This window comes from Euphorbia lathyris, chromosome 1 (assembly GCF_963576675.1).
Source record: "Euphorbia lathyris chromosome 1, ddEupLath1.1, whole genome shotgun sequence".
Classification (NCBI taxonomy): Eukaryota; Viridiplantae; Streptophyta; class Magnoliopsida; order Malpighiales; family Euphorbiaceae; genus Euphorbia; species Euphorbia lathyris.
The window spans coordinates 26,689,626-26,761,714 of NC_088910.1; the positions used below are offsets into that span (position 1 = coordinate 26,689,626).

Below are 72,089 nucleotides of genomic sequence, written 5' to 3' on the forward strand. Positions count from 1 at the left end.
CGAACTCTTTTAGGCTCAAGAATATCTCACAAAGATTCGGGTTTAAATTGTGTACTATCAAGTCTTCGCTAAATTCTCAACTATCCCGTTTTTATTGCCTTTTTAAAGTTTATTATGGAGATAACATTTGGGTTAAGACTCAATGTCTTAGTTTAGTACTAATCCTAAGTTTTGCACAAATTCCCTAACTTTAAGATCGAGACTAAAATTCCTTAATTAGGTCATCCCCTTGTGTCGACGTCTCTTATTTTTGATGACAAATAACGGAACTTTAATAAATTTCCGAAGGAGGGATAGCGTGTTGGGAAAAATTTGAAAGATTCAATAAAGTAGTTTAATTATTTTTGTAATTATTTTATTTTTATTTTTGTTTTTGTTAGTGCAAAACAAACGTTAAGTGCGGGGTTGCACGGCCCTCCGCGTTATTTAAAATGATGCCTATTCCAAGGGCGTCGCAAAAAGAGGTTAAAACAAAAACAAAAATAAAGTAAGGAAAGGAAAAGAAGACCCTTAGTGGTCGGGGGCCCTACGCGAGGCGTGTCCAGGGGGGCGCCCCGCGTAGGGTAGCATTTTTAGTGCGTTTTGAGTCAGAGACTCAAATACGCGAGGCATAATAGTGAGGGCGCCCCGTGTAAGGCGGTGGTTTTATTGTTTTGGGAGTCAGAGACCCAAATACGCGGGGCGCAGGAACATGGCGCCCCGCGTGTTTGAGTTTCTGAACCTTTTTTAAGCATAAAAATGATGGGCATGCGGGGCGTGCCATGGGGTACGCCCTGCGTGGTGTTATTCTAAATAATAAAATGAAAATAATGAAAGCACAAAACATAAACGGAACTTAACAATTTCACTTAAAAAGAACATTCTACATTAAAAACATAAAAACAACATCAAAAAGAAAATAAAGAAAACATGAAAAGAAAAGAAAGGGAAACTATGGTTGTGGTGGAGGCGGATTGCCACGGATGTTGAAGTGGGTGTAGAAGGCGTTGGTGAAGGCGTCAAAGTTAGCCCTATCCTCTAGCCGTTGAGCCTCCAGGGTATCAAAGCGAGAGTCGAAATGAGCCCGATCCCTACGTTGGTTATCCTCCAGAATATCCAACCGAGCATAAAGAGAGTTAAAATCATGGAGGGGTGGAGGACTAAAATTGAGACCCAAGCTTGAGTCCGAGTCACCTTCCGCATTGGAGTGGGCTGCCCCCGAAGTTTCGCCCGGGCTGGAAGTGGGATGCTTTAAGGATTTAAAAGCGTTTTTGTCCAATGGTCGAGGCACAAGGCGCGGGAGGCGCTCAATGGCGTCGGAACCGAGAGTGGAGAGGGCGAAGATGGTGACGAGGTGGTCGAACCCGAGCTTGGCCCGTTTCCGGATGGGTGTGGCGCGGAGATGGACGGCCACGTGGTAGGCGAGGTCCTATGTGAGCCCGTTGGCACAACAGTAGAGGGCCAACAGTTCATGTTTGTTGACCTTGGTGGACTCAGATTTCCCCGTGAAGTAGAAGGAGATGAAGCGGTGAAGGAACTGGAGAATAGGGTCACGAATACACGCCGGGTGGAGGTTGGATACGTGATAGTCATCGGACCCGGTAATGGAGGTCCAAAATTCGGGAGCGGAGACACCGTCGGGCCAATGGGCGACGCTAGGCTCCGCTTGATGAGTGAAGTGGTTGCGAAGCCATTGGGTGTCAATTGTGAAGGGCCGGTTTTGGAGACGGAAGTTAAAAAGTGCAGCTCCGGGCACATTGTTGGAGGTGAGGGTGGTGTAGAACTCCAAGACCAAGGAGGGGTACACGTGGTATTCTTTCCTATAGATATCGTACCGCCCGAGGGCACGGAGACGAGCTTCAAAAGATTAAGATAGGACAAAATCAGCATAAGAACACAAGCTGAGTGAAGAGCAATTGAGCATAAGAAAAGATAAGCCATCCTCAGAACAATAGTCTCAAAATGTAGCTGATCAAAGAAGCTGAGTGAAACGAAGCTCAAAACAAAAGAAGTCTGCTTCAATAAAAAGGTCCTACAGAACGAAGCTGACCACGGAAGCTGAGTGAAAGAGAACTTAGTATGAAACTTGGTGAAAATCAAAGACAATGAATATCGAAGTGAAGCTGAGTGATCTTCAAGACAGCATGAATGATCCGTTAAGATAAAAGACAAATTCGACAACTGTCTGCACCAATAATAGAAGCCTTGAATTACGCAAAAGCCAAATTCCAAGATGCATGGGTCAACTGTTCGATGCTATAAGACAAACTGCCACAAGAAGACAAAGTCTGTAAGAAGAAGACAAATCTGACGTCTGAAGAATTCAGGAGACAGGATTGGCCTACACATCTGAAGCTGACCAGAAGTTGTCTCCCCAAAAGAGCCGTTTTGGACTCAACGGACAAATCAATTTCAAATGATTTTTTCCTCACATCTCAACTATAAAAGGGACAAAGATATCATTTGGAAGATTGCCGATTTACAGAAAATTACAAGTGAGAAAGATACAAATTCAAAGCACTCAAAAACAAAAAAGAAAGCTTACACCAATCTTCTATTCTCTGTGTAAATGCTAGATTGATTCTCTGTAATCATCTAAATTGTTCTTTATCCTAAAAGGAACAAGTGAGTAATCAATTGTAATATTGAGAGTGTGCGTGCTGAGTGCTTGGTATTAAGTACTTAGTGGTAGAGAAATCTAAGTGCTGGGTTGTAGCGCTTAGTAGGAGTTGAGTAGAAGAATAGAGGAATGTACTCTTGCATATTCAACTGCCTGTAATCGGTTTGTGCTCTACCCTTAAAGAGCTCAGTATTGGATTCTAAAAGCCCGGAGGATTCTGGGGACTGGACGTAGGCAGAGAGGCCGAACCAGGATAAGTGATACTGAGTAATTTCTAACTCTCTAATATATATATATGTGCATGTGTTGCTTGTTATATTTACTCAGCATATAAATTGTTTGAAGCTGACTCTGAGTAAATTGGAGTGCTGAGTTGGAAGCTGACCACACAAGTGTCAATTCCCAACTCTGAAGTAAAACAGTCTTAGTCAGCATCTGACTAAAGCTGTCTTACATTAAGATCGGCCAAGCTGACCAAAGCTGAGTTAACAAACTCACCAAAATTATTAAGTCAGCAAGATTAATTAAAGAAAAAGTTATATTAGTTCTTAACCCCCCCTTGGAACTAATCACACGAGACCAACAAGTGGTATCAGAGCCTAAGCTCACTACTCTAAGATATAACTATCTTGAGCGGATCCCATTAAATGGCTGAGAATAGCACTCGTTTCCTCTAGGGAACCAAACAACACATATACTCCCTGAGGGATTATCTATTAGTCGGCCTCCCCTATTCTTTGGATCTAACTATACATTCTGGAAGAATAGGATGAAGAACTTTATTCAAGCCACAAACATGAGTGCATGGCTTGCAATAGTTCAAGGCCCATATGTGCCATATAAAACCGTTGAACATGAGAAAGTTGTTAAGAGTGAAACTGAGTGGTCAGAAGATGGCCTTAGAAAACTTCAAAATAATGCTTCGGCTATCAATATGCTTCATTGTGCTTTAGATGCTGCAGAATACAATAAGATTTCAGGTTGTGAGTCAGCACAGGAAATTTGGAAGAAGCTTGAGGTGACCTACGAAGGCACAAGCAAAGTCAAGGAATCAAAAGTAAATCAGCATATGAGACTATACGAGCTGTTCGAGATGAATGATAATGAGGACATCTCGGCAATGAATGCTAGATTTACCAACATTATAAATGAGCTGAAAAGACTTGGAAAGAACTTCACTGAGGAAGAACAGGTGAAGAAGATCTTAAGAAGTCTCCCCAAAAGCTGGCAGGCCAAAAAGACTGCTATGGAGGAAGCTCAGGACCTGACTACCTATAAGTACGATGAGCTGATCGGATCGTTGCTGACTCATGAAATCTCAATAAAGAACTTTGAAGCTAAAGAGAAAGAAAAGTCAGAAGACAAGAAACAAAAATCACTTGTCATGAAAGCTGACTCGACCGAAGCTGACTCATCAGACGATGAGGAAATGGCCATGTTTACACGAAAAATGAAGAAGCTGTTTAGAAAGAGTGAAAAGAACAGCAGAAGGCCATTCAGAAAAAGTGACAGGTACAAAGCTGAGTCCAGTGACAAATACAAGCAGGACAGCTCCAAGCCTGTCACATGTTTTGAGTGCCATCAAACTGGGCACATCAAGTCAAGCTGCCCGAACCTCAAGAGAGACAAGAAAGGAAATAAGAAGGCAATGGTAGCAACATGGAGTGACAGTGATGAGTCAACATCATCCGAAGCTGACGCAAATGAAACAGCAAACATATGCTTCATGGCCGATGATGCTGACCACTCTCAATCTGAGCAAGCTGACCTCTCTGATGAAACTGACCAGGAGGCACACAACAATGAGGTAACATCCTTACTTTTGCTTAGAAATGAGATGATAAACGCCCTGAGTGATTTATATGCACTAACTAAGAAGTGCAATAAGAAAGTAAAGGCACTCAGCAGGCGGTGTGATGAGATTGAAGAGGTCAAGTTGAGTGACCTCCGATATCTCCTCCAAGACAACTCAACTTTGCATAGCAACATGGAAATTATGCACAAGTTTGTCTCGGAGGTCCAATCAGATTCAAAGAAACTGAAAAAGGATGTCACTACCTTACAGAGCCAAATGAGAGGCTCAAATAAAAATAGAGCCCATGCTAAGTACTCAAGTACTAGTCAGCATAAACAGTTCACACAGTGTGACTGCTGCGGGAAAAAGGGACACACAAGAGAAGTGTGTTGGTACAATAAGCGGACTGTCCAATGTGACTTCTGCGGAAAGAAAGGACATACCACAAAGGTATGTTGGCATGCTCAGCACAATAATGCTGACCACCCTCAAAGCGTAATTCAATGTGACTTCTGTGGTAAAAGTGGCCACACTGTCAAAGTATGTCGTCACAAATTAAAATACGACTTTGCACCTGTTTATGCTAACAAACGAGGACCCAAAAAGAATTGGGTACCTAAAGATGAATAGTCTAAAATGCAGGTGAGCCTGAGATGCGTGGAGAAATCAAAACAGTGGTATATAGACAGCGCATGCTCGAGGCACATGACAGGTGATGAAACTCAGTTCATCACACTAGAGCTTAAACGAGGTGGAAGTGTAAGCTTTGGAGACAATAAGAAGGGTAAGATAGTCAACTCAGGTACTATCGGAGGTAACCCAACTACTGAGTCAGTATCCTTAGTTAAAGGTCTCAAATACAATCTACTAAGTGTAGCTCAGCTTTGCAAGAGCGGCAGAAAGGTTGTATTTGATGATACTCAGTGTCAAATAATCGAGGGAAAAACAAACGAATTGATTTTAACCGCCCCTCGTATAGACAATGTGTACATGCTGAGTTTGGAAAAACAGTTTTCTAAAAATATATGCTTAGTGTCTAAAGAGGATAACTCCTGGCTATGGCATAGAAGACTTGGTCATGTAAGCATGGACCTTCTTGCCAAATTAGCTAGAAAGCAACTAGTTGAGGGACTGCCCAAACTTAAGTTTGAAAAAGATCAGTTGTGTAATGCTTGTTAGCAAGGCAAACAAACTAAAAAGTCATTTCAAAGTAAAAATATTGTCTCAACTAAGAGACCATTGGAATTACTACACTTGGATCTTTTCGGACCTGTCCAGCCACTCAGCTTGGGAGGTAAGAAATTTTCCTTAGTCATTGTAGATGATTTCTCTCGGTACACTTGGATCATCTTGCTGAGTAGCAAGGATGAAACATTTGAGATGTTCACCACATTGATCAAAAAGCTTGAAAATGACAAAGACCTAAGAGTAGCTCATATTAGAAGTGACAATGGTGGAGAATTAAAAAAACCAACAGTTTGATGAATTCTGTGAAACCAGTGGTATTGACCACAATTTCTCTGCTCCTAGAACACCTCAACAAAATGGGGTTGTTGAAGGGAAAAACAGAATAATTGTCGAAATAGCTAGGACAATGCTGAGTGAAAATAGGCTTCCAAAGTATTTCTGGGGTGAAGCTGTCCACACAGCATGCTACATCCTAAATAGGGCCTTAGTTAGACCTATTCTTAAGAAAACCCCATATGAACTTTGGAAAGGACGAAAGCCCAACATTGGCTACTTTCGTGCCTTTGGGTGTAAATGTTTTATACTCAACACAAAAGATAATCTTGCAAAATTTGATGCCAAAGTTAACAAAGCAATCTTTTTAGGGTACTCAACTAACAGCAAAGCATATAGAGTATACAATAAACGAACTCAGGTTGTAGAAGAGTCTGTCCATATTGAGTTCGATGAAGCTGACCCTGCAGGAAAGTCAACTCAGCTCATTGAAGATGAACCAAGCTCAGCTTCTGCTGATCAAAATGGAGCTTCTGAGTCATCAATACAAGGGCTGACCAAAGGTAAGCAAGAGATTGAAATAACCTTTGCTGACCAATCCATTCCTGCAGAGATTGTAGAGACACATGTTCCAAACAACTCAACATTACCCAAAGAAATAAAAATTCCAAGAGGACATTCGGAGAAGTCCATTCTTGATGCCGCTGACAACAAGCTGATGACAAGAGATCAGCTTAGGAAGTATCTCAGCAACATTGCCTTCGTCTCAGTACATGAGCCAAAGAACTTCGCTGATGCTGAGCACGATGAATATTGGATCAACGCTATGCAAGAAGAGCTTGATCAATTCACAAGAAATGAGGTATGAGATTTAGTACCTAAACCTAGGAATCAAAAGATCATAGGAACTAAGTGGGTCTTTAGAAATAAATTAGATGAGCAAGGCAACATAGTTAGAAATAAAGCCCGACTTGTAGCCCAAGGCTATAGTCAGCAAGAGGGCATTGACTACGGTGAAACCTTTGCACCTGTTGCTAGATTAGAAGCAATATGAATACTGTGTGCCTATGCTAGTTTTATGAACTTTAAATTATATCAAATGGATGTTAAGAGTGCATTTCTTAATGGCTTTATAAACGAAGAGGTATATGTTAGTCAGCCTCCAGGGTTTGAAGATCCAAAATTTCCAAACCACGTTTATAAACTCAAAAAGGCCCTATACAGCCTAAAGCAAGCTCCAAGAGCTTGGTATGAGAGGTTGACCAACTTCCTGCTGACCAGGAATTATGTCAGAGGCAAAGCTGACACAACCTTGTTCATTAAGAAAAAGGGTAAAAATATCCTACTTGCACAAATCTACGTAGATGACATAATTTTTGGTGCTACTGACGATTCTATGTGCAAGGAATTTAGCAAACAGATGCAAACTGAGTTCAAAATGTCTATGATGGGCGAACTCAACTTCTTCCTTGGACTTCAAATCAAGCAAGGTAAGAATGGCATCTTCATAAGTCAGTCCAAATACGCCAAAGAAATGTTAAAGAAGTTTGATATGGAAGAATGTAAACCCATATCAACCCCAATGGGTACTGACACGGTCCTTTGTGCTGACGAAAAGGGTAAGTCTGTAGACAGCAGGTTATATCGAGGTATGATAGGCTCTCTACTTTATCTTACTGCCAGTAGACCTAATATTCAGTACTCAGTATGTTATTATGCAAGATATCAAGCTGGCCCCAGGGAATCTCACTTAATAGCTGTAAAAAGAATTTGCAGATATTTGCAGAGCTCAGTTAATGCAGGTTTATGGTATCCAAATACAAGTGACTTCACACTGATTGGATATACTGATGCTGACTATGGACGAGATAAGCTAGAACGAAAAAGCACTTCAGGAGGATGTCAATTCCTAGGAAGCTGTCTGGTTTCATGGTTTAGTAAAAAGCAGTCATCAGTAGCCTTGTCCACAACTGAAGCTGAGTACGTTGCTGCTGGAAGCTGTGTAGCCCAAGTCCTATGGATTAAGCAACAGCTTGAGGATTACGGCGTCAAAACAGAAACAATAGAAGTCAAATGTGACAACAAAAGTGCCATTGACTTATCTAAAAATCCAATTCAACACAGCAGGATGAAGCATGTCAGCATAAGACACCACTTCATCAGAGATCATGTACTCAAGGGTGAGATCAAGCTGACCTACGTATCAACAAATGAACAACTTGCGGATATCTTTACGAAGCCCTTGGCTCGTGAGCAATTTAACGTACTAAGGGAAGCTATCGGTATGTCTAATCCTCTTCAATAAATTCTATATGCTAAATTGAATGTTGAGTGATTACCATGCTGAGTGATCTGTGATAATTTAGTAACTGATTGCATGTTGAGTTAAGCATGACATGAAATCACCCTAAGCTGAGTAGATATACATGCTGAGTGATTTTTCTAAGCCGAGTTACTAAGTCCACAAACAATAATCCTACGTAAAACTGACTGCTCAGAATCACAAACGTTTGGTATTCTTAATGCTGAGTAAAACCCATTTGAAACATTAAATGCTGGCATGCGCATTAATAGCCACTTAGGATAACGTAAGCAATAATGAGAAAACCCATGCGCCGAACGTGTCATAAATGACAGAACCTCTGTCGATTGATAATCTCGAGGTTAAACGGCTAGTTCAACGAATAGGATCATTTAGCACCTCTATAAATAGTGTAAGTTTCCCCACTTATCACTCTTTACACACGAAATCTTTGGCATTCAAATCCATCTCTCTAAATCCTAAAATCTTCTCAAAGAACTCATAGTAATGGCGAAATCCCAAAGTCCTTCCAGTGGAGGTAACAACGACGACCACACCGATGAAAATCCTAAGTCTCCTCCTCAACAAGGTCATCATGACCTAACTCCAAATAGAAACCCCAAAACTGACCTAGCAACCTCTTCAAAGAAGAAGAAGAAGGATAAGCAGCCGAATGAGAAATTCTTCGTCAAGGTATACCCAAGTGTGAAGAATCACGAGGTTCTCAGATGTAGATGGTTCTCCCCCAGCTTCATACCACATGAGCAACCGTTTTGTGAATGGATTGCGAAAAACGGATGGACTGGACTCTTCTCGCTTGCTGGAAGAACCTACCCTAGGTTAGTATGTGAATTCTACTCTAACCTCTGTGTTGATGGAAGTGATGCTGACCATCTAGTCACTCACGTTAAAGGTAAGAAGCTCACCATTACCCATTCCTATCTCGCAACCTTGCTAAACCTTCCAAACACCGGAAAGGAATTTAGGACCACCAAGGAAAAGCGTGACCACACTGTCACTTTCTGTAAACCTGCTGGACACAAAGGGGAAATACCCAGCACGTGCATGGGGCAAAACCAAAAAATGGCGCACTATATACTAACCAACTTCATCTTCCCAAAATTCAATGCAGTATCATCCGCTTCAAACTTCAAGCAGTGCTTCATTTGGCACATGCTGACCTACAACCCTCTCAACATGCCCGTATTTCTGGTAGGTGCACTCCAACGAAGCACTATCAAACTAAGGCTGGGTTCCCTTATAACTTGAATCCTAGAAGATCATCGAGTTGACTTGATAAATGAGACAGAAACAATGGGAACTGAGATTACGGCTGCGTTGTTGTTTGGGTTAGTATACAATCAACCTATCAAGCCCAAGAAGGGAAAAGGGGTGATCGAGGCAGCTCAAGGGGAAGCTGAATGGGAAGCTGCGGAGGAAGCTGAGGGGGATGCTCAGGAGGAAGATGATGTTGAGCTACCTTAGGAAGAGAATATCGATGTAGCTGCAGCTGCTGTCCAAACCAAATGAGAAAAGAAACGCAAGGCAATCCAAACCACCTCAAAGGATGTTGATGTTGTCCCAAAGAAAATTCGGGTTGTCTCTAAGGGGAAGAAGATTGATGCTGACCAAGGTAAGTCAGCAGAGAAAAGAAAGAGGCAAGATGAGCCTGAGGAGTTAGGAAGTGAGGAAACCCCTCTGAAGAAGAAGAAGAAAACTGCTGAGCTGAGTCCAGCTGAAGCTGTTCCTCTTGGATTTGCAGTTCCTGATGATTCTCACTTTATCAGAAGCCAAGAAATTGACCTTGAGCAAACTCCTGCTGATCAAGAAGCAGAGGAACTAAGCAGTGATGAAGATCAGCATGATAGTGATGAGGATATTGAGCAAAATCAAGAAGCTCATACTGAACAAGAACAAACAGGTAATATTGAGCAAATTGGAAGTCCAGCCGTACAGGATGAGACAGGTGATGCTGAGCTCCCAGAACAAGAAATAGTCAGGGAAGGGCTCAACACTGATCTCGGAATAGAATTATCTCTTGATTCCATTCCTACTGACTCTCCTCCTCCAAAGGCCAGAAAGTTAAGAAGGCTTAAGAAGAAGGCTTGCAAATCTCCAGCCATTGACCTCCTGGAAGATTCGCCTCCGATGGATGAAATCACGGACCTTACAACTACTCACTTTAGGTTCTTCTCATCACATCCTGAGCCCTCCATACAGGAAAACCAAGCCTCTGTTACTCATACCGAGCAACATGCCAAGACTCCAGAAAATCCAAACCAAGCCGAGCAAGAACTCGAAGTCCTAGCTGCTCAGGGAGAACATCAAGCTAAAGAAAATCCTGCTCAACCTGAGGTGCCTCCTCCTGCACCAACTCAAGTCCATATTGACCAGGTAACTATTTCTACCGATCCACCTCCTTCCCATCCTATTGCGCAGAACATTGAGCAGTCAGCTCCTGCTACTCATTCACATCAAAGTCCAGTTGCTGACCATACTGGCACTTCTACTCAAGGACAACACCAAACACCTCCTCAATCTGGTGCCACTAGAATTCCGGCCACTGAGGTAAATCCTGAGGCACAATTTGCCTATCTTCATGCAACTGAGTCCGGACGTCGCATCATTGACTCGGCTCAACATCTTCTCCAGGATTTGAATAACTCTCATACCGATGCTGCTGGGTCCGCAAATGCTGAATCACAAGAGCTTTCGTCTGTCACTCAGATTCTCAATGAGATCAAGAATCTCAAAGACTTAGTAAGTGTCATGACCTCAGTCCAAACCCAGCAACCTACGCAAGAATCCTTTATCAAGCTGACTGAGCTAATATTTATGATGGTGAATCATATGAATTCACTTCAAGAACAGATCAATGCCTTACCTACCATCAACACGGGCTATGCTACCTCTGCTGAGTTAGATCATTGCTTTACCAAACTATTTTCTGAGCTGACTGGTGCTCGTGATCTTCTCTCTTCATCTTCCCAATGCACGATAGATGAAATAAGTGAAGCTGTCCGTCTTCTGAATCTGAGCAAAGAGGAGATGGAAACTGACATGGTCAAAACCAATACCATTCTCCAAACCACTCAAAGCCTATTTCTCCATGTGCGTCATACAAACGCTCAGCGTGACATCTATGACAAGGCCATCATTAGAATGTACCATCAATCCTATGCCCAACTTGTGGAAGCCATGTCCTGGTTCGCTAAGTCACAAGAATACATGCTCAGCATGATCAGCTCCTCCATTCGCGTCCCAGGCTCAGTTCTGGATGATGGAGTTCCAGTGCTTGATGGGTTGTTTGAAATCACAAAACGTCTCAAGGCATACTCGGTCAAACTAACTCGTGCTGCTCTCAATGACACCTTCATTGCTCCTCCGCCTGATGGTGGCAAAACGGGGGAGAAAAGACGAGATGATGGAACTCAGCAAGAAACAGGTGAAGCTTCAGGCAGTAAGCAGCGGCAAGACAAAGGCAAAGGAAAATTGTGTCAAGCTGCTCATCAAGCACAAGTTAATAGGAAGCAATAGCTTAGTCAACTTAGGACTTAGCTTACTCTGTATTTATGCTTGATGACTCGAATACAATTTACGTATCCCTTCATTCAATTTGACTTAATGTGATGCTTATTTATGATATGTGCTGACCTGTCTAAAAATTGAACAAATAAATTCAAAGTAAAAATACTCAGTATACACTAACTCTGATACTAAAACTATTCGTTATATCAAACTGAGTAAACATTGAACTCTTCTGAAATATGAGTTAGTGAGTCTTAGAAAATCTAAAATTGAACTAAGACAGTATATGCAACCCTTACGGGGGAGTAATTTCAGAAGAATAAAATGCAATTCAATCATGGGGAATTTCAATACTGAGTTCCATAAATTAAATATTTTGCCAACATCAAAATGGGGGAGTTTGTTGAAACACCATTCCACAAGATTTTGATTTGGCAAAATCATTTAAGTTTAATCAATGATTAAGAGACAATTAAATTTAAGTGCTTTGATTTAATTGTACTAATCCGTTTGTTCAATATTGAGTATAAATATAAATGCAAAAAGAAATAAAAGATTAAGACAGGACAAAATCAGCATAAGAACACAAGCTGAGTGGAGAGCAACTGAGCATAAGAAAAGATAAGCCATCCTCAGAACAATAGTCTCAAAATGTAGCTGATCAAAGAAGCTCAGTGAAACGAAGCTTAAAATAAAAGAAGTCTGCTTCAAGAAAAAGGTCCTACAGAATGAAGCTGACCACGGAAGCTGAGTGAAAGAGAACTTAGTATGAAACTTGGTGAAAATCAAAGACAATGAATATCGAAGTAAAGCTGAGTGATCTTCAAGACAGCATGAATGATCCGTTAAGCTAAAAGACAAATTCGACAACTGTCTGCACCAATAATAGAAGCCTTGAATTACGCAAAAGCCAAATTCCAAGATGCATGGGTCAACTGTTCGATGCTATAAGACAAACTGCCACAAGAAGACAAAGTCTGTAAGAAGAAGACAAATCTGACGTCTGAAGAATTCAGGAGACATGATTGGCCTGCACATCTGAAGCTGACCAGAAGTTGTCTCCCCAAAAGAGCCGTTTTGGACTCAACGGAAAAATCAATTTCAAATGATTTGTTCCTCACATCTCAACTATAAAAGGGACAAAGATATCATTTGGAAGATTGCCGATTTACAGAAAATTACAAGTGAGAAAGATACAAATTCAAAGCACTCAAAAACAAAAAAGAAAGCTTACACCAATCTTCTATTCTCTGTGTAAATGCTAGATTGATTCTCTGTAATCATCTAAATTGTTCTTTATCCTAAAAGGAACAAGTGAGTAATCAATTGTAATATTGAGAGTGTGCGTGCTGAGTGCTTGGTATTAAGTACTTAGTGGTAGAGAAATCTAAGTGCTGGGTTGTAGCGCTTAGTAGGAGTTGAGTAGAAGAATAGAGGAAGGTACTCTTGCATATTCAACTGCCTGTAATCGGTTTGTGCTCTACCCTTAAAGAGCTCGGTATTGGATTCTAAAAGCCCGGAGGATTCTGGGGACTGGACGTAGGCAGAGAGGCCGAACCAGGATAAGTGATACTGAGTAATTTCTAACTCTCTAAAATATATATATATGTGCATATGTTGCTTGTTATATTTACTCAGCATATAAATTGTTTGAAGCTGGCTCTGAGTAAATTGGAGTGCTGAGTTGGAAGCTGACTACACAAGTGTCAATTCCCAACTCTGAAGTAAAACAGTCTTAGTCAGCATCTGACTAAAGCTGTCTTAAATTAAGATCGACCAAGCTGACCAAAGCTGAGTTAACAAACTCACCAAAATTATTAAGTCAGCAAGATTAATTAAAGAAAAAGTTATATTAGTTCCTAACCCCCCCCCCTTGGAACTAATCACACGGGACCAACAGAAACCTCCTTGAGCAGAGGTCTGGAGGAGGAAGTTTTGGAGGATATTTTGTCTGATTCTGATGTGGAGGATGAGGAACAAGAGGACCCCTTGTGTCCTGTGATTCGTTTATCTTCTGTAGATAAACGATCCCTTCGGTCAAAATGGAAATTATCTCTACTTGTGACTGTTCTGGGTAATAGAATTGGTTTCAGTTATTTCGCTCAGAGAATCCAGACTCAATGGGCTAGAAAAGGAAAAGTTAGTATAACCGACCTGGAAAATGACTACTATGTGATTAAATTCACACGATCAGAAGATTATGAAGCTGTTATTAATGGGGGTCCCTATATTATTTCTAATTATGTTCTGGCCTTAAGGCCATGGGTTCCTAATTTTAATCCAATGGATTGTTCTATTAATAGAATTCTGACATGGGTGAGATTCCCGGGTCTCCCAATTGAGTATTATAATGAGATTTTCCTAAAGAAAATTGGTAGGCTGGTTGAAAAAGTTCACCATATGGATAAGACTACTTTAGGGGCAGAAAGAGGCAAGTTTGCTAGAGTTTGTATTGATATTGATCTAGCCAAACCCCTTTTTGTCTAAATTTTGCTTACAACATACTATTTATTATATTGAGTATGAAGGAATCCATAATATTTGAGATGAATGTGGGATGTTTGGGCATACTCATGAGGGTTGTCCTAAAAGAAAGAAGTTAACGAAGTTTTATTAGATACTGGTGAGGTTAGAGGTGAGGGTATCCAAGGGGATGGGAGGAATTTCGGCCCTTGGATGGTTTCTAAGCGATCTGGGAGGCGAAAGCCTCGTGCTTCAGTGACCCAAAATTTCTCTCCTGACTTCAATAGTGACCAATCTCTGATCCATAATGATTATGGGAGGAAGAATACAATTAGCCCGATGGTAAAAGAGATTGTTGTGAGACCTATGGAAGTCAATTCTGGATCAAGATTTGGGGTTCTTCAGGTGGAGGAAGTTTAAGATTGCTTGGAGGAAGAACTTAAGCCTCCTCCTGAGCAAGTTAGGTCTGGCATGCCGGATTTGGATCCTGGGGATCAGTTGGGAAAGAATGTGGAAGCAGTTAACCCTCTCTTTGAGGCCAAGGAAGATATCCAGGGTTGTGCTCAGAGTCATTTTCCCCAAGCGAAAGGGAAAAATAAAGAGATTGGCTCACCAAAAGACAACATTGAGCCTAGAAATGTGAAAGCCATGGGAGTCAATAAAATGAGCATGAAGAAACCCAAAGGTGGTCATAAGAATAACCAAAATTCGTCTGGGTTCTTTGAGAAAAGGGGGTCTGTAGGAACCTCTTCTAGGCTCTTAGGAGCTCCTAATAAATATATGGTTTAGTGGGGCGGGCCTGTGTTTGTTGTCCTCCTTGTTGATGGATTTTTTTGTGTGGAATGTTAGAGGAGCGGCAAGCAAGGCTACCCGTGTCCATGTGAAGGATTTAATTAAGTAGTAATCCTTCTTGTTTTGCTATATTGGAGACTAAGATCAGTGGAGTGAAAGCTGATGAGGTGATTAAGAATTTTAGAAGTTGGAAGTGTGTTAGATCGGAGGCTACTGGCCGTGCTGGTGGGATCTGGCTTTTCTGGAAACCGGATCGAGTTCATTTGGATATCGTCATGATGGATAAGAAATTTATTCACGTTAAAGTCATTCTTCCAGGTAATAAATCTTTCTTTGTTACTATGGTGTATGCTGATCCCATCCTTACCAATAATGAGCGTCTTTGGGAGGTTCATTTTAGTATTAGTTCTTGTATGGTAGAGGCTTGGTTTGTGGCTGGAGACTTTAATGATATTGCTCTTATGAGTGATCAGAGAGGAGCTGGCAACCATTATATTAATCAGTGTCTTAATCATAAACAGAATATGGATTTGTGTGGGTTGTCTGACCTTGGTGCCTTTGGTCATAAGTTTACGTGGAAATGAAATAGCACGTTTGTTCGATTGGATAAAGTTTATGTTAATATTTTGGCTCAGAGTAGATTTCCTGAAGCGACTGTGTTAAATCTTCCCTTCCATCATTCTGATCATTGTCCTATCCTTGTCAGACTGGTGAGAGCTCCTCATCCCAAAGGGGTTAGACCGTTTAGGTATCTGGTGGCTTGGGAGTCCCACCTTGAGTTTAGGAATTTTGTTCATGATAATTGGAAACCTCAGTCTAATGTTATTCAAGCAACTGATGGCTTTAGAAATAACGTGGTGGGTTGGAATAAAAACATTTGTGGTCACATTATCAGAAGGAAACATAAAATTCTGAGAAGGATCGAAGGTATTCAGCGAATTTTGGAGATCAGGTATGATCATAGTTTAAATTGTCTTCTCAGAACTCTTCAGAATGAATTCGAAGCTGTTTTGAGGCCAGAAGAGTTGCTTTGGCTTCAAAAATCTAGGAAAAATTGGATTAAGGATGGAGATCGTAACATTAATTATTTCCATCTCTCTACTGTTATTAGAAGGCAGAAGAATAGGATTGATGCTATCAAGGATCCCAATGGTATTTGGGTTTATGAGGATGAAGATATCCGTCTTTTGGCTCTCAATTTCTACAAAGAGTTGTTCAAAGAGGAGCCGGTGGACTTGAATAGAGCTCTGTCTAGGGCTACTTTTCCTATGATTTCTGAAGCAAAGATTCTTGAAGCCTTCAGCCCAATTGATCACAAAGAAATTACTCAAGCTTTCTTTAGTATTGGGGCTACTAAATCCCCTGGTGTTGATGGGTTCCCGGCAGGTTTTTATCATAAACATTGGGAGACTGTGAAGGATGGGATTTTCAGTTTTGTTGAAGGGATTTTTAGGGGGTCTGAGGATATTAGGCTGGTGAATAAAACTCTTCTTGTTCTGATTCCTAAGGTGGATAAACCTTCCTCTTTTCTTCAAATGAGTCCTATTAGTCTTTGCAATGTGCTTTATAAGGCGGTAACCAAAATTGTGGCTAATAGACTTCGGTGTATTCTTTCGGATATTATTAGCTAAAACCAAGGAAGTTTTGTCCCTGGGAGAGAGATGATGGACAATATTATTATTCCTCAGGAGATGGTTCATTCTATGAAGGTGAAAAAGGGCAAGCGTGGTATCGTGGCTCTTAAGCTTGATCTGGAAAAAGCCTATGATCGGCTTAATTGGAGTTTTCTTATTGATAGTCTTAAGAGAGCTGGGATCCCAGAGAATTGGAGGAGGTTAATTGAGGTTTGTATTACTTCTCATGTGTTTCAAGTTTTGATAAATGGGGATATGTCTGAGGATTTCACTCCTTCTAGGGGTATCCGCCAAGGGGGTCCTATGTGCCCTTTCTTGTTTGTTATTGCTATGGAGAGGTTGACTCACCTTATTCAAGAGGCTGTGGGAACTGGAAGTTTTCATCCTGTTTCAATTAATAAGTTCTGTCCCCAGGTTACTCATTTGTTCTTTGCGGATGATGTCGTGATCTTTGTTGAAGGTAGTGAGGAGCAAATTAGTGTGATTATGGATATCCTTAAAAACTTTTGCTCCACCTCAGGCCAAAAGCTTAATATCCAAAAATCTCGAATGCTGTGTTCTAAAAATATGGATCAAAGAGTCTGTAAAAAGCTGAGTGATTTATCAGGTATTCCTCTTACTAATTCTTTGGGTAACTATTTGGGGATTCCTCTCCATAGTGATAGAGTTTCTAAAGCTTCTTTTAAAGATATTTTGGACAAGACTAATAGTAAGTGTGCTAATTGGAAAGCTAAATCCCTTTCTCTTACGGGCCGTCTTACTCTTATTCAATCAATGAACTGTGCGGCTCCAAATCATATTATGCAAGCTTGTCGGTTGCCTGAGCCTGTGCTTCAAGATCTTGATAAGATTAATAGGCGGTTCTTGTGGGGGGATTCAGGAGAGGGGAAAAAAATTCATCTTGTTCCTTGGAAAGAGGTGTGTCAACCTAAAAATAAGGGTGGCCTTAGGATTAGACAAGCTAGAGATAATAATAAAGTGATGTTAATGAAACTCCTTTGGAGGATGTGGCAATCCCCGTCCGCTCTTTGGGTTCGGTTGCTTTGCGGGAAGTATAGGAAGGATAGGATTTTTGGGGGTCCTAAAGAGAGAATTCACAATTGCTCCTTTTTATGGAAAGGGGTTAATGCTGTGTTTTCTGAGTTTTGTTCTGGGATTGGTTGGTCGGTGGGCAATGGTAGATCTATTAGTTTCTGGAATGATGCCTGGATTGGGGAGAGGCCTTTAATTGATATTTGTTCTTTCCCTCCTCCTCTTGAGATTCGTAATTGGAGTATTGCTGATGTGGTGGATTCAGAGGGGGATTGGGATTGGTCCAAATTTGAGTCTTTCCTTAATCTTGATACTCTCCTAAGAATCCGGGGAGTTAAAGTGAGTAGTAAAGAGGAAGATGGGGATATTCATTATTGGAAGTTTACTAACAACGATGCTTATTCTTGTAAATCGTCTTTTGAGGCCTTTAATCAGAGTTTGGATGATCCTCCTTCAAACCTTTGGAAGATTGTTTGGGACTTGAAAATCCCTTACTAGATTAGGAGCTTCTTGTGTCTTGGTGTAAAGGATAGGCTGCTTACAAATGTTGAAAGGAAAAGACGTCATTTGGTAGAGTCTGATGCTTGCAGTAGATGCAGAGCTCATGCGGAAACTTTGTGCCATGTTCTTAGGGATTGCGCGAAGAGTAAAGATGTGTGGAGAAAAGTCCTCCCTGTCCAGGTTCACTCGGTCTTTTTTGCCTATTCGATTCATGATTGGTTTAGTGAGGGGGTTGGAGGGAATCTGTTGGCTGAGCTGGAGCATGGTGCAGTCCATTTTGCTGTTATCTGCCACCAGATTTGGAATTGGAGGAATGCGAAGGTTTTTGGTGAAGGTGCTGTTGTTAATCCTAATGTGCTTGATTTCTTTACTAAAAAAGTTAATACAATCATTGAAAGCTTTAAAGTTGACAATTTAGTTAGCTCTAACCAGAGGACTGTTGTTCATCTTATTGGCTGGAGTAGACCTGGAGAGGGGATGGTTAAGCTGAATACTGATGGTTCCTGCCTTAAAAATGATAGGATTGCTGCTGGAGGTGTGTTAAGAGATGCCGGGGGTGCTTGGATGTCTGGCTTTGCTCAGAATCTGGGATTGGGCTCGTCCTTTTTTGCGGAGCTCTGGGGTATTCTCACTGGGCTTAGGCTCGCTAAAACTCTGGGTTTTAAAAGAGTGCTTGTGGAGTCTGACAACCTGGAGGCTGTCAAGATGATTTCTGTAAATAAAGATCTATGCTTGGGAAACCAGAATTTAGTTAAGGAGATTAGAAGGGTCTGCTCCTCTTTTGACTCTTTCAAATTCTGCCATGTTTTCAGGGAACAGAATCGGGTGGCTGACCGGCTTGCTGCTGAAGGCCATGAGAGGGTGTTGGGAATTTCAACTTTCTCTTCTCCTCCTGATTTCCTGTTTCCTTTGCTATCAGATGACAATGTGGGGATTATCTTTCCTAGACTAATTCCGGGCTAGTTTTTGTTTTGGTGTGTTTGTTTGTTTTTTTCCTTCCTTTTCCTACAAAAAAAACATAATTCTCTCTAAAATATTATCAGACACCATTACTAAAATTTTTTTTCTCAATTCTCCCGCGGCCTGCCGAGGGGCTCGAGCCCCCTAACCCCCCTGGTCTCATCCCTGTGTATATAGAACTATATCAAATTGTAAAATTGATTTTTTTTTATCTCTAATAAATTTTAGAGATAAAATGAATAAAAAATATGCTAGTTGAAAAAGATTATAAAAAAATCATAATGATATTTAATGATAGTTTAAAGATATTATATTATTTTAATTAAAAATGTAATAAAATTTAAGAGCATAGTAGATTTTTTTTAGAAGAAAGATAATTGTAAAATAGTACATTTTGATATAAAAATTTAAAATTTTATAATGCAAAAGTAAATCAGAAAAGCTTGAATTTGTATTTTTAATATCACAGATCGTGATAGAATAATATTAGACAATATTTGTACCTGTTTTTGGCACAACGAGAGAAACACACTCGGTTTAGAATCGACTTCGTAATATTTTCTCCAGAAGTGACTGCGTAGTCTTTCAATGAGTAAGATCTATGTAATAATATAAGATACACTAATTTTATTAAAACTATTTTGATTAAATTTAAAAATTAAAAAATAAATTACGTTATTTTAATTAGAAGCAGTTTTGTAAAAAAAAAACAAGTAAAAAAAGACTAAATAGATGTGTTAGTAAAAATACAAGAAAGTTGGTGGTGAAGCTCTTAGCCTAGTGGTTGATAGTTTACTTATGATTAGGAAGGTCATGGGTTCGAATCACATCCAGGTCTGATCGAGATTTTTCTTTCTTCTTTAATGTAAACGCATTGTGCGCAAATTTTTTTTTTTTAAAAAAGAAAGTTATAATTGTTTCCCTAAAAATAAATAAATAAATAACAGAGAAAAGAGTGGTAAGCATGACATATACACAACACAAGTAAAAGATTGAACAAGTAAAGTTTTATTTAAATTGAAAAGGCAGACCCAGGTAATTTACAGCTAGCTATTAATATACATTGGGTATACTACGTGTGTTCACTTTAACCTCTCAAAGAAAATATCCGGTGTGACATCATCAGCCATCATATTAAATTATATTTATATGAGTTAACATTAATATAATTAGAAACAAAATTACAAAATATCTAGCTGTAAAAAAAAGGAAGCGAATTTCCCACGCTTTAGCCCAATGCTTTAGGCATAAAGTAAGATTATGTCTCTAAAACTATATCTTAAAATTAATTAGGTCCTAACCTAAAATTATTAATTAAATTTTTAACCTATACTTTAAAAGTTAATTAGTTCTTTAATCTTTGGGTAAATAATTTATTAGTCTCCATTTTTTATGTAACACCTTTTTAGTGCCCCTATTTTAAAAAACACATTATAAAATCCATATCTTTCATTAATATTAATCATTTGGTCCTTTTGTGTATGTTTTTTTAGATTTTTATCCGAACATATCTTAGTTTTTAGGATAGCCATAGTACTATACAAAATGGTTGTTACTCTATTATTTTCAGGATAGCCATATGTTTTTTAGATTTTTATCCGAACATATCTTAGTTCGACTAGTTTCGATTCAGTTATGATGAAGATTTTATGATATTTTCAAATTCGGTTATCAATTCAGTTATATATTTTCGGTTCGATTTTGATCGTTATTTTATGATATTCTTAATTACAATTCAATTTTAGTAAGAAAAATTGGCTAACCGAAATAATAGTTATCTAGGAAAAATTATACACAAATGCATGTGTTTTACTCTATTTGTAAAAATATATGTGTTTTTAACAGTTTGTTAATAGAGATTTGTGGCCATTAAATTTTGATATTGTTTATAATTGATAACCAATGACATCTCTGTCATGAGATGGAAAACGAACATATAAAAACTTTGTGGTTTTGTTAATTTGATAATAGAAAAATGTGATATTTTTTCTCAAAAAGAAGAATGTGTTTATAAAATTACTAAATAAAAGAATTTGATTAACATCATGTGTCACGTCATCAGGTTAATATGATATGACATCAAAAGTCATTACTTCAATGTGTCACGTAATTACAGTCAACTGTCACATCATCGACATTAACATCGCATTCCATCTTTTTTTTTGTGAACTTTGTAAAACACAAGCTATTTTTTGCTAGAAAAATATCACATACCTCTATTTACAAATCAATGAAACCATAAAGGTTTTGTTTGTACTTTTTCCTAAAAAAATGTATTTACATATTCACAAAACACAGTCTCCCAAAATACGGGTTCTCCAATTTGAAAAATAAATCATATGATCGGTAAGTCATATTTTTTTTACTAATTTGACATGTTATAAACTAAATTGACGCTTAAATACATTTTACACAATTAGAATTTGATTCGAAGGGTTGTGTTTATCGATATGCAAATTAATTTATTTTAAAAGAAAAAAATGTCGTTGGTTATCATAAGAACTTAACGATATAATTTAAAATATAATAAAATATCAACTGAATTGAAAATATAAAATATTTTGAACTAAATTTTATTTTAGCTTAATTTTATTTTAGCTTAATATATGACAGGGGATCTAATTGACTTTGAAAAAAAAAAAAAATTGATGATTGAATTGATAATTTTATAAGGTTAGAAATTTAATTTACTTTTAAGATGCTCTAATGTAATTGAATTTTAAGAAATTTTCTATTTCAAAATAATTGTTTTATTTGATCAAATTAACTATACTAAAAGAATGATTGATTTACATTAAATATATATAAAAAATGGACTAAAATATTCTTATTTATACTCCAAATAAGATAAAAATGGCGTAAATAGTCTCAAATTCATTAAAATGGAAAAGAGTTACTTTGAAAACTAAATATGATAAATAATAAAAAAATAAAATTTTTAGTTAAATATGATAATTATTTTGAGATAAATGCAGTAATATGAGGAGATGTTTTTTCACTTCATTTTCTGTTCATGTTTGCTTTTTCTTATTAAAAATGCTTAATACATTATTTACTTTCTGAACTTGTCCAAAAAACTTAATTGATCCTCTGAACTTTCAAAGTGTTCCGATAGCTTCCTGAACTTGCATAGAATATTCAGTTTGCTCCCTGAACTTGCATGCAAAATGCAATCAATTGATTACTCGGTCGCAAAAAAGTAAATTAAATGCGGAAGATGTATTTCACGCATCTTTAGAATGTTATTACATAATTCAAAAATAAATTAAAAATAAATTTATTACTTACTAAATTATAAAATTTGTCTTCTCTAATATTAGAACTGCATACCCCGATTTTGATAATTTTATTTTTTTAAGACTCGTACAATGCATCTTCCATATTTGACTTAGTATTTTTGGAGCCGAATGATCAATTCATTACATTTTACGCAAGTTTAGAGGGCTAACTGAACATTTTATGCAAATTGAGGGGCTATCAGAACACTATGAAAGTTTAGAGAGCCAATCAAGTTTTTTGTACAAATTCAGAGGACAAATGATGTATTAAGCCTTAAAAATAAATTTTTAAAATATTTAGTTAGAAAACTATTATATTTCTTTTATACATAGAAAATTAATTTTTTCAAAAAATAGAGAATTTTAGTTTTTGAAAAAGTAGTTTTTTTCAATAGCAACATTAACGGAGTTTTAGGAAATATAATTAGATTTCAAGTCAAAGATTTAGTTGTAGAAAAAGTCCGCTAATTTCCCACGCTTTAGCCCAATGCCTGTATATATAAGAGGAAATTACATGGAAAAACACATACCATGAAAATTTTATGGTTATATCAAATCTTATTTTGAATTTTGTTATTATGGAAGTTATTAATAATTAATTATTTTAAAAAAGGTTAAAATATGGGAGTTATCTTTTACTTTATAATATTTTTCTAAAATAAAAATGAACCTATTTAATACTCTCTCCGTTTCATATTACATATCTTTTTAGAGAGTTGTATAGAAATTAAGGATATTTAAAAAAAGATATTGTTACCCCTTATTTATTTATTTTACAATAAGTCCATTATTCTAATTAATTTTCGTAAACTCACGTTTTATAGCAGAAAAAAAGATGACGTAACGTGTACTGTCATATAAAATGACATGTAATATAAAACAAAAAGAATCTCTACAAGACATGTAATATGAAAAGGAGGTAATATAATATAAATAAAAATTAGGGTAAATTTCAAAAAAAACCCATGTGGTTTCACTTTTTTGCCAAAAAAGGACTGTGGTTTTTTTCGTTTCAAATACAGGACTGTGGTTTATTCCGTTACACTATTTACGGATTTGGTGAAGATGCCGTTAATTTGCTGACGTGGCTGAAGGGCAATTATGGGTTTTAAAAAAAATTAGGGTAAATTTAAAAAAAAAAACCATGTGGTTTCACTTTTTTTTGCAGAAAAATGACTATGGTTTTTTTTCTTTTCAAATACAGGACTGTGATTTATTCTTTACACTATTTACGGATTTGGTGAAGATGTCGTTTATTTGCTAATGTGGCTGAAGAGTAAATATGGATTTTTTTAAAAAATTGATCAATAAATTTTTTATAACTATTTTGGGTCTACAATATTTACCGATGAATTTTTTATAACTATTTTGTGGCTACAATATTGACTATAAAATCTCACATGAGCGCAATCTCACATGGTTGTTCAAGGCCTTTTATAGTCAATTTTTTTTAAAAACTCATATTTGCCCTTCAGCCACGTCTGCAAATAAACGACATCTTCACCAAATCCGTAAATAGTGTAATGGAATAAATCACAGTCCAGTATTTGAAAAGAAAAAAAACCACAATCCTTTTTCTGCAAAAAAGTGAAACCACAGGGTTTTTTTTTTTAAAATTTATCCCAATTTTTTTAAAAACCCATAATTGCCCTTCAGTCACGTCAGCAAATTAACGGCATCTTCACCAAATCCGTAAATAGTGTAACGGAATAAACCACAGTCCTGTATTTGAAACGAAAAAAACCACAATCCTTTTTTGGCAAAAAAGTGAAATCACATGGGTTTTTTTTGAAATTTACCCTAAAAATTATTAATTTGATTAAAGTTAAAAATATTATTATCATATGTGGTGTTTAGGTAACAAGAGTGTGATAATATATGTCTGAAAAAGTTACAAAAAATGAAGACAAAAACATCATTCATTCATGTCATAATTTTACCTATTATGGGCATTACTTATTTCTATTTTTAGCTATGTTTTGTTAAAAATAGAAATTAAAAAAAATGGCCAATCCTCAATCTGGTTCTACGCAGCAGCCGCAAGGAGAGCAACAACCATCCATTCAAGTCCCACAACCGGAACACCAATCGCCACGCTCCACGTCATCAAACTCTTCTCCGAGATCACTCCGATCTCCCGGCGGCTCAAGAAAGCATCCGTTATATAGAGGAATTCGGAGCCGGAGTGGGAAGTGGGTATCGGAGATCAGAGAGCCGCGTAAAACTACAAGAATATGGCTTGGAACATATCCTACGCCGGACATGGCAGCCGCCGCATACGACGTCGCAGCTCTATCTCTTAAAGGACCCGATACGCCTCTTAACTTCCATGATTACCGTTTATCGTACCCGATACCGAAATCGACTTCAGCAACTGATATAAGGGATGCAGCTGCTAGTGCAGCAGCTGCCAGACGGCTTAAGATCGAAAGCGAGTCAAATCAGGATCGGACTCAGTCTAATCAAGTAGAAAGCACGTCGTCGTCGGGTCAAGAATTTATGGACGAGGAAGCGATTTTAAATATGCCTAATTTGCTGGTGCACATGGCCAGAGGAATGCTTGTGAGTCCACCCAGGATTAATATTCCTAAATCGGATGATTCGCCGGAAAACTCCGATGTAGAAGGGCTTTGGTCCTATTAATTAGTAAGTCTAGCAGCAACAACAACAAAAAGTGTGATTTTTTGTGGTTTTTTCAGATTGAAATGGTGTGTTTAATCATTGTACAGGTTAGATAGCGGAAAAAAAGTTTGGTCCTTTTTATGCTTTTTCTGGGAAAAAGAAGGACTTGCTAGGGATTTATACACATATTTCCCCAAGTTCCCATGTTTTTTTTTCCACACAGGACGTAGTAGAGTTTCATCACATTGATAATATTGGTATTTGTTGGTCTAGTTAATTTCAGGATATTTTATAAAAAAAAAAAAAATTCCTATCAATGAAGAATGTCACAAGATTTTTTTTATTCTGGTTGGTGTGTCTATAATAAATGATCCACCTTTTTCAAAGATACTTCATTTCTCTATAATAAATCATTTTCCTTCATTATATATCGATATTTCTGTTATTCTCTTCAAGTATATCCAGTCATGAAGTAAAAATCGGAGAACTGCTTGATGGAAACTTGATTTCTGATTTCATTCGAATGAAATTAGACAAGGAGTTCATTTTTCCTATGGTTTTGACTATTTTTTCTGATTCATAATTTCGAGACTGTTTTATGTTGTATTTCATAGGAAAAGAACAATTTACTTTTGTAGAACAATTCAGTTTTATAATTAAATTGATATGTTGTTTATGGTTTACTTATGATCAAGGGTGTGCATCCATTTGGTTTAAACTAAAGGAAAGCCTAGGCGTAACAACATTATAAAATTTTATCTATTTCTTTTTCCTAAAATCCTTTAATCATTATTTCATATAAAGAGGGATTAAACATGTGACCCTGATCTATTCCAAATTGATGAACTTTCATCCAATTTGGATTCAAACTTAACCGAATCATTATCTTATTGATAAGTAACGTTATTTTTACACTTGAACTTAATGAATTTTAGTGTAGGATTTCTTTTTTTAATCTAATTAATTATTTCCACATAATGTGGAAAAAAAAACTTTAAGAAATATCACGTTTCAAGTTTAAGTGTCAAATATATCGTTACTTATCAATGAGATAACGCGATTCCGTTAAATATTCATACAAATTGGATGAAATTTTACCAAATTGGATAGGTTAAGGGTCAAATGTGACCAAATAATAGGTCAGGAGCTAAATGACACAATTTTGGATAGGTCAGGGTCAGGGGCCAAATGATGCTTTAAGCCATTCTTATTTTATAAAAATAATAGTATTTTGTATTGAATTAAATGTTACTTGTTCCTTTTCATTAATTAGTTACTCGTTCCTTTTTTTACATCATAATATTAAGTATTGAATTAAATGTTTTGTGTGTAAATATTTGTGCATGGTATTTATAAGTATTGAATAAATTGTTGGATTGAGTAAATTATTAATTATATATTACTTGAGTAAATATATAGTGTTTTATTATAAGTGAGTCCTAAAAAAAGAAAGTAAGAGAGGGTTATAATGAGTTGTTAATTATAAGTGTATTTTTTTTTTGTTATATATGTGGCATTGAAAAGGAGTAAACTACTTATGCTCTTAATGATTCTGTTAGCTTTTATTTGATTTATTCCAAGGTAGAAAAAGGGAAAGAAAAGTCGCTTTTGAGAAGGTTGTATATATAGTAACTATGATGATTTGTCTTGGTATTCTTGTTTAACATTTCAGACATGAAGTATTTCTTTTTCGATTTCTCAATTCTTGTTGTTCGTATATAGCTTTATAGGTTGAGAATAAAAATGACATAAAAAATTGTAGCTAACGATCAATATATAGAGGTCCAAAACCATATATATAGGTAGTTGCAGAGGAAAGCATGTACTACTTTTCTACCTATCTAGTAGTACATAGATAAAGGTCAGAAGTTCCACATTACTATCTTCTTCTTATTAATTACAAAACAAACAAAGGTAGCAAAATGAAGATTATTATTGTTTGTGAAAAGAGAGAGAGATGTCTGTCATCGTCTTCTTGCGGCAGTTTCCCTTTGTGCATTGAAGTAAACAGCAGCGACAGGCAGTCCAAGTCCATTGTGCTCTGCGAAACTCCTTGTATTGAAACACTCTCTTGACGCAGGTGGCCTCACCGTTTGCCTTCCTTTCTGCTTAAACAATATGAACACGTAGCGATGGATACCAACTACTGGTTTTGGAATTTCATAGCTCACAATTTCTTTTCCTGCTTTCAATCAAATTAATTTCATCAATCAACCAACCTCAACGTCCTGGGTTAAGAAAATGATGAAGATACAAATTTGTTTATATGGTTTTTGGAAGACGTTTCCAAACAAGACTAATTTTACTTCTACAAGAAGAAAGATTTAATCAAATAGTTTCACAGTTATTTAACTGTCATTATAGTAAACATCATTTTATATAACACTAAATATTTTATATATATTAATGTTTGTAATGTTTTATGTGACAGTGAAATAACAGTAAAAACAATTGGGACAAATTTAGACATTATCTGTCTAAAAAAAACAAAGAAACTGACCAAAGGAAACATCAGTTGTGCCAGGAATAACTATATATCAGAAACTGCAAGAGAATTAAAAATACATTTTGGTAAGATAAGTTTGAGTAATACAAACCAATGGAGATGCTCTCTTAAGTAGGGATCACTGGGGCTTGGAGCATCTGGGTCTGTCATGATCTTCCATATGCCAAAAGCAAAACAAAAGACAGTATATAATTACTAGCATATATTATGTTAAAAATGCAAAATAAGTAATTATAAGACTTACAAGAGTATAACAAGTTCTCATGTCTGCACCACCAACCTCAACTCTAGGTTTAGCTGTAATAAAAGAAGGCATGAACTCACAGCCATTAGCAACTTGCTTGTTAGAGTTATAAATAACAGTCATTTTGACTGTTGGAGAGAAAATATCTACAACTTCTCCTATAATTCTTCCTACAATAAGTGGTTCCATGGCCCTTGACATTGAAACAAATTAGTTAATAATGTTTTGTTTTGTTTGTTTGTTTGTTTTCAGGTTTTGGTTTGGTTTTATAGACAAAGAAAAAGGATATACAACATAGAAGAGGTTGTAGTAGTGGTTGGAGGATTGAGCTTTCAAAAGGATTCCAAAATGCATACTCATCATATTATTAAAAAAATGTATTTCTATTTAAGGAAAATACAAGTAGGATCATTCTGAGTTGTCCTTATCATTCATTTTGAGTCTTTCCACTATTTTCTACTCCAATCATATATTCTCTACTGCTTTATTTCTTTTAAAATCACACTTTGATTTGCCCTCAATTTGTCGAAAACGCTTGATTGACCTAAACTTTCAAAGTGTCTTAATCGCTCTCTCAATTTGCATAAAATGTTCAGTTAGCCCTCTAAAATCAATTGATCACTCGGATGCAAAAAAAAAAAAAATAAGTTAAATATGGAAGATGTATTGCACGCGTCTTAAAAGAAGTAAAACAATATACGGTTTTAATATTAGGAAAGACAAGTTTTATAGCTGAATAAGTAATAACTTCTTTTTTAATATATTTTTGAATTATATAATAATATTCTAAGATATGTGAGATACATCTTCCGCATTTAATTTACAAAACCGAGTGATCGATTGATGACATTTTACGCAAGTTCAAAGAGTTGAATGAACATTTAACATTTTGAAAGTTCAGAGACAAATAATGTATTGAGCCTATTATTTTTCTTGTTTTACATAATTTTTTTTTGTTATTCTTATTTTTTTTTATCAATTTAAACTAAAAGTTACTTTTGAAAATATTATATATGAGTTAAAAATTAATATTATATTGTGTATTGACTAAAAATAATTGATAATGACTTATAAATATTTCAAACAATTATAGTTTTAATTTCGTTATAGCCTTTAACCAAAAATTAAAAATTAAATCACTGTATTCAATAAATTTAGATACTACAATATTAATTATGTTTTAGTTAGTAACTGCTAATTTGAAAGTCGGAACGAAAATATAATATTTTAGTATTATAATTTTTAATAGAGTTTAGTAATTCAAATTTCTGATATAGATTATTTATTATAAGGGTGTTTTATGTTTGAAAGAATAAATTTTTTTTTTTGACAGCAAAACCAGCAACATACACTACAAAAAAAAGAGGCTTTTAATGAGAAGAAAAATTATTATTAAAAGCCCAAATATTCTCATGAAAGGGTTTTTAATGAAAATTATTACTCTCATGACTCCCTTCATTACAGGGGTCCCTTACTAAAAGTAATTATGAGAATAAAATATCTTCTCATTATCACAATATATAATGAGATTAATTGTCCTCATCAGAATTTTTTATAATAATAAAAACTCTTCTCGTTAAATTGTTTATAATAATTAAAAATCTTCTCATTAAATCTTTTATAATGATTCAAAAACCCCTCATTAAAGATTTTATCATGATAAAAAAAAATATTTACGGTATATAATAATATTTTGCTTATTAATTATAAGAATACAATTCAACAATAAATTATAAAACAAAGTTCCATTTCAATTCACTAAGAGAAAAAAGCCACAACATGGAGAAACAAAATGCATTACATGAGCAATAGAATAGCTTGGATTTACATATTGGTAAACAATCAGCATCAACATCCTATATAAAAGCTCTAGCCGGATGCCTGACTCCAACAAACATGGCATAGCCAAGCATTCTAACCGCTGTAGGACAAACAACAACCTACACAATGCAAGCCCTATAATTAATATACCTAATTAGCAGTACCAAAAAAAAATGAAAAATGTGTCTGAGGCAAAAATCTTCCATGTTCTAATTAAAAGACCATAGGGCCAAGAGGGAGAAAAATCTTCCAGCTTTCTTCGACCTCTGTTTCAACCTCTGTTTCTTCAACCCCTGTTTCAACCTCTAGTATATATCATTTCATTAAATTTCACACTGTTGTGCCATTCCCAATCATAACATAAAGGGCACAGTTCCATCTTCATAACAACAAATTTCTAACACTCCTAAGACTGATTGCTAACCACATGAAAGCATTAATTGTCATCAATTTGTAATAAACGCACAAATAAAACCATGAAATCCATCAGATCAATGGGTACGAAAGAAACCACATGAATTTCAGAAAATTAATAAGGTTATAGAAATCTCATATAACTTACCTCGTTAGGAGAGTTCCCAAGAGGCGCCTCCACTGCTAGCCTTACCACTCCATAAGTTAAGCAAGTGAGAAGCAGCAATATCACCCAACTTTTTATTTTGATCTGCTAATCCAAATTCTGCAAACACAGAGTTAGTAAAAAAGAATATCTTCACCTGCCTACATCCAACCACTCCCTTAACCAGAATATCTTCAGGTACCTGCAGAAGGTGCACATAAGAAAGGTCAAATTTCACGTTGACAATCTATGAATCTAATTAACATGAAGGATATGTCAGAAAAGTAAAAGATTCCAAATATAGTGTAAAGTGTAAACATGTGGAAAATGCAACTGGCTAGAATTGGATGTCAGTATTGAATTAACATTTTGCTATCTTAGAAAAAGATAGAGCTTATCTCATAGAAAAGGCTTAAATCTGGGAGAATAAAAAGACCGGGTTTGCAGTCAAATTCCATGAGTTGTTACTTGTGAAAAGCTCTTTGTGAGGAAAATCAAAGAATATTTTTCATTCAAAAACTAGAAAAGGAAAAAAGCCACATCCCTACCATGACTACAATTTCATTTGGCATCAGCTGCCTTTTCTGCCTCTGCGAATCTCCGTACAGCAATACCAATGTTTTTTGGAGAGTTGACATAAGAGACATTAGCTGCTGTAAGATTGTACCTTTAATCAATTGTTTGCTTTATGAATCACATATGTTCTTTGCACAGACGCAGAGCTTCATATTTCTCTGCTTTCAAGTTCACTAAACCCATTCTACAGAATACATATGAGGACCAAATTCTTCAGACGAACTCCATGTTTGAGTATCAAAATTACACAACAGACAAATAAAAAAGCTTTGTACTTAAAAAATCAAACTTTGGGTTAAAACGGAGCACCAAAGAGCAACATTTTTCAATAACACTTACAGATGCATTGTGCAAGAAATATTAAACCCATACCTTGTTAGCAAAACTCAAAATCCCATGCTTAATTAGAACAAGCACATTTCAACCCAAAAAAATAAAGAAGTTTCTGAAGTAGCGGATTGTGCAATTTTATCCATTCATAAGCAATCAATAGAATATACCTTAGATGTTGAAATATTTTCTCGCTTCAAGTCTCTATAAATTATACCTGCAGCAAACATGTCAAATTTCGTTAATTAATATGTAGAGAAAACCATACATTTAGCTTAATTTCTACCTTGAAAGTGAAGATACTCCAATGGAAGGACTACCTAGAAATCCTGCTAAGTGAAACAGTTCCATCCTCATTCAGCCCATTAGGATCAATTAAGACCTCTGATTCTCCATCCAAACTATCATGTATTAATTCCAACAAATTGAACAGTATTTTAAAAGAAACACAAATATAATTAAGCTCTTCTATATAAAATTGAAATTCTAGATTCTATTCAGCAAACTGCTAATCTGCACCTAAATAACATAATTAAGCTCTTCAACACGCTATCGGTCAATTTCACCTGCTTCTGCATGGCTATCAGATAGCGTGGTAATTGGCGGCAGTAATCGCAACACAAGATTTGAGAATACTCTAAAATAACATTATCGAAAAAGAGCACACACACTGAACGACAAAGAAAACCAATGCAAGTTGTATCAAGAAATAACCATGACTTTTAGTTTTTAAATTTTAACATTAGCCATAAACAACAATTTGAAAGTCTTGCTATCTTTCATGTATTTTTAGAATCACCCTAGAACAATTGAAAACCTAATGTCAAAAAACAACTTCCCCTGAATCAAATGTCTTGTACTATATATGTGTATAGGAAGTAAATATGTAAAAATCATTGGAAAGAAAAGGAATAAGAGCTTTTTCAACACTGAAGTATAAACCATTAGAGTTTTATTTTCAACCTTGAGCATAAATAATTGTATTAACCATGAATTCATTTAACATATACTTAGTATAAGATTGAGAAATCATGTGGATTTCACAAGCGAATATTCATAAGCAATTTATAAAAAAACAATAACAAGCAGATTCTTACTCTTTCTGTCACCCTTCATTCTCTTTTTTTGCAAATGAAAGAGTATTTCCACTGTGACATTTTCCTAAATCTAGAGCAGACCTATCAATTGACGCGGTAGGCTTAATTGCACATCTTTTTTGCTGCTAGATCTTTTACTAACATGACCCCTTGATGATGAATTTCTGAGCTTACTACTGTTTGCTGGAGTGATATTTGTCAATGAAGATCCAGTAGACATTTGATGGAGGAGTGGTTTTGATTATTGTCTCTCAAGCTCCTTTCATGAAAAAGAATGACAGATATTGTGGAGGGAGTTTGGTTACCTTTGTAGAGAGTTAACCTCATAACTATGACGAACATGAAGTTTCTTCAGATTCGTACAACCTTTAGCTATGCTGCAAATAGTATCATCACCAACACTCGAACAATCTACCAGTTGAAGAGACTACAAGAACTTACAGCCCTTTCCCATTTCTAGAAGATCATGATTTCTAATTCTTTGGCAGTATAATAAAGCCAACTCAGTAAGGTGCCTACAAACAGTCAAAAGTTTCAGTCAGGACAACACACGAACAGGAGAAGGCTGCCAAACAAACAGTCTAAAGATGGTAACTACACATAAATCAATAGAACAATTTTCGATATTGAAAGGGTGAAAAGGAGAAGGCTTCCAAACAAACAAAGCAAAAAAAAAAAAAAACAGAGACAGAGAAATTACAACCAAAATTGTCCAATCTCCTCAAGTCCAAGAGTTCTGATCTTGTGGTAACCATTAACTTCAAGATGGGTCAGTTGTCTGCAACTAGTGGCAATTGCTTCTAAACCCCTGTCACTAAGGAAGTAGCAATCACTTAAGAGTAAGATTTTTCAACTTCTTACACCCATCCCCATGGCACACAAACAGCTGAAGAGTACAATGAAGAAACTTTAATCATCATGAATTGCCAGAGTTATTTGAAAGCCCTAAGATGATATAATACAGTTCAAATTTTATACAAAATAAAGAAAAATCGAAATTAGAAGATAACAGTAATGTAAAACGAGCACACTTCCTCTCAAAAGATTCTTGCCTTGATATAGCACGTCCTCAAGGAGATAGGAAAACAAGGAAACTAAAGTTCATCCATATTTTAGCCTTTGTGAAAAGCAGATTAATGTAAGGAGAAATTCAGAGCCCATGACATATATTTCAATAGCTCAGCTCAGCCAGAATATCTAACTTCCTCTCAAAAGATTCTTGCCTTGATATAGCACATCCTCAAGGAGATAAGAAAACAAAGAAACTAAAGTTCATCCATATTTTAGCCTTTGTGAAAAGCAGATTAATGTAAGGAGAAATTCAGAGCCCATGACATATATTTCAATAGCTCAGCTCAGCCAGAATATCTAACCTATCAGTAAGTTGCGGGAAACTATATAGAGCCAACAATTCCAATGACAAACAACGAGTTCCTATAGCCATCAAAGCCTCATATGTAACATTAATACTTTGTAACTTCAAAACATTAAGAGAAGGGCATCCTTGGGCAATCAAAAGAACAACACTAGTTTCGATAATTTCTGAATCTAGTGAAAAGGTTTCAACAGATTTGCAATAAGAACCAACTACTTCCATCGATATATCAGTTGTTTTTACACAGGCTGCAATACCAAGAGACTTCAGTGATTTTCCAACCACAGCCTTGGGCTAATTCAACCACAACCACAACCTTGGGCTAATTCAACCAAGCTAGAGTCTATCAAACCCTCACAAAAACGAAGTTCAAATCTTCAATCAAATATATTGATATACAAAAAGAAATGGCAAAACAGGAATCAATTGGCAAATGTCCTTCATGCTTAAGTGAAATAACCCAAAATGGCTGGTTCTTGTCGAAATGGCTTCACATTTACATGTAAGAGCTTTATTAATTCATCCTTGTTAAAGCACTGTGACTTAATGAATTGAATGAGCAAAAATAGAAACCAAAAAACAGAGACAAAGTTGACTCACTCACAAGTGCTTAACATATTTAAGGAGGTCCAAGCCCAGTTGAAACAAACACAAACTGCATTACAAACTATAAACATCAGCAATATTACAAATGAGATAATGAACAACTAAGTAAAAAATTGTACTTTCAGTTCTCCATCCCGTTGCAAGCAGAGAAGAGAGAAGAGAGTTTCTACCTCACTCTTGTTTCCAATCTTTAAATCTAAAATGCCCTAATCAATTAAACCCCTTAACAGAACTAAGCATTTGCAGAATATACCCGAAAGGGATATGCCATAGGTACAGAGGAATAATCTAGAAGGCAAAGCAAAACTTACATTGGAGAGAATTGAAACAATTAGGTATGGACGCAGGAAAACGTTGATTAGAGTAGCCATTGAACTGAAGCAAGTCGCGCGTGGATGGAAAATGGTTTGGTACCATCAGAGACTAGGTTGCAGACTAATTGCGGGTGGTTGGAGAGTCGCAAACGACACATACAAGGTCGCAGACTTGCGCGTAGTGATTCGGTAAGAGGTTCTAAGCCGTGAATTTCAACTGCATTGAGGTTTGACGCTATGTGCGAAATCGAAAATAAGGAATGAATTTGAGAATACTAAATTTGTCTAAGGTTTTGCTGAAAGGAATGGAGCGAACCCTAAAAGTATGGAGGGAAGCTGAAAAATTAGGGGGAATGGGTGGCGGTAAAGTGAAATAGTTTGGGGAAAAATTATTTAGAAAGAAATAATATAATGAGAATAACAAAAAGTGGGATTTAGTAAATTAGTAAAATAGAGATATTAATGAGAATAAAATAAAATTTAATAAATAAATTATTTTGTTATTTATATTAAAATATATAGGTTATTCTTACTAAAATTATAAAGATTATGTATTTAACGAGAATGTTTTATTATTCTCGTTATTTTTTTTCTCAAAAATACCTTGTTTTCTTGTAGTGATATTATATTAATTCAAACCAAGGTCCGCTTCAGCAAGATCCCTCACAAGTCGAGGGGCTGATGCCCAATTTATCGGGTTGACCCCGTACAAAGAAGCTTTTGCTAGCGCATCGGCAACACAGTTGGCCTATCGCTTGATCGAATCCACAACTGACACATTACAGATTCTAGCAAGGGAAACGCAATCTCTAATAACAAGTCCAATCTCCGACCCGTGTGTTTTGATTGGCTTACTCGGGGAGAAGCAAGAATCCAACTTTTTTTTCTCAACTTTAATAATAACCTTTTAGTGTGCTCTCAATATATATAAAAAACCCGTGAAATTTTATGTTTTTATTTATATATTTTCACTTTTAACATTAATTAACTCTTCTCATCGGGTTAGGTTTCTGTATTTTTTATTATTGTTTTTTTAGTTTGTGTTCATATATTTTATCGGATCCGTCTGAATTGTATATATTTTCTACTGTTCTGCCGTTTATACTTTTTCTCGATTTAGCAAGAGCGAAAACGGTTTATTTTATCCATGGATCAATAAATCTACGTGGTTGCAATGAAAGAAATGACTCAAATCTAAATGTTCGGAATGACCTAAATGGTGAAATTTGGATTGCATCTACTTTTTTGTAGATTTCGATTTACGAAAAATATATGTTTCATTGTTGTTTTGTGTTTTTTTATGCCTTTATAGCTTTTTTTGCTCTAAGTAGTCGTTTTAGTCTCTTTGTAGACCTTGTAAGATTTGATTCTTTATCGTTGTTTTCTTGTTGTACTTATTGGGTTTTATAAGTGGATTACTATATCCAGCCCCAATTTCACACTTCCAGCCTCGACAAAAGACGTAACCGCTCTTTAGCCAAAAATTGAAAATTCCAAACCCTCCCAAACTCTCTCAAACTCTCCCAAATACATTTTATTCCGAAATCAAAGACAATACATTTGATGGAGAGCGATCCGTTATCCCCGCGAAGAGACGAGAATGACGCTGTCCCTAAAGTCGAGGTATTTTTCCGATTGAACTTCCATTGATTTCTGTCAATATTTTGGGAAAAAAATCGCTGGTTCGGACTCGGGCGTGTGAGCATCACGCCTCACCATGTGGTGGGGCGTTTGAACATCACGCCCACCACATGGTGAGGCGTGATGTTCATACGCCCCACCATGTGGTGGGACATGATGTGCATACGTCCCACCATATGGTGAGGCATGATGTTCACACGCCCCACCACATGGTGAGGCGTGATGCTCACACGCCCCACCACATGGTGGGGCATGATGTTCACACGTCCGGGCATATTTGTGGCTATTTTTTCGGGTTTAGACATCGAAACGTTGTACAAATGTCGCGTGTTGGAATGTAATGTTCGTTATTTATCATTTGCAGGAGGTTTCGTTTGAAGATTTTGGCGGAAACGGCATTAATTACAGTTCGCAGTTTTTTCCCAAACAAACGTTTGAAACATATCATGAAGCTGTTAACTGGGCAAAATAGACGGCAATTGGGATCGGCTTCGAGTTAACCATAGCGTCGCACAAGACAGGGGGAAAGTCAAAATGAATATTGGTTAAATGTGCTCGTGGCATTAAGAATTATAGAAGGAAAGGGGATATGGATATGGAGGAAGTAGTACGGAGGGATACAAAAACAAAGTACTGTGGTTGCAAATGCCAGATAAAGGTTCTGGAAATCGCTGAATTAGGCGGTTGGGTGGTGAATGAGATTGCTGGAGACAAAGGACAGCACTGTCATCAGTTGGCTGTATATCGTCAGGGCTACAGATAGATGAGCGGACTAAGCCCGGGTTCCAAAAAACTTGTTCGTCAAATGAGTGCAGCTCAAGCTAAGCCTTGTGCTATTTTTGCTGCAATCAAAGAAAAACATCCGGAGGATTGCCCGACACAAAGACATGTCTATAACTACAGGGAGAAAATCAGGACTGAGAGCTTTAAGGGTCGGGATGTAATCGGTCAGTTTTATTGGTTTGCTATAGATAAGGATTACGTACATTGGACGCAAGTGGTGCCGGGCAGCAATGTTGTGACTCACTTATTTATGGCACATCCTACATCGATCACACTGTTCCGATCTTATTACTTGTTTGTTGGTATGGATTCAACATATAAAACAAACAAGTATAAGATGCCATTCTCTGAGATCATTGGAATGACGCCTTCAAACAAAAACTTCTTGATCGCATATGCAATCATGAAGGATGAAACTGGGGGAAGTTATATGTGGGTGTTATAAAAATTGAAGCTTTTGCTCCAACCTGATGTGCATCCGACATCCATTGCTACGGACCGGGAGTTAGGACTGATGAGACCGGTTCATGAGGTATTTCCTCATAGTCATCATTTATTGTGCACATGGCATATTAATAAAGATGTGGAGGATAGAGTTGGCAAGTTGTGTGGCTTGAAGGTTTTTGGTGAAATTTTTAAGAATTCCAAATGGAAAAGTATAATTAAAGCCCCGACGATAGCCGAATATGAGGCGGCAGTGGTAGCCATGAAGAATACTACTGCCAATTGACCTCTTGTGATAGAGTACGTGGAGACCACATGGCTAGTGCATAAAGAGAAGTTCTGTCGAGCATGGACGAACAAGGTGTTGCACTTAGGAAACACCACAACCTGCCGAGTGGAGAGTTCACATGCACAGTTGAAACAGTGGTTGAATTCATCTACTGGTGCACTCGATACAGTGTGGACGAAGGTGCACAAGGACATTGAGGCTCAGATCGATGCGATCAAGTAAGACATTTATTCTGTTATTTAATTTAATCTTTTAAATTGTAATATATTGGTTTTGTAATCCTTTACTCTATATAATCAGATACTCACTCGAGGACTCGAGAAGAAGATCTGCGGTGGCTCACTGTAAAGAACCTTTCCAGTATCTCGAGTTACACGTTTCACATTACTGCTTGCGTGTACTGAATGATGAGCTCAAGCGTATGCACGGATTGAGTATGGATATGGTAAGTGAATGCGGATGCGTGTTGCCCATGACTCATGGCATTCCGTGTGCATGTGAGCTTAAAACGTATATTGACACGGACACATCGGTCCGTGCTGACCGCATCCATCCTTTTTGGAGATCTCTTGCGTTTGAAGGTTTGAGTGACATACCAGTTACTGCTCCCGAATATGCTGACGGGTCTGAGGATCACCGGTTTTTTCACTCTCTTGTGGAAAAGGTTGAAAAATTAGATCCTTCAATGGTGCGTAGCATATCAATGATGATTCATGATCAGATAAACCCGGATCAAAGTGGCTTTAAAGAACCTGAGGTCAAAGACACTGTTAGGGGTAGACCAAAGGGGAATTCATCAACGAAGCGGAATCTGAGTGCATGGGAGTACAGTCATGCACGGTCCTCTCCTTCGAGGAATAGTCGTAGTCGAGGCCGATCCCCATCCTCATCTGTGCATAACAACGAGATGTCGGGTATATTTTATTTTAGTAATATATATGTTGAAGTTAAAGTAAATATATTATCGCTCACAAATTTCATATATTAATATTTTTAGCCGGATTTGATGCGGATATCGCCGGTTACCACCATCTACATCGGGTTCAAGGGCTTATCGTACCATTTATTATTGGATACCATAATGTTGTAGCAGATGGTATCTGTGGATTTCGTGTATTAGCCGATGCCATCACCTATAACCAGGAGGAGTGGAAGCTGATGAGAGTGCTAATAGAGAATGAGATGCGGGCACACCGTGATCTGTATGCGCCAGTGTTCTGGAACGGATTCGATGCTGCCCTCACGCGTATTAGATGGGCAGGAGCGGGTTGTGGTGAGTCCCACTGGATGGTGAGTCCGGATGACTTATATTCTACTGCATCTGTATTGAATGCAGTAATATTCCTTTTTACTACATCACAGTTAGGATGTTGCACTATACTGCCGATGCGTTCGGATGATGGAAGACCACCAGAGCGAGAGATTGTGATTTGTCATTTGGGGAGTTATCATCACTACATACGTTTTTATTTAAGACTTGGATTTCCAGTGCCTCCCATTGCCACCCAATGGCGTACATTCGTGATCCGAGTGTTCGTCACTTCGACAATCTATACGCTGAAAGGAGAGTGGCTTGGACTAGATTATATTAGTTTTATGTGTTGTAATTAATAATATTTATTCATGAACTTATATTATTGTTACTGATTTTATGGTATTTATAGGTTTTAAGTACAATTGTGTAGTTACGGATTTAAAGGCCTATTTACGGGTTAAATGGTCGATTTTTTTTGTCATTCCACCACGCGGACGTGTGACTATCACGCCTCACCGCGTGGTCGGGCGTGTGCCTATCACGCCTCACCATGTGGTCGGGCGTGATAGCCACACGCCTTTCCATTGGTCGGGCGTGTGTCTTTCACGCCCGACCACATGGTGAGGCGTGTGGCTATCACGTCCGACCACGCGGTGAGGCGTGATAGCCACACCCCCGCGTGGCAGAAAGGCAAAAAAAAAGTTTTTTCACCCCATAACCCATGAAAGGGCATTTTCGTCCTTTCATGGGGCTGGAGGTGGGAATTTGGGGCTAGGTTTAACAACATCCTTTTATAATCTAATAAAGTCATACGAATTTTTATAAAAAAATTATATAACAAAAAACTAAAAATTAGGTAATAATTTAGTTTTACCATGTCTTCATTATCACAATCTAACCACATTATTTTGATGGAGAAATTTAAATATAAGATTATGTTTGTTTTACTTACGGTTTGCTGTTTGAAAAAAACTATTTTAAAAAAAAGCAGAGATTCCATTCTTTTGTAACAGACTGCTTTTCAGGCGTAAAAGACATACAAAAATTCACTAACCAAACACCTAAAAATCTTATTTTTGAAATAAAAAGAAAAACAGGGGCATGAAAAGTAGCCACCAAACACTTCCTAAATCAAGATTAACTAATTCTGATACACTTTGTAGCAGTATTAATTTGCCACCACCTGAATAATATTAGAATTAATTTAATTCAAAATTGATTAAATTTGATTTTGAAGACAAATAATTAAGTTGTACTACTATATTCTTTTTAGTCATATTAAGTTATACTACTATATTTTTTTTATGGACATGATGGATATATATTTTGTCCAATACTCACAAGAAGGAAGCAAAGAAATAAAATGAAATAGGGATAAAGTGTAAAAATACCAAACGTTTATAGATATGGGTATGTTTACCCTTAACATCTAAAATGATGCAATTTTACCCACAATATTAACAATTAATAGTAATTTTATCCCTAACATTGACAAATTAGTCAGTTTCAGACATTATTATAAAACACATATATTTTGTTCCTTATTTTTCACTAATGGTACGTAAGTTGATTTTTTTTAAAAAAATCATATTTTTTTGTGATTAATAATATAATTTGAGATCAATATTTTTAAAATTCAGTGAAATATTTGAATTTTTTTTTTTTGTCTAACTCTTACAAAATACATTATATTTTTTCAGATTTAATTGTTTGTGATATGGTACTAATCAGTGCATATGAAATTGAGAAGATAATTTGATAAATAATTTCTCAAATTGAGAGTAAAATTGTTCTTGACTGCAATATTAAAGATAAAATTATACTCCTAAATATAAATGTTAAAAATATTTTTATACCTTATCCCAATTAATAGGACACACTTCCAAACATGGAAAATACTTGCAGCCAACCAACGTGTTAGAATAGTATCCAATATATTTATTCCACGTATCATATTACACTTGTATTATTTGAGATTTTATTCACCAAATTAAACAAGGGAACAGGGAAAGAATGGAATCATCCTTCAATAAATCGACACCTATAAATAGAGTAAGAATTTAGTTATAGTTTCACCATAAAACGAAGAAAATAAAAATAAAAATATTCCAACTTAAGACTTTGGTCATATTTTTGGATTTTTTTTAGAAAACTTTCTTCAATGTATGTCGGCTAATTTTTCTTTCCCCAACTTAAAGCAGATCTATAATACCGATTTCAAAAATTGATACGATATCAAAAATAATTTTATAAAATAACATCATTTTAATTTAATGTTTATCATTTTAGTTTAATATTTATAAAATTGTATAATTATAGTATTGAGTAACGGAAAGTGACGTATTAATATTTGTGCCAAATTTCATTATTCGGGACTATAATTGCACAATTTCAGAAACATTGAGACTAAATGAAACTATTTTATATGTTGGGATTAAACTGATATTTTTTCAAAAACTTTAAAACTATTTTAATATGTTATTTCTTTCAAATATAAAAGATCTTATGATCCAATTATATATTATTTAATATAAAGAGTAGATGTCAAATTTAACATTTTACATTAGTGTCAAAAGGCAAACCTGACAACTAATATTTGGCATTTGTAGTGATTAAATCACCAAGTTTTTAACATTTTAAATCAATGTTTTAAGCGTGGATTTCATACATCATCGGACATAGTTTTTTTTTTGAATCAAAGAAAAAGCTTTATTAAGGATCAGAACCAAAAAAATCAGACCGCAATAAAGGCCGAATAAAATCCGGAGCAAGAACAAAAGAATGTGGCTAGCATATGAACGTGACCCCCGTGCCAAAGCATGAGCGACACAATTCGCTTGCCTAAAAATGAAAGAAAGACTAGCAACAGGAATCTGTTGAAACAATAGCCTACAATGTGAAATCACTAACTCGAACTCCGAAAACACCTCCTCATCACTCGACAAAGCATCCACCACACAGGGCCGGCCCTGGGCTATGAAACGAGGGGCGCCCGCCCAGGGCCCATAACGATAAGGGGCCCAAAAAATATTTTTATAGTGTTTTTATAAAATATTTTTATAGTGTATATATAAATATAGAGATGAATATATAGCATTAGAATTAATTGGTTCAGTTGGTAGGAGGAGTTTCCTAGTGATTTTATTTTAACTTGAGGTTTTGAGGGTTCGAGCCTCCTCCTTCTCATTTTTTAATTACTTTCAAATATTGTTTTCCTCACCCACCTTATTTTATCACTATCAAATATATATATTTTTTTTTCCATTTATTGAGGTTGATGGTTTGAACCTCTTTCTTCCCGTTTTTTAATTACTTTCAAATATTTTTCCCCCCTCACCTTAGTTTATCACTATGAAAAATAATATATTTATTTACTTATTGCAATTTTACATGACACATATACTTGTTATTTTAGTAAACAAATAATTCTAGTTAGTATACTCATTACTATTGCACTACTAATTTAGCTTCCGTATAAAAAATATTGCAATCTTAAACATAAAGTTTACGAGTTGGTGCAATTTCAAACCTAGTTGATTAAAAATAAATTTTTTCCATTAACATTAAAAATGAGTTTTTTCCATATTGAGTGACTAGATCGGTGGAGGTTGGAGTGAGGATAGAATAAGAAATTACACATAAAAGACCGCATTTTCGTCAATTAAGCTTGAAAATGTACCAATTGATAAACGTGAAGCTTAAAATTGCACTATTTTGTGTATGAATGCTAATTACTATCTCCTAATAACCATATGACTAAATTAGTACCTTATTCCTTATAATAAAAAAATCATTCAGCCTCCAACTTAAAAAAGAAGAGGAGTAAAATGTATATATGGGGCCCAAATTTATCATCTCGCCCCGGGCCTCTAAAAGGTCAGGAACGGCCTTGCCACCACAAGCTTAGAATCCGACTCAATCAAAACATTTGAACATTGCTTAAAGATTAACCAAGACAGAACCTCCTTCAAAGTTAGAGCTTCCGCAATCAAAGGATCAACCTTGCTAATTTTAGTGCACGAATATCCCCAAAGAAACAAACCACGGTGATCCCTTAGAATAGTTAAATATAGCATTACAATAGGATTTTTTTACCTTTTTTCTTCTTCTATATCCTTAGAAAAAGCATTCTTTTAGGAAAACTATCATTATCAAGGGATCATGTAATCTATTTTACATATTTTATGAACTTTATTGTTATTATCGTTACTTTTTGGTTATTATATATATTTGTAAGGAAAGTTGTAATATTAGTCCTTTTCTTTACTCTTCAAATAGGTTCATACTTTTTTTTTTTGGGGTAAAAGAGAGAATAAGAAATAACAACTCACACTTTCTTTCATTTTCTCTCATATTCCTTTGCATTATCGATTCATAACCTATTGTAAAAAGGAATAAGGAATAACATCTCACACTTTTCTTCATTTCCTCCCATATTCCTTTGCATTATCGATTCATAACCTGTTGTAAAGAGGAATAAGAGTGTAATGGTGACATTCTAGTTGTTGAATTCGAGTACTTTCCAATTTTCTGATGTATCATTCTTTTCTTCACAATTTTTTTATCATTCTTCTCTTTTATCTTTATTCTTCTTTGTTGAGCTCCAATGGCGAATGTCAAGATCACCAAGAGATGTCCAATTCCTCTTTTCTTCACCCTTTTGATAGTGCTAATTCGATTCAAGTCGATAAATTGCAAGGATCTTCCGACTATAAAGCTTGAAGAAGAACGATTGAAATTAATCTCTCGTCCAAACACAAATATGGATTTCTTACATGAGACATAAAGCGATCCACTCATGATGAAACTAAAACTGAGATCTGGGATACCTGTAATAATATGGTAATATCATGGTTCACTTATAATGTTTTTTCTACCATAAAAAATCTATAAGGTTTATGACATATGCTAGAGAGATTTGGGTTAACTTATGATGAGGACATCTCTTCGGCAGCCAAGTTGAAAAGTTGTAACACAACATACCTATGTTCGGCTACTCCTCAGGGTCATTGTTACAATCTTCCTAAAAGTCATCTATTCGGTTCAATCCGGAGTGACTTCAGCCTCATCTTGTCTTCGGTGACCCTTTCGTTACTTGCTCACCAAGGAGACAAGATTGATGTGCTCCCTAAGGGAACGTGGCTTACTTGCTCAGTAAGGAGACAAACCTGACATACCTGCGTGCATTGCACTATTCACTGTTTTGCCATGAACCTTTCTTAACTTAACCCCATTTTACCCCTTTAAGTTTATATCTTTAATTGTATGCATTTGCCCTTTTTATAATTTTCCATTTAAGTCTTGAGATGTTATAAATTCATCTCTTTCTTTCTAATCACAACAAATTTTATTGATCAAAACCTATTATCTTCTCTTTGAAGTTTTGTTAAGGTTTAAACACCTTCAACAATTGGGATTTCACCATTCCTACAGATTTAGTCAATGAAACCTTTGGATCAACTCCTTCTAGTTTAGGAAGAAAAGAAACTCTTAGTGGGTTTAAAATCAAAACCCTCTACTTCGACATTAATCTGTATCAACTTAGAAAAGGCATTTTTTCCCTTACAAATGGATCTAGAAAAATATAAATTGAATAAGGAATTACTTGAGGGAAAACAGAATAATATGAGTGTGAATAAGTATTATACTATAATGAGACCTCTATGGGAATAGTTTGATTTTATGAATTTAATGCATGTTGTGTCTAAACCAACATATGACGTATAAAGTCTTTTATTTGCAATAGATATTCAACAAGAGTGGGCAAGGCTATTTCAATTACTGAATGGCCTGAATGATGCCTATAATGCACAAAGAATCCAAGTACTTATGTTAAGTTCTCTCCCTACAATTGAGACTGCCTCTACATCTTTTCAACAGGAAGAAGCTCAAAGAGAAGTGTCAAATCTTTCGAAAAATGATATTGATTTCTTAATTATGTACAATAAGAGTCACCCTGATAAATACAAGTTTGTGCAATATGTGGGAGAAAACATCATAATTGAGATATATGTTGGATAATGGTAGGATACCCAAAATGGCATTCTAAACACAAAAGACAATCCTAGAATCAATAAAACTAAACCTTCAAACTTCACAACCAATTCAAAATGGAACCCCAATCATCGATATAACCAACCTTTACCCAAACTCGCAACTACTACACAAAAGCAGCAAAGTAGACAATGTAGGACTGATGTTTACTCCATAACAATTGGATGAATTGGAAAAGCTTATGCCTCAACTGCAAATGCAATATTGCAAGGGGTTAGAGACAGATGAAGAATTAGACGGTCATTTCTCTAGATTGATATCTTCTCATTATCTAGCAAAACTGTCCCGTGAGTGGATATTGGACTCTAGGGAATTAGGCCACATGACACCCCATTTATTCAATACCACTCAACCTGCACCAGCCGGTGTTAAAAAAACAAGACCGTTTGGACCGTGTAGACCCCGTCTAGGCTCTTGAAATCGAGAATCCATCCTGATTCTCTATGATTAGTCCCTCATGATTTTTTTGGCCTCTAGGTGATTTTTAGCCGCATGGGATCTGCCTAAGCGACGATGAACAAAGGTGCTTATTAGTTTTTTTTGCTTTATTATAATTCACTTTTAAGCATTGTCGCATGGTTATTCGTGAATTATATTTATTATTTTCGGATATTTTGGTTTAATTACATTTTCTACTTGTTTTTATGATATGGTTTAAGACTTTAAGGATATTGTTTCATAACTTTTACTGAATTATATTACTTGTTAACTTCATATTTTATTGGTTTGAGTTGTTTTAATAATATTGGTTTTGAAATGTTGACGTTTATACATTTTTAAAAATATATGTTACAAATATACGTGTTTATTAAATTATTTTATATTATCATTTTTAGATAGTATAATATATATTTTAATTGAATTTATATAAAAATTTGTTGATTAACAAATAAAAAAAATACAAAAATACAAATCTGATTAATCTTCGACTAATTCTCGATTAATCATCGAGAGCTCTGTCATCTTGACTAGCGCCTAATGTTTTTTACAACCTTGACACCAATAATCAACACTCATCAATCTTCCAACTGGACATTCAAAATTTATTACTCACGCATGAAGTAAATTATATACGTGGTGTACAACCTTCATTTTTTCACACTAAAATATATAATCTTAAAGGTGACCTCACATTATGGTGTATAGCTTGAAAAAATGACCAATGAATGCAAGTCAACTCAGAACATCCACAATGGGGTATATTGAACCACTCAATATACCCCATTGTATCATACTCTCTCATTGGAGAGAGTATGATACCAACCTAAAACTATCAACCGGTTGATCTGCATCAACCGGTTGATAGCTCAACTTTTGCTGCTAAATGGCAGCAAAAGTTGAGCAATACATTTTTTTTAACTTATTTAATACCATTGCTATTGGAGAGGGTTCTCCAGCCCTCTCCAACGATAATGTCCTTTTTTAATTTTTTTTAATTATTATACTTTATTTTTTTAAATTTTTTTCGGCTATCGGACATCTTAGAGATTAAAATTGCTTCGCTGCCTTTGATCTACCTCGGTGTCCCGTTGTTTCAAGGAATGCCTAGGTCTCGCTTTTTACAACCGCTTCTTGACAAGTTCCTTAGCAAGTTCAGTATTTGGCATGGAAAATCTCTCTCCTTCGCGGGACGTCTTACCTTCATTAAAGCGTCACTGACTGGAGCTCTGGTGCACTCGTTTCTAGTGTATAAATGGCCTGCAACTCTCATAGCTAAAATTAACAGGGCGGTACGGAACTTCCTTTGGACTGGGGATAGAGACAACAGGAAATTCATCACCGTGCCATGGAAAACCTGCTGTCAGCACCTTGTGCACGGGGGACTTGGAATCAAAGATTTCAAAATCTTCAATATGGCGCTGATCGCCAAGCTGTGCTGGGAGATTTTACAGGGCAGGAGCTTTGTCGCCTCCCTACTGCGCCTTCGATTCCTTGAATCTTCTGGTTTACCGAAACGGTTTATATCAAATTCATCTATTTGGTCCTCTATGAAGGCTATTTATGACCAGGTAAGAACTAAGACAATTTGGTGGTTCGGAGAAGGGTCTAGCTTAAATTTTTAGACCGACAGGTGGATTGTCCCTGTGATTGCAGACCAGATTAACATTCCACGAAAATCTCAAGCAAAAATGTTCAGGCCTTTACATGAACTCCGAATTAACGGGAATTGGGCTAACCTGGATTTTCTACCGAGTCACGTTCAGGATGCAATTCGTGGTACATAGGCCATTGATGACCGTGATTGTTGTATCTGGCAATCGACACCCTCGGGGAAATTGACAGTGAGGGATTTTTATGCTGTGAAGCATCAAGGGAATGCTGTTGGCTGGAGCAAGCTGATATGGAACCCCTCCATTCCTCCTAGCCGAGCGGCTGTCTGCTGGAAAATCTTGCATGGAAGAATTGCAGTCCAGTCCGTCATTCAACCCGAGGAATCACTTTTGTGCAGAGATGTGAGTTGTGTAAAGAGGATGGTGAGACTATTGGCCACTTTTTCGCAAAATGCAAGGTTGCAAAGGAGTTGTGGAAACTAGTCTTTGATCTAAATGAGGTGAGCTGTAGCTTTTCACTTGATTTCGCTGGTTTTTTTGAGGCTATCTGCGCGATCCGTGTTAGAAAAAGCAGAAGAAAGCGATGGTGGTACTCTGTGGTCACTTGCTGTTGGTTCATTTGGTTCATTCGTAACCGAGGTATTTTTGAATGCGAGCTGCCTTCAATCCAAATTCTGAAATATCGACTGCTGCACTTTATTATTGAGTTCGACGGACTGGCTACAGATCGTGTACGGCCTCCACCTGAATCGGACTATGTGATTGTGAGGTGGGTTGCACCTCCGCGTGGGTGGATCAAAGTAAATACGGACGGTGCAGCAGACCGCAATGGTAATGCTGGTGCAGGAGGAGTGTTTCAGAATTATAGAGTGCTACTGGGAGTTATGCATTTCCTATCCAGGACTCACAAGCGCATGTGGCGGAAATGAAGGCAATTATTTATGCAGTTGAGGTGGCGTGGGATAGAAATTGGAGGTGCCTTTGGATAGAGTCGGACTCCAGCTATGAAGTGCATCTGCTTCGAAACAGGGTGAGCGAGGTACCGTGGAAAATTAGAAGAGAGTGGCTGAACTGCCTAGCCAGGCTTAATGATATGAACTGGACGGTTACTCACATCTATAGAGAGGGTAATCAGGCGGTTGATCGGCTTGTAGGCTACGGGCTATCGGCAGCTGACAATCATTGGTGGGACTCTGCTCCACACTTCTGCCAGGCATTTCTGTTTGATGATTTGTGGAATGTTGCACACATCCGATTTATGTAATTTCTGTTTTCTCTTTTCTTTTGCTCTTTCTTTATGCTTGACTCCTTTGTATCCTCTATTCTTTTTTCCTTTATTAATAATATCCGGGTTGTTGGCTGAGCCGGAGGTGCCAACCTAGTTGGGATGTCCGGACTGCCTTCACGTCCCATCTTTCAGAGAAAAAAATACTTTATTTTTTAAAAAATATATAAAATATTATTTTAATTACTACCCTAATTAATTACAAAGAAAAACCTTCTGTCACGGTAATTTATATAAAAAAATTATTGTAATTTATATAAAAAATTATTGTTATATAAAAATTATTTTGTTAGGTAATATATATCATTTTATGAGAAAATTAATTATTTAGTTTAGTAGTATAAAAAATAATAAAAAAATGTGATTTAATAGTGGGTCCATGTGATTGAGTGGTTCTAGTATTTAACCATTGGAAAAAGATAGTATGATAGAATAAAGTTTATTAAGTGGGGCTCACAAAAATGATGTGGCATATCTATTAACTAGTTGTATGGTTTAACCATTGGAGATGCTCTCAGCACGTCAACGATTTTTATCTCACCCATTTAAAAAAGTGGGACCCACTAATGCTGCAATTACTAAAATGCCCTTAAATGAGTTTCCCACCCAAATGAAAAAGCTACAGATTCCCAAACACATGCCCTAATTTCCGTATACTATTTCAACTGAAACACTTTCTCTCTCTAACTACAATCATCGTTCTTTTTTCCCTCTATCGCAGGATCAGCTCCAGGGGGAGTTTCCCTAGATCGGAGCCTATGGCCTCATAAATTTTGAGGCCTCAAATTTTTTTTTTTTTTTGTAGGGAAAAGAAGGAAAAAACAAAACACCACAACAAGTTAGCCCGGGATTAGCCTAGGAAAGCTAACTCCCACATTATCTTCCGAAAGCAAAGACAAAAGGAAATCAGGGGGAGACGAGAAAATTGAGACGCCCAAAGCCCTCTCATGACCTTCTGTAGCAAGCCGATCTGCCACCCGATTCTGCTCTCTGTAAACATGGCAGAAGTTGATACTATAGAAAGAGGAGCAAATCCTTCTAATTGTCTTGACTTGGCTCTCTAAACATAGAATCCTTCAAAATTTAATTCTAATAAATAATGAACCTGAACCTGTTAAGTTTTTTTTTTTTTTTTAAATAGAAAATTCCTAACACGCCTTCTTCTCTCTCTACATGAATCTGAATTAAATTAGGCTTTTATAATTATTTTTTTAAAATAAAAAATGCATAACATGCTCCCTTCTCTTCTTAGATATTAGAACCTCAATCCCAGTCCTTTGAAAATTTAAGTTTTATGGTTATTAATTTAGGATATAAGGGCCAAATTTAACCCTAACATTTTAAGGGAGATGCAGATTTAGTCCTAACGTATAAAATGATCCAAATTCAACCCTAACATTTTCAAGCAAAATCAATTTTAGTCATGCGTTACTGAAAGTCTGAAAAGATTAGTTTGACTATTATTTAACTGTCACATCAAACCTTATAAACAGGTTTGTCGATAAACTGAAACAGTTACGTATATTTTTTTCTTATTGGTTACTTACAATTATATTAATAAAAAAATACATATTTTAGACAGTTTGAAAAAAAATTAAGATTAACTTATATGTAACAGACTTGGTTATTAACATTTTAAGGTATTTTTTATAATTGTTTTAGTAACACATTAAAAATCTTAGACATAATTGATGTTTCGAATGTCTGAAGTGACAAGTTAAATAACAGTCAAATCGGTTTTTTCTAATTTTCGATAACGTAAAACTAAAATTGATCTTGCTTGCAAACGTTGGGATTAGATTTTCACTATTTCGTATGTTAAGGCTACATATGTAATTCTCTTAAAACGCTAAACTTAAATTTGATCTTTATCCCTTAATTTATTTTATCATATTCATTCTATTATGAAATTTATAACTATTAAACTTCAAATCAATTTATTATTGACGGACAATTTACTACACATTCTGATTGCTTTATTCTCTCTACCACATAGAAAGACAATTTGTGATTATTAGGACCAAACTAAGTTCCAAAGGTTTAATTTCTTGATTTAGAGACAGTCAATCTGCTAATTTGCTTCTCCTGTGAGACTTGTGGTCAAGGAACAAACCGACACAAGGATTTTGACCTCCGGCTGCCACCGAACCTAGCTAGCAACATCCTTTAATTAATTTTATTGCGCCAAATGAACATGCATAATCTTTTAGACACATTATCGAAACTTTTAAAACTTTTAATGTTTTTTTTTTATCAACTTAAAACTTTTAATGTTAATCCCCGTGTTTAAATGTAACTTTGATTCTGTGAAAAAATAAAATAATAATGTAACTTTGATGATGACTCGAACATTTTAATAAATGCATCAGTAATTTCATTTTTTATGCAATAAAATTGACATTTTACGATTATAAAAGACAGTTAATTAGACTTGAGGTTTTTATGAACTTTATGAAATTAAAGCAAAGTTTGAATATACTTTTGATGAAATGTATAATTGAAATTAAACATATACCAACGAAATTCGAACAAACGAATTCAACAGAATGAGAACCTATTTTTAAAGCTCGAATGATATTTATATTGGATGGGAGGGATAATAACAAGTAAGAAAAATCAACATATACCACGTAAAAACTTCAATGCATATACATGGCCGGCTCAGGACTATGTGAGGCCCTAGACGAGATATGAAATGTAGGTCTTTATGCATAAGTAAAATTATATATATATATATATATATATATATATATATATATATATATATAAAATATTTGTTGAAACACCTTTTCACATGATTTTGATTTGACAAAATTATTTAAGTTAATCCTATGATTAAGACAATTAAATTTAAGTGCTTTGGTTTAATTGTACTAATATGTTTGTTCAATGTTGATCATATTTACTAATGAGAACATGAACTAAAAGTTCATAAAAGAAAGACAGAACAAGTCAGCATAAGCAAAGACACACAGCCGATGCTGAGTAAAATGTAACCCAGCCTTGTTAAAAAAAGTCTTCTTCAGAATAACGCTTGAAGGCAAAGCCGACCGAAGAAGCTGAGTGGAATGTAACTCAGCATAGATAAAGAAAAAGATTGAAGGCAAAGCCAAACAATCAAGATGAGTATTTGTCAGGACAGCGCCAATGATCCGTTGACTACAAGACAAAGTCCGACAAAGGTCTGCACAAATTCAGAAACCTCGGAATTACACCAAGAGGCCTTTTCGAGACGCATGGATCGCCTGTCATTTGGCAAGAAGACAAAACTGGCGCTAGAAGACGAACCTGGCGCAAGAAGACAAAACTGGCAAGCCTGACGCCTGCTAAATTCAGACGACAGGATTGGCCTGCAATTCTGAATGCTGACCCATCAATGACGAAAGAAGACCGTTTGAATTCAACGGATATGTCCGAATTCAAATCATTGAAGCTTCAGAGTTTGCTATAAAAGGACAAGTTCATCACTTGGATCTTTTGCCGAATTACAAAAAGAGAAAAGACAAGCAAGATCTTCACTAAGTTAAAAGATCCAAAAGAGAAGCTGTCTGATTAGAAAAAGCAAGTTCTTACACCCAATCCCAATCATTGTGTAAAAATCTAGAGTGAATTTGTATTCATCTAAAGTGTTCTTCATCTAGAGAGAACAATTTTGTATCAATCGTAAAGGTTAGAAGAGTGAAGCTGAGTACTCGGTTTTTGTACTCAGTGGTAGAGAAAATCTGAGTGTTCGGTTATAGCGCTCAGTAGGATTGAGTAGACGAATAGAGGACGGTACTCTTGCATACTTTAATTTCTTTGTAAACGGTTTGTGCTCTACCTTTAAAGAGCTCAGTAGTGGATTGAAAAAGCCCGGAAGGATTCTAGGGACTGGACGTAGGCGGTGAGGCCAAACTAGGATAAGTCTGCTAAGTAATCTCTAACCCTTTCTCTTGATATATATATATATGTATGTGTAGATTGCTTAAATTACTCAGTATATAATTTGTATAAGCCGATGTTGAGTAATCAGAGTGCTGAGTTGGAAGCTGACCTAAAGTGTTATCTCCCAACTCACAATTGAAACAGCTTTAGTCAGTGTCTGATTAAAGCTGTTTCACACTTCACTCAGCCTTGCTGACCTAAAGCTGAGTTGAAACATCAAACATTAAATTAAGTCAGCCTTATTAAGCGAAAAAGTTATATTAGTTCCTAACCCCCCTCCTCCTTGGAACTAATCCTATTACATTACACAGGACCAACAAGTGGTATCAGAGCGCAGTAGCTCACTATTCAAGGTAAAACTATCTTGAGCTGATCCCTATAAATGGCTGAGAACAACACTCGTTTCCTTCCAGGAAATCAAACAACACAGATACTCCCTGAGGGATTATTTATAAGTCGGCCTCCCTTGTTCTTCGGGTCAAATTATACATTTTGGAAGAACATGATGAAAAACTTCATTCAGGCAACAAACATGAGTGCATGGTTGGCAATAGTCCAAGGCCCGTTTGTTCCCTATAAAATTATTGACGGAGTAAAGTCTGTCAAGAGTGAGTCTAAGTGGTCAGAGGATGACCTTAAAAAATTGCAAAATAATGCTTCGGCTATCAATATGCTTCACTGTGCATTAGATGCTGCAGAGTACAACAAAATTTCAGGTTGTGAGTCAGCACAGGAAATCTAGAAGAAGCTGGAGGTGACCTATGAAGGAACAAGCAAGGTCAAGGAGTCCAAGGTGAATCAACACATGAGACTATACGAGCTGTTTGAGATGAACGAAAATGAAGACATCTCTGAGATGAACTCAAGGTTCACCAATATCATAAATGAGCTTAAGAGACTCGGCAAGAACTTCACAGAAGAAGAACAAGTGAAGAAAATCTTAAGGAGTCTCCCCAAGAGCTGGCAAGCTAAGAAGACAGCTGTGGAAGAAGCTCAGGACCTGACCACGTACAAATATGATGAGCTGATTGGATCTCTGCTGACCCACGAGAACTCCATGAAGAATTTTGAGGCTAAAGAAAAGTCTGAGGACAAGAAGCAAAAATCTCTTGTCATGAAAGCTGACTCAACGGAAGCTGACTCATCAGATGATGAGGAGATGGCCATGTTCACCAGAAAAATGAAGAAGTTGTTTAGTGATAGGGGCATTTCGTCCCTATCTTTTAGCGTGATTTACGGTTTAGTTTTAGATGAAATAAATAAGTTTAATTGTAAAAATAGAGTGTTTTAATAAAATAACGAAATAAAAATAAATTCCGTACTTTCGGTTAATTTTTCTTATTTTTGATTAATTTAGAAAATAAAAACATCAAGCTAACTCGGCTCTCGAGAATTGTATTTCAGGTACGAGCAAGGAGTCCGCCGACATACGCGGGGCGTATCCCCCTTCACGCGGGGCCTGGAACATTTGGTCAGAAATAATTGTGCAATCCACAGGCACCACGTGGAATCTAGTCACCAATACGCGGGGCGTATCAACCACCACGCGAGGCGTGGAACATGTGTCAGAAATGATAAGCCTAATCCTGAAAGTCAGACTGCATGGTCTCCCTGAGTCAACTACCCTACGCGGGACGTACCACTGTACACACGGGGCGTGTAAGGAAGTTCTTCAATCCAAAAAGCTCAGAAACTTATTTACGCGAGGCGTGCTTCAGCTATGCGGTGCGTAGAAGGCCCAATTCAAGCAATAAAATCTCAGAAACTCAAACACGCGAGGCGCACCCTAGTATACGTGCGGCGTGATTGAGACAACAAGATCTGGACTTGGTCCACATGCAGGAGATTTCTGACGGAATGGGCAATTATGCGGGGCGTACTCCACCATACGCGAGGCGTATCATGGGAAATCTGCATAAAATCATGTTCCTACATGCTTGTATCTTAGGAAATTACAACTTTGCCCTAGCTTGATGTGTATAAATAAGAGTGACTAGCACTCATTTAGACATCTCTTAACCTCTTGATTTCTTCATCTTGTAATCTTGAATCTTAGACTTTTTTAGTTCTTGTTAGATAGTGTGAGATTGTAGTTTATATAAGCAATTCTCTTCCACCTTGAGAGCTTGTTCGTTGATCCCGACATTCCATCAAAGTTCCATTCCATCTCCGTCCACCAAGCTCGAAAGCTCCACCTCCAAGTCCTAAGAGACGGCCTTGAGTCCGGTTAGCTAGTTCCGATTGTGGATTCTTCCCTTTTCACTTGCTAATTAGCTTGTACTATTCCTATGTACTACGCTTGGTTGTATTTCACATTTATACTCTTCATATTTATAATTTATGATTCATAATCTCTTTCTCTATATTTGTGTTGATGTTTGCTACTTGTTTTGATACTCGTAATTGATTATTGTGTAGGAGAACGCGATTTCCGACGCCATTCGGGCTGTCTTTAGGGATTCATATAGGTGTTGCCTTACCGGAAGTGACGCTCCAGAAACCGTAGGAATTGACAAACCACGGAACTTACGGGCCCTAATTTCTGGTCCCAAGCATTAGACACGCCTTGACTAGGAACCACGTAGTCTAAGTACTTCACGGGTCGGTCACACTACATGTAGTCGTCATTGCAAGAGTAAATCATTAACCGTATATATATTAGGAGTCATTGTTTGTCATATTTATAACTTATCGCCATCCATATCATTTCATAGAGTTTTTCCATATAAACTCGTCTCACCCGTAGTTAGGAGTAGTTTGTAGTTGTTCCCCGCATCAACTCAAAGTATTCATCGCTTAGATAACGCATAAAACCGAGTCGTCTAATACTTGTAGTTATAAATCCTATGGATTCGATACCCGGTCTTAACCGGATTATTATTTGATACGACGGGGTACACTTGCCCCTAAGTAGCCGCGTCTAGTAGAGTTAGAGCATTTAGAAAGAACACATCCATAGTCGTAACGCACTTATCATAATATACATTTCGTCATAGAAAAGCTCTACCTAGTCCGCGCGCCCATCAAGTTTTTGGCGCCGTTGCCGGGGATTTATAATTTCTTGCAATATTAGACAAAAACGTTTTGTTGTTAGTTTAAGCATTAATTTTGTATAAATTGTTTATATACACTTTTTATATATATACTTTGTACTAACGATATTCTTTCTTGTTTATAATTTATTTCATTTATTTATTTTATGCACACCCGATCTCGTAGTGATACTCTCGTTCCTATTGATCTCGAAATTGAACGTACTCTTTGTAGGATCCCGAGAGAGAAAATGGCAAACCTCAACAATGAAGCTAACCAACCCGTGAACGACAACCGCAATGGTGGAGACATGCGCTCGATGATGGAGATTCTTGCTCCGCATCATCCTCAAAACCGCAACGGAATCGTTGCCCCCACCATCCCGGCCAACACATATTAAATCAAGACTAGCATGATCCAACTCATCCAACAACTTGGCCAGTTCGGAGGAGAACCTCATGAAAACCCTAACGAACATTTAGATAAATTTCTTATGTGTGCCAAAACTTCTCGGTAAAATGGTGTACCGGTCGAGGCCGTCCGACTAAAGTTGTTTCCTTTCTCTTTGACAGGGCAAGCGTTGGAGTGGTTGCACTCGTTGGAGGCGGGTTCGATTACATCATGGGTGAAACTTGAGAAGGAGTTCCTTTCTTACTACTTCCCGCCCTCCAAAATAGTCAAGTTGAGGAACGACATCACTACCTTCCGGCAGCTCGAACACGAAGCCCTTCACGCGGCTTGGGCAAGATTCCGAAAGTTGCTTCGAAGCTGCCCGCACCACGATATCCCTAAGCATGATTTGGTAAGCACTTTTTATCATGGATTAACACCCACTAATCGTGCCACCGTGGATTCCGCAGCAGGTGGGGACCTGTTTAGGAAGTCGGCCAGTGAAGCATACGAGCTCATCCATGAGCTCGCAAGGAAAAGTGTGCAGTGGCAAGAGGATCGGCTTGCCGGACCTTCACGACATCAAACGTTCACCGTGGAGAAAGAGGCTCCGAAAAGTTCCATGGCGGAAATGAATAAAAAACTTGACGCTTTGATAGCCCAGTTGAGCCTTAACAAGGTTGCACAGGTCCTGATGTGCAATCACTGTGGTGGAGACCATGATGGACTTAATTGCCAAGCCGGTAGTCCCTTCGCCGGCGATACCGAAAATGTAAGTTACATAGGAGGCAATCAAAGGTACACTCCTAACCCGAACTCCTATCACCACCACAATAATAATAACGGCGGATGGAGGCCTCGATACCAACACCCGAACATATCATATGGCAATAATAATAATGTGTTGAGGCCCCCATCCGACTTTGATCAAGAATATCGGGAAAACGGGCTAGGGCAATCACAAGCCATGCCCGGTAATCGGAACACTCCGCCTCCCGATAACATACATGGCTAGTCGGTCACGTCTTTATTGAAGGATATATTAACCCATCTTTCCGATAGTGAGGTGTTTTGCAGGGATCTTAGTCGCCAAGTAGCCCACTTGAATCGTCAGCAACAGGAGAGGCCACTAGGAACCCTCCCAGCAAACACCGAGCAAAACCCGCGCGGCAAAAATAGGGAGTCCGGACAAGCGATAATGCTCCTAAATAGTAGAAGTTCGAACCCGTCAAGTTCCAACTCGGACAACTTGCCGTAAGCCGCCGCATGAGAAATTCGAGCTACTCCGACTCTTAACATAACATCGGTTTGAATTTCTTGAACCACTTGTTTATATGTATTATAACCGTTTTCAACTTATTTTTATTTGTTTCTACTTTCATTTATTTTTACGATTTTCTCTTTTATGTTTAGTTATTTTTATTTTTAGTTATATTTTTACTTTTATTTTTATTTTTATTTCTCATAAATCAAAAGAAAAACAAATCCCATTTTTAATCCAAAAATTTTAATCACGCAGGACGTACAACCCAGTACGCTCCGCGCATCTCCGTGTTTGACCCATTTTCCCAATAAAAGACACGTTACGCGGGGCGTCCTTCACAACACGCCCCGCGTAACCTTCGGCAGTCAGTCCCCTCCTAAATAAACGCCACGTGTTGGGACACGCGGGGCGCCTCATAAGGCACGCCCCGCATATCCTCGGGGAGTTGTGAATTACAACCCTCCATGGCAGCCTTTCCCTTTCCCACCTTTCCCATCACTCTCTCCTCTTCCCCAAAAATCTTTCCCACTTCTCCACTCCACCTCCTCTCTCCTCCAATCACCCTTCACCTTTTCAAATTCAAAACTTCCCTCTTTTTTATTTTTGTAACCACCCTATTAATTGTTAATTAAAATAATAAAAACATTAAATAAGCATTTAAAACACATAAAAATTCAAAACACTCCTAAAAACCGAAAAAATTGTTTCAACTTCTGTCTTTTACGCGGGGCGTACCCCTATGTACGCCCCGCGTCCTCACCCTTCTCCCACCAAAATAGGGTCAGGAGGTGCAATACGCGAGGCGTGCTCTCCAGCACGCCCCGCGTACTGTGCCACTTTGCGTGTCAAATAACGGGTAGGAGGTGGGATACGCGTGGCGTGGCCCCTTCACGCCTCGCGTATCCCTTGGGAATCCGAGTTTTACTTAGATTCCCCACTCCTCCCCTATAAATAACCCATTTTTTTTCCTTCGTCTTCCTCACTGCTCATCCTCACTTCCCATAACTTTCCTACACACTCTCTCCATCTCTCACCAACACCATGGTTAGGCGAAAACAAACTGCTGACATGCGTCCCCCACGGTCCACTCGGGCCCGTACCTCCCGCACCCAAAATCAACAACCACCACCACCCGAACGGGAGGAAACACCACCGCTCACCCGCTAATACCGGGCTCCATTCCATCTTCTCACCGGAGAGGAAGCCCAAAACTACCAAACCCTTTGCGCCGCCACTATCAAAGAACTTCCATACATCAACCGAAGCACCCTTGATCGCTTCGGCTTTGGCGTTGCTTTCGAGGACCGCCTCCGCGCTCTAAGTTGGCTCGATCACTATCGGGCACGTCCACATGTCTACCCCTCGGTCGTGGAGTTCTATACCACCCTCGAGTCTAACGGGGTTCCCGGAGCCGCCCTCTTTAACTTCCGCCTTCACAATCAACCGTTCTCCATTGACACCCAATGGCTCCGCAACCATTTCACACATCAAGCGGAAGCGGGCATTGAACATTGGCCCGAGGGCGTCTCCCCTCGTGATTTTTGGACCACCATCACCGGGTCTGAGGATTACGACATCTCCAACCTTCGTCCGGCTTGCATCCGCGATCCAATCCTCCAACTTCTCCACCGTTTCATCTCCTTCTACTTTTCGAGGAAGTCCGAGTCCACCAAGGTCAACAAGCATGAGCTTTTGGCCCTCTATTGCTGTGCTAACGGTTTATCTTACGACCTCTCCTACCTTGTGGCCGTCCATCTCCACTCCATGCCCATCCGCAAACGTGCCAAACTCGGGTTTGGGCACCTCATCACCACCTTTGCCACCATCGCTCTCGGCGAGGCTGCCCTTGATCGCCTTCCGAGTCTTGAGCCTCAGCCCTTGGATAAGAACGCCTTTAAATCACTCAAGCGTTCAACCTCCGGCCCGCGTGAAACTTCGGGGGCGGCCCACTCAAACGAGGAGGAGGGCTCGGACTCGGACATGGGCCTCAATTTCAGTCCACTACCCCTCCACGACTTCAACTCCCTTTATGCCCGGTTGGATATTTTGGAGGATAACCAACGTCGTGATCGGGCCCACTTCGACTCCCGCTTCGATGCCATCGATGCTCGCCTCGACGCCTCCGAAGTTCAAAGGCGTGAGGATTGGGCCCATCTCGATGCTTGCTTCGATGCCCTCACCAACTCCTTTGCCTCCTACTTCAACATCCACGGCAATCCTCCTCCGCCTCAACCTTAGTTTCCATTTCTTTGTTTTCCTTTGTTTTGTCTTTATTTTAGTTCGTTTTTCCTTTGTTGTTTTTGTTTTCTTTTTAGGTTTTTATTGTCCTTTCTTTTGTCTCTTTTAATATATTTACAATTTGCCTTTATGTTTCGTTTACTTTTCTCTTTTCATGTTATTTTTTTCGCTGTTTACACACCATTAATAACATTCACGCAGGGCGTACCCCCTTTTACGCCCCGCGTGCGCATCATTTTTCTTGTATAAACCACCCAGAAACTCAAACACACAGGGCGCCCTTCGTTGTGCGCCTCGCGTATTTGAGTCTCTGGCCAAAAATGGTTAAAAATGCACCTCCTACGCGGGGCGCCCTCCTAGGCACGCCTCGCGTAGGACCTGACCTTCAAGGGTCCTATTTTTACTTTAAATTCCATCTTTATTTTTGTTTTTGTTTTTCTTTTCTTTTCTTTTGCGACACCCTTGGAATAAGCGTCATTTTAATAACGCGGAGGGTCGTGCAACCCCGCACTTACCGTTTGTTTTGCACTAACAAAAAAAAATTAAAAACAAAAAAAAAATGAAAAATTAAATAAACAACAAAATAATTAAACTAATTTATTGATTCTTTAATTTTTCCGACACACTACCCCCTCGGAAATTAATTGAAGTTCCGTTATTTGTCCTTAGATGTAAAGACATTAATACAAGGGATCAGTTTTAGTAAGAAATTTTAGTCTTAATTCTGAAACTCTAGAATTCATGCAAAGCCTAGGTTCGTACTAAACAAAAGCATTGAGTCCTAACCCACAGGTCATCTCCATAATGAAGTTCAAAAAGGCAATAAAAACGGGATAGTTGAAAATTTGACGACAACTTGAACGTACACAATTAACCCAAAATTTTGTGAGGTAATTTTGAGCCTAAAAGAGTTCGTACGAGAACTCTATTTCTTTCACAACTTTTTGAGAGCTTTGACTTCACTCGACTCATAGAGTTTGCACCTAATACCGGGCTAAGTACGCTTATTTTGGTTAAAATAGGCAATAGATGATAAAACGAACCCACCAAGTCTAATTCTTTTCTTAAATTATTTTTCTCGTTTTCATCAACCTCTAGGAAACCCCCTCGAGCCTTTTAACCGACTTTTCTTGTTAATACCCTTTTTAACAATTAACCCTTTTTCCTCTTGTTTAAATACCAACAAAATCAAATCGCATCCGAAATAAGCCAAGGCCTTGACAAGTAAGCACCATAAGCTTTCGAAATCGTTTTTGTGCCGCTCTCAAAACAAAAAGAAAAAAAGAAAAACGCAATAAAGAGCAAAAGGCATTCTCAAGCTCCACTTGAGCAATTTCGAGTTATATTTTACGAACTTACTAAGGCCAAAATAAAAACACGGTGCGATCATCAAAATGGTATTTAAACTCGAGTTCTTAAAAATTAACCACTAAAAATCCACCCACATTACAACCCCCCTCCGGGTTCATTTTTAATATTGTCTAAACCTTAACATAGGAGGAAAAACCCGGATGAAAATGCAAACTCAAAGTGACTTCGAGTAAGTGCAAAGAAGTGTGCAAAAACACCGACCCACCAAAATTTGAGCGTAAGAGTGAAATCCCTTAGTGAGGTACTATTGGGTTCTCAAAAGATGTTCGACCCCCGTTAATATTGCCTATTAAATTTGATCATGGAGTTTCCAAACAAGTTTTGGTCACTCATTCGTTTGCATAGGTACTCACCGAAAACTTTGTATAAAACTTTAGCTTCGGAATCATGCACTTGGTAAAACCAACTGACGGTTTGTTTCTTAATAATCTCAATCCCTTGTCTTTTGATTTCTTTTACTTGAGGACAAGTAAAACTTTAAAGTCCGAGGAGGTTTGATAGAGGCGTTTCGTCCCTATCTTTTAGCGTGATTTACGGTTTAGTTTTAGATGAAATAAATAAGTTTAATTGCAAAAATAGAGTGTTTAATAAAATAATGAAATAAAAATAAATTCCATACTTTCGGTTAATTTTTCTTATTTTTGATTAATTTAGAAAATAAAAACGTCAAGCTAACTCGGCTCTCGAGAATTGTATTTCAGGTACGAGCAAGGAGCGAAATTCCACCGACATACGCGGGGCGTATCCCCCTTCACGCGGGGCGTGGAACATTTGGTGAGAAATAATTGTGCAATCCACAGGCACCACATGGAATCTAGTCACCAATACGCGGGGCGTATCAACCACCACGCGAGACGTGGAACATGTGTCAGAAATGATAAGCCTAATCGTGAAAGTCAGGCTGCATGGTCTCCCTGAGTCAACTACCCTACGCGGGATGTACCACCTTACACGCGGGGCGTGTAAGGAAGTTCTTCAATCCAAAAAGCTCAGAAAATTATTTACGCGAGGCGTGCTTCAGCTACGCGGTGCGTAAAAGGCCCAATTCAAGCAATAAAATCTCAAAAACTCAAACATACGAGGCGCACCCCAGTATACGCGCGGCGTGATTGAGACAACAAGATCTGGACTTGGTCCACATGCAGGAGATTTCTGACGGAATGGGCAATTACGCGGGGCGTACTCCACCATACGCGAGGCGTATCATGGGAAATCTGCATAAAATCATGTTCCTCCATGCTTGTATCTTAGGAAATTACAACTTTGCCCTAGCTTGATGTGTATAAATAAGAGTGACTAGCACTCATTTAGACATCTCTTAAACTCTTTATTTCTTCATCTTGTAATCTTGAATCTTAGACTTTTTTAGTTCTTGTTAGATAGTGTGAGATTGTAGTTATATAAGCAATTCTCTTCCACCTTGAGAGCTTGTTCGTTGATCCCGACATTCCATCAAAGTTCCGTTCCATCTCCGTCCACCAAGCTCGAAAGCTCCACCTCCAAGTCCTAAGAGACGGCCTTGAGTCCGGTTAGCTAGTTCCGAGGGTGGATTCTTCCCTTTTCACTTGCTAATTAGCTTGTACTCTTCCTATGTACTAGGCTTGGTTGTATTTCACATTTATACTCTTCATATTTATACTTTATGATTCATAATCTCTTTCTCTATATTTGTGTTGATGTTTGCTACTTGTTTTGATACTCGTAATTGATTATTATGTAGGAGAACACGATTTCCGACGCCATTCGGGCTATCTTTAGGGATTCATATAGGTGTTGCCTTACCGGAAGTGACGCTCCGAAAACCGTAGGAATTGACAAACCACAGAACTTACAGGCCCTAATTTTTGGTCCCAAGCATTAGACACGCCTTGACTAGGAACCACGTAGTCTAAGTACTTCACGGGTCGGTCACACTACACGTAGTCGTCATTGCAAGAGTAAATCATTAACTGTATATATTAGGAGTCATTGTTTGTCATATTTATAACTTATCGCCATCCATATCATTTCATAGAGTTTTGCCATATAAACTCGTCTCACCTGTAGTTAAGAGTAGTTTGTAGTTGTTCCCCACATCAACTCAAAGTATTCATCGCTTAGATAACGTATAAAACCGAGTCGTCTAATACTTATAGTTATAAATCCCGTGGATTCGATACCCGATCTTAACCGGATTATTACTTGATACGACGGGGTACACTTGCCCCTAAGTAGCCGCGTCTAATAGAGTTAGAGCATTTAGAAAGAACACATCCATAGTCGTAACGCACTTATCGTAATATACATTTCGTCGTAGAAAAGCTCTACCTAGTCCGCGCGCCCATCATTTAGAAAGAATGACAAGAACAACAAAAGGCCATTCAAAAGAAGCGATAAATATAAAGCTGAGTCCAGCGACAGCAGATACAAGAAGGACAGCTCGAAGCCTATCACTTGCTTTGAATGCCATCAAACTGGGCACATTAAATCAAGCTGTCCAACTCTGAAGAAGGAAAAGAAAGGTAGCAGAAAAGCAATGGTGGCAACATGGAGTGACAGTGATGAGTCAACCTCATCAGAAGCTAAATGCCACTGAGTCAGCAAACATATGTTTCATGACTGACGAATCTACTGACCACTGCCGATCTGAGCAAGCTGACCTCTCAGATGGTTCTGACCAAGAGGAACACTCCAATGAGGTAACATCTCTTCTTTTGCTCAGAAATGAAATGGTTAATGCCCTGAGTGATCTCTATACACTGACCAAAAAGTGTAATAAGAAAATACGAGCACTCATCAGGCGATGTGATGAGATTGAAGAGGTCAAACTCAGTGACCTCCGACATCTGCTCCAGGACAATACCAGGCAAGATGAAAACTTGAAAATCATGCACGGGTTTGTCTCTGAAGTCCAATCAGACTTTAAGAAGCTGAGAAAGGACATCACATCTATACAGAACCAGTTGAGTACATCAGCTAAGAAAAGGCTCTATCCAAATGCTGAGTATCAAGGTACTGGTCAGCATAGACGGTACACTCAGCAGAACAGTCAGTGTGACTATTGTGGAAAGAGAGGACACACCATAAATGTGTGTTGGTATGCTCAGCACCATCGTGCTGACCAAAAGTGGAAATACCCTCAAAGGGTAATTTTTTGTGACTATTGTGGTAAAGATGGCCACACCATAAAAGTATGTATGTCGTCACAAAATAAAATAGGATGCTTTACCTGTTCATGCTATCCAACGAGGACCCAAAAAGAATTGGGTACCTAAAGATGACTAGTTTAAATTGCAGGTGAGCCTAAGGTACGCGGAGAAGTCAAAGCTATGGTATATTGAAAGCGCATGATCGAGGCATATGACTGGTGATGAAACTCAGTTCATCACACTTGTGCATAAACGAGGTGGAAATGTAAGTTTCGGAGACAACAAAAAGGATAAGATAGTAGGATCAGGTACTATTGGAGGAAATCCTACTATTGAGTCAGTCTCCCTAGTCTGGGGTCTCAAATATAACCTATTGAGCGTTGCTCAGCTGTGTGACAGCGGTAGAAAGGTTGTATTTGATGCCACTGAGTGTCGGATACTCGAGGGAAAAACAAATGATTTGATTTTAATTGCCCCTCGTGTTGACAATGTCTTCATGCTGAGTTTAGAAAACAAGTTTTCAAAAAATATATGCTTAGTGTCAAAGGAAGATAATTCCTAGCTATGGCATAGGAGACTTGGTCATGTAAGCATGGACCTCCTTGCCAAATTAGCAAGAAAGCAATTAGTTGAGGGTTTGCCCAAACTTAGATTTGAGAAGGATCAATTATGTAATGCTTGTCAGCAAGGTAAACAAACCAAAAAGTCTTTTCAAAGTAAAAATGTAGTCTCAACTAAGCGTCCATTGGAATTACTACACTTGGATCTTTTCGGACCTGTCCAGCCGCTGAGCTTGGGTGCTAAGAGATTTTCCTTGGTCATTGTAGATGATTTCTCTCGATATACTTGGGTCATCTTGCTGAGTAGCAAGGATGAAGCTTTTGAGATGTTCTCAACACAAATTAGAAAACTTGAAAATGACAAAGACCTAAAATTAACTCACATCCGAAGTGATAATGGCGGAGAATTCAAAAACCAACAGTTTGATGAATTCTGTGAAGTCAGCGGCATTGACCACAATTTTTCTGCTCCTAGAACTCCTCAACAAAATGGGGTAGTTGAGAGGAAGAAAAAACCCTTAGTTGAAATAGCTAGGACAATGCTGAGTGAGAATAAGCTTCCAAAGTACTTCTGGGGTGAAGCTGTCAACACAGCTTGCTATATACTCAATAGGGCCTTAGTTAGACCTATACTTAAGAAAACCCCCTATGAACTTTGGAAAGGACGAAAACCCAACATTAGATATTTTCATGCCTTTAGTTGTAAATGTTTTTTTCTTAATACGAAAGACAACCTTGCTAAGTTTTATTCTAAAGCTGATGAAACTATCTTTCTAGGGCACTCAACAAACAACAAAGCATATAGGGTGTTTAATAAACGAACTCAGTTCGTAGAAGAGTCTGTACATATTGAGTTCGATGAAACTGACCCTGTAAGGAAGATAAGTCAGCCTACTGAAGATGACCCATGCTCAGCTTCCGCTGACCAAAATGGAGCCGCTGAGTCATTACCACAAGGGCTGACCAAAGGTAAAAACGAACCTGAAATTACCTTTGCTGACCAATCTAAAACTGCAGAAATTGTTGAAACACCTGCTCCTGAAAACTCAACACTGCCCAAAGAGATCGAAATTCCAAGAGGACACTCAGAAAAGTCCATTCTTGATGCTGCTGAGAACACCCTGATGACCAGAAATCAACTCAGGAGATATCTCAGTAATGTTGTGTTTGTCTCAGTCCATAAACCGAAGAACTTCACCGAAGCTGAGCACGATGAATTCTGGATCAATGCGATGCAGGAAGAGCTTGATCAATTCAAGAGAAACGAGGTATGAGATTTAGTGCCAAAACCTAGGAATCAAAAGACCGTAGGAACAAAGTGGGTATTCCGAAATAAGCTAGATGAACAGGGAAATTTAGTCAGGAACAAAGCCAAACTTGTAGCTCAAGGTTACAGTCAGCAGGAAGGTATTGACTATGGTGAGACCTTTGCACCCGTAGCTAGATTAGAGGCAATAAGAATATTATGTGCATATGCTAGCTTTATGAACTTTAAGTTGTTCCAAATGGATGTTAAAAGTGCATTTCTTAATGGAGTTATAAACGAAGAGGTTTATGTTAGTCAGCCTCCAGGGTTTGAAGATCCAAAAAGGCACTGTATAGCCTGAAACAAGCACTGCGTGCTTGGTACGAAAGGTTGACTAGTTTCCTACTGACCAAGAACTATGTTAGAGGTAAAGCTGACACAACCTTATTCATTAAGAAAAAGGGTAAAGATACCCTGTTGGCACAAATATACGTAGATGATATTATCTTTGGTGCTATTAATGAATCTATGTGCAAGGAGTTTAGCAAACAAATGCAAACTGAGTTTGAGATGTCAATGATGGGAGAACTCAACTTCTTCATTGGACTTCAAATCAAACAAGGTAAAAACGACATTTTCATTAGTCAGACCAAATATGCTAAGGAGATATTAAAGAAATTTGATATGGAAGAATGTAAACCCATATCTACCCCAATGGGTACTGACACTGTGCTTTGTGTTGATGAGAAAGGTAAGTTTATAGACAGCAAGATATATCGAGGTATGATTGGCTCTCTACTTTATCTAACTGCTAGTAGGCTAGACATTCAGTACTCAGTATGTTACTGCACTAGATATCAAGCTGACCCCAAGGAATTTCACTATATAGCTGTGAAAATAATTTTTAGATATTTGTAGAGCTCAGTAAATGCAGGTTTATGGTATCCAAACACAAATGACTTCACACTCATTAGATACAATGACGCTGACTATGGACGAGACAAGCTGGAGCGTAAAAGCACTTCAGGAGGATGTCACTTCCTTGGAAGCTGTCTAGTGTCTTGGTTCAGCAAGAAGCAGTCGTCAGTTGCCCTGTCAACCACTAAAGCTGAGTACATTGCTGCTGGAAGCTGTGTGGCACAAATCCTATGGATTAAGCAATAGCTGGAGGATTATGGAGTACAAACAAAAACAATCGAAGTCAAATGCGATAATAAGAGTGCCATTGACTTATCCAAAAATCCAATCCAACACAGCAGGATGAAGCATGTCAGCATTAGGCATCACTTCATCAGAGATCATGTACTCAAGGGTGAGATCAAGCTGACCTATGTTCTAACAGATGAACAACTTGCGGATATCTTTACGAAGCCCTTGACTCATGAGCAGTTTAACATACTAAGGGAAGCTATCGGTATGTCTAATCCTCTTCAATAAGTTGTCTGCGCTAAATGAATGTTGAGTGATTATAATATGCCGAGTGATTATTGCTTAATGAGTAACTATCCAAAATTCTAGATAAGAAAGACCAACTAAAAGTCAACCATATCAAATAATTATATGTAAAATTAAAAATAAAAATTTACTTTTTATCTAAATATCTGCAATACAAACTATTCTTTCAAAAGTACTCCAATTACATTGATTCACCCCCGTCAGATATTAATATGAGATCTATGATTGGATTTTAACTATAAACTCGAGCTTTTAGTTTAATAGGTTCCGTAATATGATATATGAGTTTTTTAGACCAAACAGTCGAGAGTTCGAGTCCTGGCAACCTCATTAACTAGTGGAATTAAAAACATATGACAGAATGAGCTTGTGTTATGTATGCTGCAAGCCCAATGGGCATTTGCGTGTGGAGGTATGTTAGAGATTAATATTGTTGGGGTTTATGTCGTATAGACAATTGTTTTAGGATATAAATATTAATGAATAAATTGTTTATTTAGTCATTTCGAAAAAAAAAATTGTTTATTTAGTCATTTGTTTTAATAAGATATAGTATGACTAAAACTATATATAAAAGGCATTAATCTTTCATAAAGAAAGTAATCCTAAGTTTATTTAAGTAGTTATAAAGTGTTCATACAAACATGAAGTGAGACTATACTTTATAATGGACCAATAAACTTAAAATCAACCCAAGTCAAGTAATGTGTTATAAGGGTTGGCATATTACTGTTGAGACTTGCATGTAACAGTGTTTTCTATCGAGACAAAGAGCTGATCTCACAAGCTTTAGATATAGAGATATCTAGACAGTTACATGAATCCGGTGAAGGAGTTCATTAGGATTGGGACCCGACTTGAGATAATAGCATGGATTGATTTATCTGAGTGTCAACTGTGTTGAAACACCTTTTCCACAAGATTTTGATTTGACAAAATCATCCATGATTAAGAGGCAATTAAATTTAGATGCTTTGATTTAATTGTACTAATATGTTTCTTAAATATTGAGTGCAAAAATATATAAAGTAAAGACAGGACAAAAGTCAGCACAAACGAAGCTGAGTAGAACGGAACTCAGCATGACAGAATAAGAGCTGAGTGGAGTATAATTCAGAAGCAAAACGAAGCTGACTAAAGTTGAAGGCTTCTTCAGGAGCGGTTAAACAAAACGGAGCTGACCTAGAAGGAACTCAGCATGAACGATGAATACTCGAAGAGGACAAACGAAGCTGAGTGACAATCAGGACAGCATAAAGGATCCGTTCACTAAAAGACAAAGTCTGCCGATCTCCTGCACCAATAATTGGAACCTCGAAGACACCTAAAAGACTAATTCCAAGAGTCATGGGACGTTGGATTATTGGAAACAGACAACTGGCACAAAAAAGACAAACCAGACGACTAGAAGACAAAAGAAAGGGAATGGCGGTGCAGTCTGAAGCTGTCAAGAAATTGTTCCCCAAAAGAGCCGTTTTGATGTTAATGGTTAAGACATTTCAAAACGATCAAATCTACAGATTTCCTTCTATAAAAGGACAATCGAAAAACTTGGATGAGACACACTGAAGTATTGAAAGAAAAATACAAGTGAGAAAGTTTCAAAAGCACTCAAATACAAAAAGGATCTTACACCAACTTTTCTATTCTATGTGTAAATGCTAGATTGATTTGTAATCATCTAAAGTGTTCTTTAGTTCAAAAAAGAACAAGTCTGTGATCAATAGGAATATTGAGAGTGTAAAGCTGAGTGCTTGGCTGTAAGCATTTCAGTGGTAGAGAAATCTAGGTGCTGGGTTGTAGCACTTAGTAGGAGTTGAGTAGACGAATAAAGGAAGGTACTCTTGCATATTCAACTGCCTTGTAATTGGTTTGAGCTCTACCTTTAAAGAGCTCAGTATTGGATTCAAAAAGCCCGGAGGACTCTGGGGACTGGACGTAGGCAGAGAGGCCGAACCAGGATAAGTGATACCGAGTAATTTATAAACTCTCTCTTATAACTGCATGTGTTGCTTGCTTTATTTACTCAGCATATAAATTGCCTAAGATGATCCTGAGTAAGTAAGTGGTGCTGAGTTAGAAGCTGACCTCCAATAGTGTCAATTCCTAACTCTCAAGGAAACAACTTTGGTCCACATCTGACTAAAGCTGTCCTGTGATATATCTCACCAAGCTGACCAAAGGCAGAGTTAATAAACTCTCAAAATAACATCCAGTCAGCTTAATTAAAACGCGAAAAAGTTATATTAGTTCCTAACCCCCCCCCCCTTGGAACTAATTACCAGGGACCAACAAGTGGTATCAGAGCATAAGCTCACTACTCAAAGATTTAACAATCTTGAGCTGATCCCTAAAAATGGGTGAGAATAGCACTTGGTTCCTTCCAAGAAACCAAACAACACAGATACTCCCTGAGGGACTATCAATCACTAGACCTCCCCTATTCTTTGGGTCAAATTATACATTCTGGAAGAATAGGATGAAAAATTTTATTCAAGCCACAAACATGAATGCATGGCTTACAATTGTTCAAGGTCCACATGTGCCATACAAAACAGTTAACGATGAGAAAATTGTTAAAAGTGAGGCTGGATGGACAGAGGATGACCTCAGAAAGTTACAAAATAATGCTTCGGCTATAAACATGCTTCACTGTGCGTTAGATGCTGCAGAATACAATAAGATTTCAGGTTGTGAGTCAGCACAGGAGATTTGGAAGAAGCTTGAAGTAACCTATGAAGGCACAAGCAAAGTTAAGGAGTCTAAAGTCAATCAACATATGAGACTCTACGAGCTGTTTGAGATGAAGGAGAATGAAGACATCTCAGAGATGAATGCAAGGTTCACAAACATTATAAATGAGCTAAAAAGGCTTGGAAAGAACTTCACTGAAGAAGAACAAGTGAAGAAAATTCTGAGAAGTTTGCCCAAAAGCTGGCAAGCAAAGAAAACAGTCGTAGAAGAAGCCCAAGACTTGACTACCTACAAGTATGATGAGCTGATCGGATCCCTGCTGACCCATGAAATCTCTATGAAAAACTTTGAAGCCAAAGAGAAACAAAAATCAGAAGATAAGAAACAAAAATCCCTTGTCATGAAAGCTGACTCAACTGAAGCGGAGTCAACTGATGATGAGGAACTGGCCATGTTCACCAGAAAGATGAAAAAGCTGTTCAGGAGAAATGATAGAAACGGAAAAAGATCATTCAGAAGAAATGATAAGTACAAAGCTGAGTCAAGTGACAAGTACAAGAAAGACAGCTCGAAATCTGTCACATATTTTGAGTGTCATCAAACAGGGCACATCAAGTCAAGCTGTCCCAACCTCAAGAAAGAGAAGAAGGGAAGCAAAAAGGCTATGGTAGCCACATGGAGTGACAGTGATGAGTCAACATCATCTGAAGCTGAGCAAAATGAAACAGCCAACATATGTTTTATGGCAGATGATGGAGCTAACCAATCCCAATCTGAGCATGCTGACCTCTCTGATGAAACTGACCAGGAGAATCACAACAATGAGGTAACATCCTTACTTTTGCTTAGAAACGAAATGGTAAATGCCCTGAGTGACTTATATACACTAACTAAGAAGTGTAACAAAAAGATTAAGGCACTCAGCAGGCGCTGTGATGAGATTGAAGAGGTCAAGCTGAGTGACCTCCGATATCTTCTCCAGGACAACTCTGACTTGCATACCAACATGCAAATCTTACATAAGTTTGTCACGGAGGTTCAATCTGAGTCAAAGAAACTTAGAAAGGATATCACAACGTTACAGAGTCAAGAGAAGGGCTCAAAAAGCCCATGCTGAGTACGCAAATTACTCAATGTGAGTGTTGTAGAAAAAGGGGACACACAAAGGATGTGTGTTGGCATAACAAGCGGACTGTCAGATGTGACTTCTGCGGAAGAAAAGGGCATACCACAAAAGTATGTTGGCATGCCCAACACAATAATGCTGACTATACTCAGTTCAACCCACAAAGGGTACCTTTTTGTGATTTCTGTGGTAAGCCAGGCCACACCATAAAAGTATGCCGTCACAAGTTAAAATATGATTTTGCACCTGTTTATACTAACAAGAAAGGACCCAAAAGAAATTGGGTACCTAAAAATGAATAGTTTAAACTGCAGGTCAGCTTGACATGCGTGGAGAAGTCAAAACTATGGTATATAGACAGCGCATGCTCAAGGCATATGACAGGTGATGAAACTCAGTTCATCACACTAGAGCTTAAACGAGGTGGAAGTGTAAGCTTTGGAGACAACAAGAAGGGTAAGATAGTCGGCTCAGATACTATCGGAGGTAACCCAACTATTGAGTCTGTCTCCCTAGTTAAAGGTCTCAAATACAATCTGCTGAGTGTAGCTCAGCTTTGCAAGAGCGGCAGAAGGGTTGTATTTGATGATACTAAGTGTCAAATACTCGAGGGAAATACAAATGAATTAATTTTAACTTCCCCTCGTGTAGAAAATGTATACATGTTAAACTTAGAAAAACAGTTTTCTAAAAACATATGCTTAGTGTCTAAAGAGGACAACTCCTGGCTATGGCATATAAGACTTGGGCATGTCAGCATGGACCTTCTTGCCAAATTAGCTAGAAAGAAATTAGTTGAGGGATTACCCAAGTTAAAGTTTGAAAAAGATCAACTGTGTAAAGCCTGTCAGCAAGGCAAACAAACTAAAAAGTCATTTCATAGCAAAAATATTGTCTCAACCAAAAGACCATTGGAATTACTACACTTGGATCTTTTCGGACCTATCCGGCCACTCAGCTTGGGAGGTAAGAAATTTTCCTTGGTTATTGTAGATGATTTCTCTCGGTACACTTGGATCATCTTGCTGAGTAGCAAGGATGAAACCTTTAAGATGTTTACCACATTGATCAAAAAGCTTGAAAATGACAAAGACCTAAGAGTAGCTCACATTAGAAGCGACAATGGTGGAGAATTCAAAAACCAACAGTTTGATGAATTCTGTGAAACCAGTGGTATTGACCACAACTTCTCTGCTCCTAGAACACCTCAACAAAATGGGGTCGCTGAAAGGAAAAATAGAACCATTGTCGAAATAGCTAGGACAATGCTGAGTGAAAATAGGCTTCCAAAGTACTTTTGGGGTGAAGCTGTTCACACGGCATGTTACATACTGAATAGGGCTCTAGTTAGACCTATACTTAAGAAAACCCCATATGAACTTTGGAAAGGTCGAAAGCCCAACATTGGATACTTTCGTGCCTTTGGGTGTAAATGCTTTATACTTAACACAAAAGACAACCTT

The 72,089-nt window shown here is 37.5% G+C and overlaps 3 protein-coding genes across 31 annotated transcripts; 1 reads left to right on the forward strand and 2 right to left on the reverse strand.

Moving 5' to 3' along the window:
* Positions 1–24,309: 24,309 nt before the first annotated feature.
* Positions 24,310–25,277, forward strand: LOC136224540 (ethylene-responsive transcription factor ERF027-like). Its single transcript, XM_066012934.1, has one exon. It carries the CDS (start codon positions 24,350–24,352, stop codon positions 24,986–24,988), a length of 639 nt encoding a protein of 212 aa, XP_065869006.1. The 5' UTR covers positions 24,310–24,349; the 3' UTR covers positions 24,989–25,277.
* A 1,537-nt stretch (positions 25,278–26,814) lies between these two features.
* On the reverse strand, positions 26,815–27,918 carry LOC136224622 (CEN-like protein 1). The gene is made up of 4 exons (XM_066013038.1): positions 27,718–27,918; positions 27,533–27,626; positions 27,468–27,497; positions 26,815–27,149 (listed from the first exon to the last, which is right to left on the reverse strand). The coding sequence occupies exons 1-4, from the start codon at positions 27,916–27,918 to the stop codon at positions 26,932–26,934; spliced, it is 543 nt and encodes a 180-aa protein (XP_065869110.1). The 3' UTR covers positions 26,815–26,931.
* Positions 27,919–29,406: 1,488 nt separating this feature from the next.
* On the reverse strand, positions 29,407–34,753 carry LOC136226015 (uncharacterized). 29 transcript variants are annotated; one of them, XM_066014282.1, is made up of 7 exons: positions 34,393–34,753; positions 34,080–34,130; positions 32,804–32,914; positions 31,324–32,615; positions 31,174–31,220; positions 30,646–30,750; positions 29,407–30,299 (listed from the first exon to the last, which is right to left on the reverse strand). In XM_066014282.1, exons 4-7 carry the CDS (start codon positions 31,358–31,360, stop codon positions 30,105–30,107), a joined length of 384 nt encoding a protein of 127 aa, XP_065870354.1. In that variant the 5' UTR covers positions 31,361–32,615; positions 32,804–32,914; positions 34,080–34,130; positions 34,393–34,753; the 3' UTR covers positions 29,407–30,104. The 29 variants fall into 29 exon arrangements, 17 of the variants coding, with proteins under 17 accessions (XP_065870354.1, XP_065870399.1, XP_065870388.1 ...); XM_066014327.1 differs by having other exon boundaries at positions 32,801–32,914; XM_066014316.1 differs by having other exon boundaries at positions 31,324–31,404; positions 32,101–32,914.
* Between the last annotated feature and the right edge of the window lie 37,336 nt (positions 34,754–72,089).

Coding starts and splice junctions, on each gene's coding strand:
- LOC136224540 (XM_066012934.1), top strand. CDS start 24,350: ATGGCCAATCCTCAATCTGGTTCTACGCAGCAGCCGCAAGGAGAGCAA.
- LOC136224622 (XM_066013038.1), bottom strand. CDS start 27,918: ATGTCAAGGGCCATGGAACCACTTATTGTAGGAAGAATTATAGGAGAA. Junction 27,627..27,717: donor TGAGAACTTGTTATACTCTT/GTAAGTCTTATA, acceptor GGCATATGGAAG/ATCATGACAGACCCAGATGC. Junction 27,498..27,532: donor CAAACTTATCTTACCAAAAT/GTATTTTTAATT, acceptor TCTGATATATAG/TTATTCCTGGCACAACTGAT.
- LOC136226015 (XM_066014347.1), bottom strand. CDS start 31,360: ATGAGGATGGAACTGTTTCACTTAGCAGGATTTCTAG. Junction 31,221..31,323: donor TCACTTAGCAGGATTTCTAG/GTAGTCCTTCCA, acceptor TGTTTGCTGCAG/GTATAATTTATAGAGACTTG. Junction 30,300..30,645: donor CAAATGAAATTGTAGTCATG/GTAGGGATGTGG, acceptor CACCTTCTGCAG/GTACCTGAAGATATTCTGGT.